Source organism: Camelus bactrianus, chromosome 3, assembly GCF_048773025.1.
Source record: "Camelus bactrianus isolate YW-2024 breed Bactrian camel chromosome 3, ASM4877302v1, whole genome shotgun sequence".
Classification (NCBI taxonomy): Eukaryota; Metazoa; Chordata; class Mammalia; order Artiodactyla; family Camelidae; genus Camelus; species Camelus bactrianus.
The window spans coordinates 108,700,332-108,751,710 of NC_133541.1; the positions used below are offsets into that span (position 1 = coordinate 108,700,332).

A 51,379-nucleotide genomic window follows, 5' to 3' on the forward strand; every position below is an offset into this window, starting at 1 on the left:
CCTCGGGACTCAGGTTGATCGGGGAGGCTCCTCCCAAGGCACCTTCCCCAGCCTTGCCGGGCCCGTCTGACCAGTCCAACCCCTGCTCCCCAAGGCACTGTTGGGTGTCCAGCTGCTCTCTGGTTTCAGAGAGGTGAAAAAGGGTAGCAGCTCCTATTACTCCACAATGCTGCTTAGGGCTGTGGCTCTGAGTTGGGAGGACAGACACCTGGATTCTTATCCCTCTTCTGCTGGGTGGCCTTGGGCAATGTCTGTCCCGCTCTGGGCTTCAGTTTCTTGCTCTCTACAATGGGCTAGTTGAAATAACTTCCAGTGTCCCTTTTAGTTTTCTGCACATACAGACAGAAAGTTGAAAGACTTGGAATCTTGGAGATCATCTATTTTGATTCTACATTCTTACAGACAGGGGCCCCTGAGGCACAGTGAGATTACAGGCATTGTTCAAAGTCATAAATACCATTCCGATTTAGAGAACAATTTTTGCATCAGTGGAAAACTCTTTGGCATCCACAGCATACCCTTCTACGTATCTGCTTATGCTTCTCTGGGCACTCTGTTCCTGTCATTGCCTCTGAAGTGTTAGATAACTCAGAACTATGGAAAATAATCTTTGCCTATAGAAGTGTAATTCCTGTGGAGGTTAAAGGATTGATTTCCTTCCCTGACAATGGGAGAGGCCCATTTGCCTCCAATTATACACTCACCTCCACATTCCTGATCCATTCTTTGGACTCTCCTTTGTGCTGGTTGTAACATCTCACCGTTTCCCTAATTGAAGGAGTTAACAAGGAAATTGCTATTGCGTGCTCATTTCATCTCACCACGGGTTATGATTTGGCCTTCTTTTTGAAAATTACCCTTTAATAACAAGAATAGTCAAGATTTAAAAGCAGAAGTCCAGGCTAAACTTGGGATTGAAACCCACAGAAACCAGGCGGTAACAGAAGTGACAGGCGCATGGCCCACAGGGGCTGTGGGGAGTGCAGAGCCCAGATCCCCGGCAGCAAACCCTCAGCAGCTTCAACAGACTGCTGTCCGGTGGCAATTCAGGCCAGTGTCTCCAGATTCTCTGATTTTTTTTTCAGGAAAGCTGGAAATCCATAATTTGATGAGAAGCCACCTGTCAGTATACACTGGCAACCAAGTAAAAACCAAGTATATACATGACTATATATAAAATAAACAAGGTCCTAATATATAGCACAGAGAACTATATTCAATATCTTATAATAACCTACAGGGAAAAAGAATATGAAAAAGAATATATGTATGTATAACTGAAACACTTTGCTGTACACTAGAAACTAATGCAACATTGTAAACCAACTATACTTCAATAAAAAACAAACAAACAAAAAACCCAAGCAAACATTCTAAGAAACACCATGTAGACCAACAAATGATGTTGGAGGCTTCTGTCGCTGCCTGTGACCTCTTCACACTCAGGTGCTAAACATTCCTCACTATACTGAGGGCAAAACTGAGCAGGGCCCTGTGGGAATTTCTTGGATACGAAAACTTTTCCATGTCCCCCAGTTTCTTGTTCGTTGGAAAAGAGTTTTAGTCTTCTAGACTTTCCCTGAATTCCAAAGAACAGATTCAATCAGTTAGTAATTAGGGAACTGAGGAAATGCAGAAACAAAGGAAAAGCAGCCAAAAAGCAGTAGTTCAGCGGTGAAACAAGAGTCCTAGCTCCTCGGGGATGTATATAACAATCTGATACATACCTTTGAGTTGTTCTCCCAGAACTGAAAGCCCCTACCCAGGTGGAGGGTGGTAACTACTTGCTGAGACCCCAGGCCGGCCAGAATCAGAAAGTTGATGACTGAGATTCCTGAAACACCACCCGGATTCCTCACCACCAACCAATCGGAAGAAGGTCATGCACCCTGCGGCCAGCACCCCCAAATGTTGCCTCTAAAAACTATTCACCCAAAACCGTTGGGGAGTTCTGGTCTTTTGAGCAGGAGCAGCCCGCTTTTCTTGCTCGGCCCCTGCAATAAACCTTTCTCTGCTCCCAACTCCAATGGCTGGGCTTGTTTGGCCTCACTGTGAGTCAGGTACATGGCCTTGGGTACAAGGGCACTTCTCACACCAGCCTTTAATCCCATATACACTGGGTTTCCAACCACCAAGTACAAGCACGGCTGAGAGGTCATCCTGGGCTCTGTTGTTCCGGGGCTCAGACCCAGTGACTCCTCCAGGAAGTCCATGGTGATATATGTTAGAGTGACAACAATTTCCAAAGTTGCAAACCGTCACTCCTAGCATGTGGGATCTTCAAGGACAAGGGCCTTGTTTTAGTAACTGTCCCCTTTATGTCTGTGCGCACCTGTTGTGTGCCAGGCGCTTTACGTGGCTGGATATCAACCTTGGTTGCATATTTGAAGTACATGGGATTAAAAAAACCTACCAGCCTTGGGTCCTACCTCCAGAGATTTAGATGAGTTGGCCTGGAGCGTGACCTGAGGGTTGGGAATTTTAAAAGCTCCCCAGAGAACCGCACTGTGCAGCCCTGATGGTCTTGACCGCTTAACACTTCACACGGGCTCTTCTCCCAACTATTTCCGTTTCTGCCAAAGATGGTCAAAGTCCACCTCTTCTGAGAGTTCTCAGAGTCAAAAATGTAGCCCACTTGCACTTTGTATGAGTTTAACCTGACTTCTTGTCTTTTGGTAATAATACTCTTGGATAATATCATGTTTATGTCTTGTTAACAACAACAACAACAACAACAACAAAAAGCACAATGTGAGAGCTGTGAGTTACACTTTTACTTGAGGACGTAGCAAAGAACTCTAACCCAGGAGACAATTCCTCAGGTAGCTCTGAGGAGCTGCTCCGAAGTGGTCGGTGGGGGAGGTAATTCTGGCCAAGGGGTCCACGCAATCAAACACGGTTCTTGGTAGAAGGTTGCTGCTAGTCATGAGGAACAGATAACTTAATGATTTCTGTGCTTTTTTAAGTATGGGAAGATGTAAGAATCCACTTTCATAAAAATTTTTCCTGAAAATATCTAACTATCTGAAGGCTTATTCTGTCAGTTTTCCCAAAGCACAGAGTGCCTCATCCTGATCTCTGCCCTGAACTCCTATCAGGCTGTACTGTAGGTATGACTGGAAAGTAGGCAACATCCTTTGTTTTAGTCTTTACTTGCTGATGGCTTTTCTTGAATAGACCCTAGTCTTTGTGGGGCTGGGGGTGGGATTACAGGGATGGGATCAGGGCCTTTATTTTGTCTAACTGTTGAGTCCGTAAGTATTTGTCGAATGAGTGAACAGCTTAGCCTGGGAGGTAGTTTATTATTATTATTATTATTATTATTATTATTATTATTATTATTATTATTATTATTATTATATCCTTGTTTTGCAAATGAGGAAACTGAGCCCAGATAGGTTAAGCAGCCCCCACCTCTGCCTCTGCCTCCCCAGGCTGTCATAGGACACAAGCCTGGGCCTGCGTGAGTGGAAGCAAGTGGTCTGAACACGCCACTCTCCTCTTCTACCTGGCAATTTCACGCTTTTGGTTTCCAGGTCATGGTATCTATGACCTTCCAGAATCACCTCCAAAGCCCTTCAGGGAGAGTGTTACACACTATAATCTCCAAGGAATGTGCCCACACAGTAAGAGTTTCTCCAAGGTCCCGAGGAGCTTTAATCTTTTACTGCCTAAAATCAAATCCTTCTCGTGTAAAGAAGTGTGCCTGAGGCTGAGAGAATGGAGTATTTAGAAACTGGGAGGAAATGGTGTTGGGCTGCGCCCCTCAGTCCTGCAGTTCTTGTGATTGCCCAGCTGTAAGACTGAAGAGAACCCAGAAGGAGTCAGTGACAGAGACCTCAACAACTGAACAGGAAATCTGAAAAGTCAGAGGCAAAAGTCCTGAAGGGACTCCTGACTCCCTGCCATGTAGACTGATGGAGGCAGACCGGACTGTGCTGCCATCTCTGCCACACAGGGGAGGAGGAGGTTATTAGTTACAGGGCCGTGATGCCACAAGGGCTCCTTGGTTGCCAGGGACACAGCTGGAATGCATCCCCCACCCCTAGATCTTTGGGTTAGTAACCCTCACGAGGGGGCAGTTTCCTGTTGATGAACAAACATAATGGAGCCATTCTCGTCTGAGGGCTATAAAAATCCATAGCTGGGGGCCAGGCATGCAGGTAGTTTCTCATTAAACTTTCAGCTTGTAGGGGAGGCAATCATGAGTGTAAGGTAGGGGTGAGGCAGGGCCGGGTGAGGCAGGGCCAGTTTCGGCAGGGGATGTATGGAGAGCAAGAGAGCTGCCATCTTATGGGCCTGAGCATACATGTGGGTAATAGGGTAGAGAGGCCTTGGCAGGTGCAAAGATGAAGCAGGAACGATGCTAGAAGGGAGCTGTGCAGCCCCCTTCCTATTTTCCAGTGAGGCTCCGGAGCACACGGGTGTCAGCATCCAGTTTCCCCACTGACACGCTGACCAAAGAACACAGCCAAAAGGATACCTCTCATACCTCTGCGGGGTCAGCCTTGGGAGAAGTGAGTTCTAGTTTTGCTTCTGTTGTGTGACACTGGACGAGTCCTTTGCCTTGCAAGGCCTGAAACTGCACTTGTGTATAATGAAGAGGCTGCACTAGATGAGAGAGGGGGTGATCAGTATGGGAGGAAGGTGTGCAAATAAAAGATCAGGTAAAGTCTGGAGCTTGGTTAATAGTAATATATCAATGCCAGTTTCTCCTTGTTTATAAAAAATATCCATATATCTTTTTTTTAAAAGAAAAATACCCTTATATATTAATGTTAACATGGGGGAGACTGAGAAGGAATTCTGTGCTATTTTTGCAACTTTTCTGTAATCTAAAATTAACTTCAAAATAAAACATTTCTTTCAAAAAAGATGATTAAGTTTTAAATTCTACACATGCTTTCATTTATTCAACAAACATTGATCACCTATTAGGTGTGAGACACTGGGTACACATTACTAGTGACCTAAAGTCATGGTCCTACCGCTTGTGGGGTTTACAGTCTAGAGGTAATTTAGCAGAAATAATATCTCTATTGCTTTTATAAAAAGCAAACCTCAGCTCAAAGTGTAGTAGCTTAACGAAATCTTGTCCGATGGGGTATATGTGAGCAGAATCCTCGCTCTATCACTTCCTAGCTGTGTGACCTTGGCAAGGCCTTATCGTGTATGTTTCCTCAGTGGTAAAAGAGGGCAAAAAAACGGATTCCCTCGTAAGTGCTTAACAGTACTAGGCACGCATTAAAGCACTTACTAAATGTTACTTTTCATGATTATAATAATTATTAAAAAAACACAGTGATTCATAACTCGGCTATGGAGGAGCGTAATATTGACATGGAGCGTGACACTTTTTGTCAAGAAGGACTTGGGTGCGAAAACATAATGGTCCTTCCCGCAGCGACTTACAGCCGGAGTTCAAAAACCACAGCCCCTCCCCTTCCTCGCGCTCTAGCCCCGCCCTGAGCTAGGCCCCGCCCCGCCCTCGCGCTTTGACCCCCCCCCCTCGCACGAGCTCCGCTCCGCCACGTCTCATCCCGTACTCGGACCCGCCCCTTTTCTCCTTAGACTCCGCCTTCGTCCCAAAGACTGGGCCTGACGCCCACGCTCGGAGAGAGGGGCTAAAGGAGCAACCTCTGTGGGGCGGAGTCGGGAGAGATCTGTCCAATTCCAGGCCTTGAAAGCTCAGATCCGGAGGGGGCGGGGCGAACAGGGAAGTGGCGACGGTCGGCTTTGCATAAAGATGCACAGCTTTGCATAACCAGTGCAGGCAGGTATTTAAAGGAGTCGTCGCTGCCGCAAATCTAGTGGTTAACCCAGCGCGGACCCACCCGTTGCAATGATCCCTCTGCTGCAGGCTGCGTTCCTGATCTCCCTGGGCTTGCTCCTTGCCGGCCCAGCGGCTACTGCAAACCGCCCGCCACTGGTGAGCGCCCTGTCCTTTAGGAAGCTGCTTCCAGGATCCCAACCCAGGTTGGGGTGTGCGGGTGGGGTTGGGATATGGGGGTGGCTACTCCGGTCTCTAGAATTCTCTGCAGCAGAGCCTTGCAAAGCCACTCACTGTTAGACTCTGAGTGGGTCCTTTTCTCTCTACGAGTTTCGGTTGGGTTTCTATCTGTACAGAGGGTGGGCTATAAGGCCTTGCTCTGCTCCAGATTATTTTGGAAGGGTTAATCTCACTCCCGTCTGTACTCTCCTGTCCTCTTTCCAAACGTCTGAGTGAAATTTTGCAGAACTGCAAGACTAAAGATCTGCTCCCAAGCCAGAGACTCAGCCCCGTTTACTTGCCCCAATTTTTCCCCCATGCAAAAGCCTGACAGCCATCACCTCCCCTTCTGTACTGCTCTGAGGCGGTGCTTGTCCAGGTGGAAGGGTGGATTTGAGAGGCTCTTCAGGCCAGAAGGTCCAGACTTGTTCTTCAGGTGACAAAGATCCAGCCCTGCTCCTGGATGTGAGCCATAGAGAGGCTCTAACCTCCCAGCTTCACCATCTCTTCTCAGTCACCCTTTGCCCCAGACCCTCAAGAAAGCAGAGTTCTGTCATTCTAAGACACAGAAAAGCCTAGTTCCATTCTCTTTGCTGCATAGCTGGAGACAAGTCACTTAATATCTCTGGCCACAAAGAGAGAGAGGCCCAGCCTAGATCCACTACCTCCAACCTCCTTAGAAATATTACAGAGCAAAGAGCAGGGGGGTGTAGGGGAAAGTGGAATAGGACTGGGAGGCTCATCTTCTGATCCCTTTGTCTTTAATCCATGGACATGGCTTTTGGGCTTCTTGAGCCTTGGTCTACTCATCTGTAAAATGGGCTGGATGCCACCAACCTGACTTTGTCTGATGGCTGTGGGTGAAGGGAAATGCTTCCATGGATGGAAAACCTCTTAAATCTTAAATTTATAAAGCAATGTAAAAGTGGGCTCAGCCTCACCCTGCCCCAGGGGCAAGGCATCTATTTTGCCTATTGAATGGAGGAGTAAGGACCTCTTGGCCTTATTTGCCCAGAGGATTCAGTTTGTCCCTGAGCGTAGGTTGAGAATGTTTCTCTTGGCTCCAGTGCTTACCGTTATGAGGTGGTCTGGCTAAACCTCGAGCTTGCCCTACATCCCTGTTCTCCTATATTGTCTTGGGATGCCATCCCAGACCAGAGGGTCTTAAGTTGGCAGTTTTGGAGGGGCCATGAAACATCGGGGGATTCACTCACCTTACCCAGGCCCCTAGTGGATAGGGGACTCCTCCAAGATTACACAGCAAGTGGCATTTTCCATCCTTGTCTGCTCTCATCTGGGTCTTTGGGCTCATGTGGTTCAGAGCCCTAACCCTGAGACTCTGGGCCAGATGAAGGCTGTAGGGTGACAGTCTTTGTGCTTCGGGAACCCGAGTTCCATTTCTTCTTCTAGCATTAACCAGTCTTGTGACCTGGGCTGTGGTGAGCTTTAGATATCATGATAACAGCAGAGAAGAACCCCAGGCCAGGCTACAGTAGGTGCTTAATAGACTGTGATACTGTTTAATGACTGTCATTTCTTGTGCACATACTTTGTGCTATGTCTTGAGCTCTGTGCTTTTTCTTCCCTAATAAATTTTTTAGGTGAATAATTTCAGATTTACAGCCAAGTTGCAGAGATAGTACAGAGTTCCCACATACTCCTCACTTGGTTTCCCCTAATGTTAACATCTTGTGTTTTCATGGCCTTGACAGTCTTGAGGAGTTATGACCTATACTTTCTGTGTACAAGCTTCTCACTCTTATAGTAGCCCTGTGAGAAAATTTAATTATGACCATTGAATAGATGAGGAAATTGAGCCTCAAGAGAGGTTAACTGATCCATGGTCTCAGTTAGTGAGAGTGACTGAGGTATGACTTTAATCCAGGTCTCTGGTCTGGACCCATATTTCTGCCTCCACAGCTGTGCCTTCCCCCTCTGCCATACGCTGCCTCTTCCCACATGTTGGCCTAGGCTGGGATGACAAACAATCTGGTGGCAGGCCTGCCCTTAGGGGGCATTGCTAATCCTTCATACTTCCTTTTTCTGGATGAGGCTGGACTCAGCTGCAGAATCCATTGCCACAGAAGCCTGTAGTCAGGCATTGGGAAGCCTCAGGGAAAACCAGGGCCTGGGGGAAGGTGGGAGCAGGGCACAATGGACACTGCCTCCAGCCTGGAATCAGTCCTCAGTGTGAATCAGGCTGCCTTGGAATCTGTGAAAGCAGCTCCAGAAAATGGCTAGTCCTCCTTCCCACCCTCCAGCCCAGCTCTTAATCCCAGGCACTCTTTCATTTGATAGTAGAATCCTGACTGGTCTCTGTACTTCCAGATTTGACCCTCTGCCATCCGTTTTCAACCATAAACCAGAGCATGGCACTCTCCTGCAATGGAGTCCCATTGCACTTACAGGAAATCCAGCCTCCTACTATGATTTGTGAGGTCCTGCCACCCCTCTAAGCTCATCTGGGTGCCTCATTCATTACATGTAGTCCACTGGCCTTCTTTGTAGAGTCCAGAGCATCTGAGCGTCTTTCCACCATAGGGCCTTTGCCCATGTTCCTTCTGCTTGAACCTTCTTTCTCTTTGTACTGCATCGCTGACTCCTCGTCTTGCATGAGTCCAGCTTAAGTATCATTTCCTCATCTCTCTATTTTAGTGAGTCCTTTGTTACTCTCAACATGCCCCTCTATTAGTTTCTTTTATGGCACCCTGAGATCATCATAAATATTTATTTACATTAGACTGTAAGCACTTCACGGCAAGGCAGGCACATTTCTAATTGTTTACCTCTATTAACAGCACTTAGCCCTGGGCCTTGATCATTGCTCCATAAATATCTGTGGAATGCATGTTGAAGGAGACACTTGTTGGTACCTATCCTGCCTAAGGGGCCTTGGGGATCGCAGGGATGAATCAGACCCTGTCCTGCTTTTTAGTCACGGCATGATGTTTCATTCCAAGGGACAGAACTCATTCCAAGAAGCTCAAGTAAAGGGAAGTTTATTCCAGGTATACAAGGAATCTCATGGAGCTAATGGCAGGAAGTGGAGACTAGGATGTCTAATGGCTGTCATTTAGGGAGCCAGCTCATGCTTTGTGCCTGGCATTGTGTTATAAGCTTTATGTACGTGTTCTTACCCTTGTAAGGCCTGAGAGGAAAGTATAAATGACTCCACTTAAAAGGTGTGGAAATTGCAATTCCAAAGGGGAAACTGGTTTTAGAATCACAGGATATGCACTTGCATGGCTGAGCAATGATTTCAACCCACGTCTGCCAACTTAAGCCTTGATTTACGCCATATCTCACCCCAAAAAACATGCCCTTGGCTGCTATCCTGAACTGCCTATTTAGATGAGGGGTCCAGTAGAGGGGGGAAGGGTGACTCCATCCATTCTGTTTTCCATAGACCAGCAGAATCCTTTGTTTTTGTCCTTTTGGCTTGGTCATGGGTCTAGATGTTCTGGCCCAATCTTAAAGCTGTGACCCCATGACAAAGCCCAAAGTCCTCTGAGTGATTTTGCCTCCATCTCAATTCCCAAATTGGAGGCAGAGAGAATCTGTCAGCCTAGCTGGGGTTAGGTATTCTGTTTTGACCCACCTAACTGTGAGTGTGTTGGTGAGGTGAGTCAGCGTGGGGATGTAGGACCATCAGGTTTTCCTTCTAAGATGGAATGTGCATGGTGGGAATGCTGAAAGTCTCTTGAAGATGGCCTTCAGGGGCTTGGGAAAGGTGTGAGTAGATGGGCAGAGTCTGCACGGTGTAGGAAGTGTTAAAGATCAGGGTTCTGGGGGAGAGGGGAGTCAGTGGTCATGTGTAGTTAGACACGATGGTGGAATCAGGGGACTTCTTGGGGGTTCAGAGGAAGAGGAGGAGATATGGCTCAGCAGAGGAGAGGGGGTGACTCAGGGTGAGGGGTTGGTGGTGGAAGGTGTGAGCAATGGGATGGGAGTAAGATAGCCCTGGTTAGGACTGGGGAAGTTTGTTCACCGGGGATTGTTCATCAACAAGCGGCCCCCTGGGAACTTTCGTGTGTGTTCTAGTCCCTCCCTGGGCTAATGCACTCCTCTGAGGGTAGGGTGTTGGATGCTGCTAGGTTTCCCGGTGTGCTCTGTGTTTCCTATTGTTCCTGGCCCTGTATTGGGTCTGGGGTGTGACACCAATAGGGTCCTGGGCATGGGCTGCAAAGGTGAATCCTCTAGGAATTTTCTTCTAAGGAGATGCCAAGACTGGCTTGAGAGGAGTGGGGAGCAGAGAGGTGGGGGATCAGAGAAGATATCTACCAAAGGCAGATGTGGTTACTCTCCTGTTTTGAGGTTGAAGGTCAGTTATATTGTGCTCTGTAGTTCACAGCACACTTTTGGGAGATTGTGTCTTTTGCGTCTTTTAGTTTAGTCCTGCTAATGACATGGGTAGGACCAGTGTCATCACAGGTTTATAGATGTGAAGTTGCAGATGCAGCTCAGAGAGGGCAGGTACCTCACCCAAGCGCACATTGGCAGTAACTTGTTCTGTTGATTCTTCTGACCTGTGAGAGTTCCTTTTGTCAATTTTTATTTTCTCTTTTCTTACTGCCTTATTGTCTTTGGCTCTCCCAGCTTGGTGGCTTTTCCTGGGAAAACTGTGGTGAGAAGGACCCCGTAGTGTTAAATAACCTGATTCTGGAACCTGACCCTATTAAAATTCCTGGGACCGTGACTGTCAGTGTTGATGTCAAGACCATTATCCGCCTCAGTAGTCCTCAGAAGGTAAGCCTGGGGGCTGGGAGAGGGGTCGGGGATGGGGAGGTGCTGGAGGGAAGGTGCCATTGGTCAGAAGGCAGGGTCCTGAGGAATGTATACTCAGGAACTATGAGTAATTTTGGAATCCTGGAATCCCAGAGCAGCAAAGGAAGTGTAGATTTGTAGACTGTCTGATAGCCAGCTCGGGCTGGGCAGTTTGGTTTTAGTGGTGTTGTTAATTATGAAACAGACTCATCAATTAGCAAGTAATATGTAGTCACTTTACAAAACACAAACAGTCAAAAAGGGGGGAAAATAAAAGAAATCACCTGAAATCTCACTACCTTGTGGATAAGGGATAAACACTTTTAACACTTTGTAGGTTAGTCCTTGGAACTTTCTTCCATACCATGGCGTATAGCATACATATTAATTTTGAATGGACTTATATATATATATTTATATAAATACGCAGTGCTCCCCGTAAATGCCCTCTTGCAGTCTAACTCCTCACAAGATAATCATTATTAGCTATATATATCCTGTCAGAATTCTTTCTACATTGATAGTAATGGGATTAATGTGACATGATTAAACTCGCTTTTTTGGGGTATCATACTATGTTTCACCTCTTTTTATGGCATTTGAGTAGATCTATCTAATCATTTTTAATGGCAGAAATATTCTGTTGTAGATGGCATAATCTACTTAAGAAATCTGTTGTCAGACATTTAGTTTGTTCCAGGGTAGTTATTTATTTGTTTTTTTGGCTATATATAAACACCTCTGCAGAAAGTAACCTTGTCATGCATCTTTTTATACTTTTCTGATTATCTAGACTTAGACTTTTTAGGTCTTTTGATACATATTGCCAATGTGCCTCCCAATGTCTGAACCTGTTTATCCTCTAACCAGCAACAAGAGATTTTTGCCTATTTCCACGCATTTGTTGATAGTGACCATTTTCTAAAAATCTTTTCCAGTCTTTTATGTCATCCCTAATGAGGTTAAATGTCCTTGCCTAAGTTTATTTGCCTTTGTATTTTCTTTGAGGATAACCAGTTCATTCATGTCTGCTGGGGGTGGATACTTGCATGTTTCCGTACAGAACAATAGAGGCTTTCTACGTATCCATTGCAACTCCATACATTGTAGTCCTTTCCTCACTGGTTTGAATTGCCACCTTTATACCATATTCTTATGCCTTCAGCCTGTCCTGAAGATCTTTTCTGCCACCAGTTTCTTTTAACTCTTTGAAAGTTTTCTGATTTGGAATCAGTGTCCCTGAAACTACATTTTGACTTGGTTAAACATAGCCCCTGCCTCATAGGTTTCTTTGAGCGATTACTGAGTTGATTACATGGAGAGTGCTTTGCACATGGCCTGGCCCACAAGACCTGCTCAGTATGTGTTAGATTTGTTAGAATTTCATTTAGTATCAGTCTCTTCCTGTGGCCCCTTTGACCCAGAGTCCTGTATATGCAGATGGTTCTCAGGCTCTATGTTCCCTCGCACTTCTTTCCAGGTCTTCTCCAGGCGAGGCCACTGCATTTTCTTTAGCTATTCTTCAAGTGATCTTCTACCAGGTCACACATTTCCATGTTCCCTCTGCTGAGTCTGGATTATAGGGCTCCTTGGTGGGCTGGCCACCATGCATATCTCCCCCTGTTGCCATGCAAACTGCGAGCATTTCCAAGAAGCTGATGCAGTGCAGCTGACTTGGAAGGAGAAAGCTGGGAAACTCTTTCTCCCCCAGCCTGCTTTTCCTGGTTTCTTTGCAGTTTGTTAAGATGGTTCTCCCCCACCTCCTACTCCCTTTTCTATTACAGATCTTCTTCAACTTACAAAGGTGTTACATCCCAATAAACCTGTCATAAGTTGAAAATATTGCAAGTATAAAATGTATTTAATACACCTAACATACTGAACAGCATAATTAGCCATGCTCAGAACACTTAAGTTTCCCTATGGTTGGGCAAGATCGTCCAACACAAAGCCTATTTTATGATAAAGAGTTGAATATCTTATGTAATTTATGGAATACTATACTAAAAGTGAAAAACAGAACGGTTTTAAGTGCATCAGCTGTTTACCATCGTGATCATGTGGCAGGCTTGGGAGAGTATAATCCCACTAGAGGGGATAGTAGTGTGTATCGCCAGCCCTAGACCAAAATTCAAAATTGGAAGTACAGTTTCTACTGAGTGTATATTGCTTTTCACCATCGTACAATCAAAAAATTGCAAGTTGAGCCATCATAAGTCTGTACTTTATTACTTGTCATAAACTTGGGCCATTGAGCTTTGTAAAACTTGAATTCAGATTCCCACTGCCCCTTCCTCCTACATTTCTCTTTTGTGTATGTTTTTGATGTAGTTTCTTTATCTTTTCAAGGAATATGCATACTAGCTATTAAAGGAAGGCCTCTCACCACTCACAGGAGAAAAAGATGATTAGCCTCATTTTACAGATAAGGGACCCTGAGGTTCAGAGAAAGGTGTAACTTACCCCAGGTCAGCATCCTAGGCTGGTGTCTTTATCCCGTATTTCCTGTCCCCGAGCTCTTTCTGGCAAGGTGGTGGAATTAGTGGTTGGAGTTTTTGCAGGGGAGTACCCCAGGACTTTCTCCTTGCCAGCAAAGACCCCCCAGGAGAGCCGCCTAGACTCAAGCACTGCATAAGCCTGGAGGGCTCTTGACGTCAATGGCTACTACCCTTGTTACTGGGGCCCAGAGAGGAGTGACTGGTCCCAGCCACGCAGCTTGTTAGTGGCAGGAGAGCCACTTGATCTTGCTGAAGTGACATTTCTTTAATCAAAAACCCCATCTGGGACCTGGGTGGCCTTAACCCCAGTTGAAATTTTTTGAAGTTAGATGCCCTAGATTCTGTGAGCCATGGGCAAGGATGGAGTCTGTCCAGGAACTCCCTTTTCTTCTTTTGATGTGTTCCACAGGCTTTGGCATAATTTAGAACTCCTTTCTTTGAGCTCTCAAGTTCCACCCTCTGAGACCTTGGTTTCGCCACCCTCAGGAATTGTAAATCACTGCTGCATTTGGCATGCACACTTATTTCAGGCTTTTAGACTTGTGGCTTTCAGACCTGATGGTTTAACTTTTTTTCCACTGTACCTGCAACGCCTCTGCCTGAGCCCTCCCCAGTCTCATCAAATGGCTCCCCTTCAAGTCAGTGGCTATCAGTGGGTCTTTATCTAGAGCCTTGTGTGCCTAGCCTGGAGCTAGAGGCCAAGAGAAGGAGACATTGTTTTTAATCTGTAAGAAATTTTGACCGTTAGGATGTCAGAACTGGTAGGTCTGTGTATCTCTTCAAGATCATGAGATACAAATACTCCATGGCCAAGATGGAGGAACAGAGGCTTGAGAAGGGAAGGGGACTTGCCCAAGGGCTCTGGCAGGTGTGGGCATCCTGATTCCATTATACATCGGTGCCTCTGTCTTGTCAAAGCTGGTCCCATGACACTAGTTTATTTAGGTAGAGCTGTGGAGGTGCCAAGGAAGTCTTGGATGAGAGGGGTTGGTGGTCCCTCATTACTCAGTGTTGCTTGCTCTTCTGAGCCATATGAGCAAGCAGACTGAGAATGAGGACTGGAAAATGAGCCATGGTTGGTAGTTCCCAAATGGTAAGCATGGCTGTTGCCTTAAGTTTGTTGAGCCCCACTGAGTACGTCTGTGCCGTGCTTATCCTGGTTGGGGGAGGCATGGCTCCTTCTGGTGGATGCAGCCTCAGAGGCTTCCAGTCTGGTGGGAGGAGCCCAGGCAGGACTGGTGTTCTTGTTCAAGACATAACTGGCCTAACTTTCATTGGAATATTGGCAAAACAAGGATGGGTATTGGCTAAGGGAGAGGTAGTCCAGTAGGAGGTAATTTTTGGATTTCAGGCACTATGCAGAGTGTTTTACCAGCATTGTCTCACTCAATGGGACCTTGTAAAGAGGCAGACACTTTAAAATATCCCATTTTATTTGGGAATGGAGATAAGAAGAAATTCCCCAAGGGCACCGTACTAGGAAGTAGCTGAAGTAGCATTCCACCCAGGCCCTCTGCTCTTCCTTGGTAAAGGGGTTGGAGCAGGCTCGGCAGGAGAGGAGAGAGGAGGGCTGGGAGGGGGAATACGGGTGGCAGAAACATTATGTCAGCAGAGTGGGATGAGACAAATTTGAGTCTGTCCACTCAGGATATAGGGTGTGGCTGACCCTTCCTCCTGGGCCTGGGTCCTGACACCTGGGGCAGGTGGAAGACTGAGTTGTCAGCCTGGGGAGCCAGCCTGAGCCCAGCAGGGTCTGGGGGAGTAAGTGCCCATCCAGGATTTACCTCTTAGAAACAGAAGCCCTGAATCAAGTGAGCCTGGAGGCTGGGATTCAAAGAATGCTGGAATGTCACAGCCGAGAGTGGTTTCTAGCCAGAACACCCACAGGGAATGAGATTAAACTCCTCCTGCCCTTTCCTTACAATTTTCCCCAATATCTTTGGGGTGGGGGCATACAAACATGGTCCTAAGGGACAAGTCATTTGGCTCTTAGGCAGCTAATACTTAGTGAATGCTTTGCACATGCCAGGCACAGCTGGCTCAGCCCTAACCTCCAGAACAGAGCAGGACTGTGGCAGCATGGAGGTGCGAAGCACTCATAGATCTTCTCATTCAGCTTCTCTCTGGCTGCAGGGGTCCTTTTGTAGCTTTTCCAGCTGGGTGGGTCCAGGGAGCCCACCTCTTCTTGGGTAGTTCTGTCTGCTGTAACCTCAGTGTGATTATGAAGATCTTCCTAATACCAGTCCCCAAAATAATCTCCCTATAAATTCCTACTGTTTTAAGTTCTGTCTTCCATGGCGGTACAGAGAAAACAGGATCCAAGAATAGCACATAGGTTTCATCTTGGTAACCAACTCCAATCAGCTGATGGTAGCTTCCTGAAGTTCTGTTAGGAGAAGGTTCTGAAGCCAAGATTGGGCTCAGAAGGAAAGTTTAGAAGCAGTGCCACAGTTAGCCAATGAGCAGTGCATTAGATGCCAGTTAAACAATTAGATGACAAGTGCATTTCAACTTCCATCAATGGGCAGTGACCACTGAAAGAATTCTAAGACCGTGGTTCTTAGAAAAAGTAACATTTGATTATTAATGTCTGCCATGGGCACAAGAAAGGGAGAGAAAAAGTCACATTTGATTATTAATGTCTGCCATGGGCACAAGAAAGGATAGTATTGGGGCAGGTGCCACTATATTGTTATTTTTGGATCAGAAATGGGATATCTCCAAGATCCCATCCAGTTAAAAATTCTGTGATTAAAATAAGATGCTGGCCTTTAAAGAAGGCAGAGGAGCTGCTATGTTTGCCTTGGAATTTTACACTTTTTCTCCAACTCTCTCACCAGGTGGAATTAACTGTGGAGAAGGAAGTGGCTGGCATCTGGATTAAAATACCATGTGTGGAACAAACTGGTAGCTGCATCTATGAGAACATCTGTGATACACTTGATGACTTAATTCCCCCTGGGAGTCACTGCCCAGAACCTCTGCACACCTATGGGCTTCCCTGCCACTGTCCCTTAAAAGCAGTAAGTATAGGGAGAGGAGAGCATTACTGTGGCTGGGGTAGAGGCATGTGGTGTGGAGACACTTTCTCCTGCAAATCTGCATATCTATGGATGTTAACTGATAGGACTATCCTGAATCACTTTATCTTTTGGAGGCCTTGGTTCATGCATCTGTGGAATGGGAGACATGAAGCTGGATTTGACCTCCAGTGCCCTTTTACTGTCGTCACATTCCATGCTCTTAGGAGAGTGGGAAGAGGGGTAGTTCCTGGCTGCCACCCTAGAGGTCACTCCAGGAGAGTGTACTGTCCATAGGCTCCCAATGACCTGTGGTGCACTGCCTTTCCTGCAGGGCGTCTACATAATGCCCAGGAGTAACATCGAGCTCCCCAGCCTGCAGCTGCCTGCCTGGCTCAGCACCGGGAACTACCGAATCAAGAGCAAACTGAGCAGCGGCGGGAACCATCTGGCCTGCGTCAAGATCTCTTTCTCCCTAAAGGCCAGATAAGGTGGAACCTGCCACGGTGGAATGAAGAGGGGGTGAATGTCTCTGTCTTATGCTGGCACTGGCCAAATTCTACTCTCTGTCCTTTTTCAAGCCCCTTTCCTCAATGATGATGCTCCCCTCTCTGAAAGTCACAGTCACATTTTATGCCGTTTACACAATTATTAGGTGTGGACAAGCAGCCCTAACCTAAGGGAGGATAAGCCAGTGCTTTTTGACAGCCCAGGCCATCTACTGGGCTGGCCACTGCATTTTCTTCCTCACCCCCTATTGCTTTCTAAGAGCTTAACTCGTTTGCTAAACCATCAAGGAATTGGACTAACATGTTTTGTGACCCCAAGTTCAGACTGACCCAGTCTCATCTTCCTGAAGTACCTTTATGGTTTTCTCATTGCCTTTTTTAATGTCACTGACCAGCCTAAAAGCAGAATGACAGTATTAACAGTTTTCATGTTACTTCAACCCCTCTTACAACGAAGGGCCTAAAGTAGTTGATCTCAGTCTATTCTTCCATTAAGTTCTGTGATTAATTTAGTGTTCTTTTCTAGACTTGCCCAGTTAACAGTGAGGCACAGTGTATCCTGGAGAGGCAGGCCATGTGGTGGGAGAGATATTTGAGAGTGCTTTATGTGTTTAAGATGGTCTGCAAACTCAGGTGCCTGCAGGGCTAAGCACAAGACATTAATGAGTGATGACCAGGAGGAACATGTTGCTTCTGGGCACGTCTTCCATTCTACTTTTGTATAATAGCACTGATCTGAGGCAGCTGCTGCCCACTCCCACTGGGGTTATAATCAGGGATGTGGGACTAGGGTGAGTTGGAAAGTGCACATCCAGTCTGTAGGGCAGCTGCTGTCTAGCTATGTCCAGTAAGTACCACATGAGAATGTGGGTCCAACATTGCCAAATATTCTGAATTCTGTTTTCCTGAGAGAAGCCAGAAGTCCAGACTTTTATATGAAATCAATTTTTAAATACTGGCAATGAGTTGTTTTTTGAAACACTGAGCAGGCAGAAGGGACCAAACAGACCTGTCAGTGGGGAAGTCTGACTCATGGGTGGCCAATTTGTGACCCTGGATGTAAGAACAGGTATGCCTTGTCCTTTTTGCCTGGAGACAACTCCTCTGGCACTGTTTCTCCTTCCAATGGGCCAAATCCATCATGTCTGACCCTAGAAGCCTCCTCCAGTGTTGTGGGGGTAGATGCAGCCTCAGAGATGTGAGCTCAGGGAAAATGAGGCTGCCTCCCTGCCCTTGGAGCACTGCCAGGATGAGTGGGGTAGATGCTGAAGAGTTGGACCACTAGCAGCTGCTGTGTGGAGCGGGGATCCAGTGAAGAGAGGTGGACTTATGCCAGCTGCCTGGGTTTGTTCACCGTCCTGTCCTACCATGACATTGTTCTCACTCATGATCAACCCTGGGTTGTGGGTTCATTGAAGCCTGGAATGATAATAAATCTTTTTAACTTTCTGAGAATTCCTCCTCTGTCATGGCTGTACATTTTCTCATTGAGCACATCTCAGGATTTTCCGGAGCTCCTTTGAGGTGGGCTGTGTCTGTCTGGAAGGTTGTGGCAGCGCGACGGGGAGCTGAGAAGATTTCAGGAACTAACTTCTGTTTCTGTCTCATGAGCTGCTTGTTACCTCTGCTTCATCCTGTCCCATCACCATCCAGCTTCCCTGGTTGGCCTTTGAGCCTTCCCTTTGCAGTGTGACCTCTCCAGCCTTTTTTCCCCTCCTGGATCTTTCGGTATCATTCTCACAGTCTTATTTTAGCTCTTGTCCCAGCATGGACTCTCAGTAGCTCAGTTGTTCTTGACTCAGATGCTCCTCCAAGTCTTGGGATGGGGTGGGTGAGAAATCTCAAATCACAGGGCAAAGTGGATTTTTAAATAAATGGTGCTGAGCCAACTGGAGAGCCACTTGGAAAACGCTGAAAGTAGATCCATACTTTTTACACCGTATTCAAGAATAAACTCCAAATGAATCCAGGGTCTAAGAGTAAAAAAAATGAAATCGATCACCACAACACTGGCTACACCCCCAATCAAAGGGATAACAGCCAACACACAGACGCTGGCAACCACTCATAGTAAAAACAGACCTCATGACAAAGATCGTACACCATGATCAAGTTGGATTGATCCCAGGGATACAGGATGGTTCAACCTACACAAATCAATCAATGTGATACACCACATCAACAAAAGAAAGGACAGAAATCACATGATTATCTCAATAGATGCAGAAAAAGCATTTGATAAAATTCAACATCCATTCATGATAAAAACTCTTACCAAAATGGGTATAGAGGGAACATATCTCAGCAGAATAAAAGCCCCTTATGACAAACCCACAGCCAGCTTAACACTCAGTGGTGAAACTGAAAACTTTCCCACTAAAATCTAGAACAAGACAACAATGCCCACTCTCACCACTTCTATTCAACATAGTTTTGGAAGTCCTAGCCACAGCAATCAGGCAAGAAAAAGGGATCCAATTTGGAAGAGAAGAGGTAAAATTGCCACTATATGCAGATAACATGATACTATATACAGAAAACCCTAAAATTTCCACACAAAAACTACTAGAGTTGATAAAAGAATTCTGCAAGGTAGCATTATACAAGATTAACATAGAAGTCAGTTTCATTTCTTCACACTAATAATGAAATATCAGAAAAAGAAAGTAAAGAAACAATCCCTTTTAAAATCACATCCAAAACAATAAAATACTTAGGAATAAATCTGACCAAGGAGATGAAAGACTTATACATGGAAAACTATAAAATACTGATTAAGGAAATGAAAGATGACTTAAAGAAATGGAAAGATATCCCATGATCTTCAATTGGAAGAATCACTACTGTTAAAATGGCCATACCGCCCAAGGCAGTCTACAGATTTAATGCTATCCCTATCAAATTACCCATGACATTTTTCACAGAACTAGAACAAATAATCTTAAAATTTATATGTAATCACAAAAGACTCCAAACTGCCAAAGCAATACTGAAGAAAAAGAATGAAGCTGGAGGAATAACCCTCCCAGACTCAGACAATACTACAGAGCTACGGTCATCAAAACAGCATGGTATTGGTATGAAAACAGATATATGGATCAATGGAACAGAATAGAGAGCCCAGAAATAAATCCACAGACCTATGGTCAATTAATCTTTGACAAAGGAGGCAAGAATATACAATGGAGAAAAGACAGTCTCTTCAGCAAGTGGTTTTGGGAAACTGGATAGCAGCATGTAAATCAATGAAGTTAGAATACTCCCTCACTCCATACACAAAAATAAATTCAAAATGGCTTATAGACTTAAACATAAGACAAGATACTGTAAACCTACTAGAAGAAAACATAGGCAAAACATTCTCTGACATATATCTTGGGAATGTTCTCCCAGGGCAGTCTACCCAGGCAATAGAAATAAAAGCAAAAACTAACAAATGGGGCCTAATTAAACTTACAAGCTTTTGCACAGCAAAGGAAACCATGAACAAAACAAAATGACAACCTACAGAATGGGAGAAAATATTAGTAAATGATGAGACTGACAAGGGCTTAATTTCCAGAATATATAAATAGCCCATACAACTTAATAACAAAAAAACAAACAACCCAATCCAAAAATGGGCAGAAGACCTAAACAAGCAATGAAGAGATACAAATGGCCAATAGGTACATGAAAAAATACTCAATATCACTAATCAGATAAATGCAAATCAAAACTACAATAAGGTATCACCTCATACCAATTAGAATAGCCATCTTTAAAAGTACACAAATGATAAATGCTGGAGAGGGTATGGAGAAAAGGGAACCCTCCTACAATGCTGGTGGGAATGTCATTCGGTGCAGCCATTTTGGAAAACAATATGGAGATTCCTCAAAAGACTAAAAATAGACTTACCATATGATCTAGCAATCCTACTCCTGGACATATATCTGGATGGAACTCTTAATTCGAAAAGATACCTGCACCCCAATGTTCATTGCAGCAGTATATACAATAGCCAGAAATGTAAACAACCTAAATGTCCATTGATAGATGACTGGATAAAGAAGTTGTGGTAAATTTATACAATGGAATACTACTTGGCGATAAAAAAGAATAAAATAATGCCATTTGCAGCAACGTAGATGGACCTGGACATTGTCATTTTAAGTGAAGTAAGCCAGAAAGAGAAAGAAAAATACCATATGATATGATTTATATGTGTAATATAAAAAAAAAGAAAAAAAGGGGACACTAATGAACTCATCTACAAAACAGAAACAGACTTACAGACACAGTAAACAATGTTATGGTTACCAGGGTAAGGAGGTGGGAAGGGTAAAATTTGGGAATTTGAAATTTGCAAATGACAACCACTGTATATAAAAATAGATTAAAAAACTTCTGTATAGCACAGGAAAATATATTCAATATATTATAATAACCTTTAATGAAAAAATATGGAAATGAATATATGCATATATATGTATGACTGGGAAATTATGTTGTACATCAGAAATTGACACATTGTAACTGACTGTAGTTCAATTTTTAAAAATGCAACAACACGAGTAAGCCAAAAAAAGCAACACAAAACAAAACAAAAAAACACTCCATAACATTTCACTCACTCATAATTCAACCCACTTGGAGAAAATTCCAACATTTTATGTTGTGCATATCTTTCAAAATTCTTTGACTATATTCATATGGCTGCTTTTTAAAAAATATATTTTATTTATTTTGTTTGTGGGTTTTTTTTGAGGGGGGAGGTTATTAGGTTTATTTATTTAGTTAGTTAATTAATGGAGGTACTGGGGATTGAATCCAGGACCTCGTGCATGCTAAGCATGTGCTCTAACCACTGAGATATACCCTTCCCCCACTGCTATTTTTTTGAAGCACCAAGGTGGCATCATGCTTCACATTCTATTTTTAAGAGCTCTATTGAATTATAATTGATATATAATAAACTGCACATATTTAAAGTGCACAATTTAATAAATTTCGACACACCTGGGAAATAATCCTCACAATCAAACTAGTGAATATATTATTCACTGTTTCCAAAAGTTTCCTCTTGCCCCTCTGTAATACCTCCTTCTCACCTTCAAGCAACCATATTTGCTTACTGTCCCTACAGGTTAGGATGCATTTTCTAAACTTTTATATGAATAAAATGATACAATTTGTACTCGCTTTTTTTAAAATCTGGATTTTGTCGCTCAATGTAATTAAGATTCATCCATGTTATTGTGTGCATCAACAGTTTGTTCCTATTTATTGCTGAGTAGTATTCCACTGCTTGGATATACCACAGTCTGTTTATCCATTCACTTTTTGGGAGACATTTGGGTTGTTTCCTACTTTTTGCTATTACAAATAAAGTTACCAGAAATGTGTGTAGAAGTCTTTTTATAGACATAAAATTTCTTTTATTTTAGGTAAATATCCTGAGATGGAATTGTTGGATCATATGGTAGGTGCATATTGAATTTTTTAAGAAACTACCAAACTATCAAAGTGGTTGCACCATTTCCACCCACAACAGCAGCACATGGGATTTCCAGTTTCTCCACATCCTTGCCAACACCAGTATCATCAGTGTTTAAAATTTAAGTCATTCTAATAGGTGTACAGTAGAATCTCATCCTGAGTTTATAATTTCGATTTCTCTCATTACTAATGATGTTGGATATCTTTTCATATGCTTATTTACCATTCATATACCTTCTTTGGTGAAGAGTCTGTTCAAATCTTTTGCCCATTAAAAAAATTGTTTTCTAATTGTTGGGCTTTGAGAGTTCTTTATGTATTCTGGATATGAGTCTTTCATTAGACATAAACTTAGCAAAGATTCTCTCTCAGACTGTGGCTTTTCCTCTCATCTTCTTAACAGTGCCCTTTGAAGAATAAAGGCTTTAATTTTGATGGAGTCCACTTTAGCAATTTGTTCTTTTATGGGTTGTGCTTTTGCTGTTGTATCTAAGAAATCTTTGCCTAGCCCAAAGGGCACAGCTTTCTTCTCTCCCAGGTTTTCTTCTAAAAGTTTTATAGTTTTAGATTTTACATTTAGGTCTAAGATACATTTTAAGGTTTTTTTTTGTATATGATGTGAAGTATGGCTGCAAGTTCTCTATTTTTGGGGGGGGAGAGGGGCATATGTATATCCAATTTTTGCAACACAACTTCCTTGAAAAGGTGATCCCTTCTCCACTACCTTGCCTTTGCCTATGAACCTTTATCAAAAATCAGTTGTCCATGTATGTGTAGAATTGTTTCTGGACTCTCTATTCTGGTCCATTGAAGTATTTGTCTGTTTTGGCAACACCATGCAGTTTTGATTATGGTGGCTTTGTTATAATTCTTGAAATCAGATAGTGTTGGCCCTTCAACTTTTTTCTTTTTTTCCAAAGATATTTCGACAATTCTAGGTCCTCTGCATTTTCATGTGAATATTAGAATCAGATGGTCAATTTATACTGAAGAAAAAAAAACTTCTGAATTTGATGAGAATTGACATCTTAATCATGTGTCTTTTGAACCATGAACAAGGTGTATCTCTCCATTCATTTAGTTCTTTATTTCTTTCAGCAATGTATTATAGTCTTCAGTTTACATATGTTTCATATCTTTCATTAGATTTATCCCCAGTTATTGCATATATCTGATGTTATTGTAAGCTCAGTTTCTGAATGTTCTCAGCTAGTACAGAGAAACACAGTTGGATTTTGTATATGACCTTGTATTCTGAAACTTTGTCAACTTAATTAGTAGTAGCTTTTTTGTAGATTCCACTGGATCTTCTACACTGATGATCATATCATCTTCATATAAAGACAATTTTACTTCTTCCTTTCCATTCTGGATGCCTTTTCTTTCTTTTTCTTGCCTAATTTTACTGCCTGAACATCTGGTACAATACTGAATAGAAGTGGTGAGAGTGGACATCTGTATTTTGTTCCTGATCTCATAGGGAAAGCATTCAGTCTTTCCTCATCAACTATGATGTTAACTATAGATTTTTCACAGATGTACTTTACCAGTTGTGAAAGTTCCCTACTATTCCTAATTGCTGAGAGTTTTATATTAGACATTAGATTTTGCCAAATGTTTTTATATGTATATTGAGATGATCATATATTTTTCTATTTTTCAGTTTGTTAATGTGGTGAATTACACTGATTTTCAAATATTAAACCTGTATTCCTGGGATAAAGCCCACTTGGTCATGTGTATTATCCTTTTAATATATTGTTGAATTTGGTGTGCTAAAATTTTGTTCAGAATTTTTACACCTATGATCATGAAGGATTTTGGTCTGTAGCTTTACTTTCTTGTAATGTCTTTGTCTAGTTGTGCTTCATATATTTTAAACCAGCTTTTTCTCACTGATAAATCACAAATACATTTGCATGTCAATAGGTGAATTTTTGCAGTGTTTGAGGGCGTCATAGCATTCTATTCTGAATGAATCATAATTTAACCTAATGTTGGATATCTGTTTCCAACTTTACTATCATAAATAAGATTCTTAGGATAAGCTCCCAGAAGTGAAATTAGTGGGTCAGAGGGCTACACGTTTTAAGACTTACTGTAAAACTGTCCTTCAGAAAAGCCATAAAAAATGCATACTGCCATCTGCAGAGTAGAGGTGTGCCTGTTTTTCCAAACCCTTAATAAAACTAAGTATTATTTTCTAAAGTAGGTCAGTGGTCCTTGCACATGATGAAATCCTTTCCTCACACAAACTGCTTAACCCCTTTAGCCTAAATCAGCTTTAAATGGCCTTTAGATGTCTGAGAAGCTGAGGGAGGGTGGAGGGGAGAGAGAGGCAGCAGGAAAGCAGTGGAGGTGGGGGTGGGGAGTGGGGAGAGAGAGAGACGAGGACATTATGTAGGCAGGAAAATCACCATAATGAAAGAGTGCTAATAAAAATATTTTTACCCCTTAACCTAGTCCTGGTATGCCCATATCTCCAGGGCAACAGGGCAACCTGATGGAAAACCCTTCGATTTTCACACACGTGGTTAAAGGATAAATTTCTTTGTTTCTTGGTTTTTGTTTTTTGTTTTTTTGGCTTTCAGAATATCAGAGTTGGAAAAGACTTTGACAACCAATTAGTCCAATCTTTCATTTCACAGTATGGGAAAGTGAGATGGAGAAGCAGAGAAACTTGCCCAAGATCCCAAAGAAAATCAATGGCAGAGCAAATGGCTGGACAAAATCACTAAATTCTATTTTTGTTCTGTGACTCCTCCACTTAGAACAACATCTAAATAGAAACCCCTCTTCCCCCAACATACACGTTTCTAAATCTGATGCTTTAAGGGCAATTACTTCAGAAGAGAGAAAATGATTGCTCCTGTGTTGTATCTATGCTTGATTTCTGTTTCCAGGGATATCACAGCAAATGGATCCCTTCTCCCATTAAATAAGGCTATTAATGTCAATGGTTGAATTTGGTTTTGGGTCAAAGGTGCAAAAGACCTCCAAAGAAATCCAAAACCTAAAAAAGGCACAGCCTGAGAGGTATCAGTACTGACTTGTGGCATCTACAGTTGTCTTGGAAAGATAAAGAGGCCAATTAATATAGAGATGTTGGGGTTTGATGAATGTATATAATATCCACAATAGAAATCACATTGGGGGTGGGAGTAAGGGAGAACTACTAGCATAAAAATAGACCCCTGTGGAGTTGGCTATGGAATGGTTGATGGGTTGGATCAACTCATAGAGGGCTTGGTATGTTCCAAATACACACCCCAAAAGGCCCAGGATGCTGATCATGATGTCCTTTGCAATGGTGACACAGCTCATGTCTTCTGGGTAAAAGGTGATGAGCTCCAGGAGGGGTGGGATGATGAGGGCCAGGGCACTGCTGCTCACAGAGCCCACCAGGGAGATGACCAGGTCCAGGCGGGGGATGAGGATGGCTGAAACACCTTAGGAGAGAAGAAATTTAGAATCATTGAACGTTCGTGCAAGAAGAGAGCCCAGAAAGGAGCTAGAAGCCATTTCTTTGGAGCCTTATAGTTTCATGCCGGAGAGACCACTTGTAGAGGTGGGAAAGGAGCCTACTGTGAACTTGAGCAGCAGGTCAGACACTGTGGCTCTGGACTCCCACCTCTGTTTAACGGTGAATACAGATGCTCTCCTTTTATGTTTTATCTCTTGGGTTTTTCACATATAATATTTATTGGAAAAGATCCTCTGCCACCTACCTATTATAACCCTCTCATCATAGACATGGGGAAATCCAGAGCTCTAGAAGGAATGGGATGTGCCCAAGGTCAAACAGAGCTGAGATGAGAATCCACTGAAACGCCCAATCCAAGGACCTTTTCACCCTCCTAGGCTACCTGTCATGTATGTGAAAGAATTTGGTACACAGTAGGTGCTCAATAAGTGCTTGACCCTTACCTAGACACTGGGTCTACAATGAATTTGTCCTAATCTACCTAATATAGTCACTGTCTGGAAGCAAGAATGGGTAAACAGTGAGAGACGGTTCTGTTGCTGTCAGAATTTCAACCACTTGTTTTCCCACTCTTAGAAGGATTCTGGTAATTATGGAGTACTTAAAACATGAAGACAGCATTAGGCTGTCACTTACCATCTCTTCTATAAACACTCTTAAATTTCCATCTTTTATACATACAATGAAGATATATCATGGATTTTCCAGGGGATCCCAAATTTGATACTTAAATGAATAAATATACAATTTATGTGATTTAACTTTATACAGCATATGGTTTTCCTATGAACAAATCAGGAAAAACCTGTTCTGGAAAGCACTCAGACTGGCTTGCTGGGTCTTGAAGAAAACATCACCTTTTTCTGAAATTCCTCCCACACCTTCAATCAGAGAACGAGAGAGACTCACAGACTCTCATGGTTGAGAAGCCATCACGTCTCTGATGGATGATCCTCATCCACAGCTTTCTTTCATCAGATATTTAATTAATTGCTTCCAGGAGGAGGATCAGAGAGAAGTCAGTGTCTGTTTTTTAGGAGCTCACGCAGACAGGGCATAGAGGAGATACGTTCAAGGAAAGCTACAATGCAAGGTAGACTGGAGGAGAGCTCTAGAAGGGTCAGAGCTGGTCATGCCAACCCATTGCTCAAGGCCCTTCCGTGGCTCCCCATTGCCCAATCTCCTTAACACAAGGTCCCTTAGAACTCAGGCCCTGACAACCAAATCCTCTAGCTCCACGTTTCATCACTCCCCACTGTTTCCAGTTCTCCAAAGAGGCCATAGGTAAGTACTTGCCTCTGATTTGTGCAGAGCCTGCTCCTCGTATGTGGTACATTCTCCATTCTCCATCTGCCTCCTAGTTATCTTTTAGGTCTTTATTGAAATATCACTCCACTGGAGAGGACTCCCTGACCTGGCCCAGGCTAAGTTATAGGACCTTCTCATGTGCAGTTAGGATAGCCTCTTCTTACGATCTTAGCCATCATATGGTACATCATTATGTACTATCTTACCATTCATCACAATATTCTGTAATTATCTCCTAGCGTATATTTCCCACTCAACTGTGAGTCTCATGAGGGCAGGAGCCATGTCTTCTTTATGATTCATTATTGTATCCCTAGTAAAATGTAAGGCACATAGGAGGTGCTCAGCAAATGACTGATGAATGAATGAAGGATAATGGAAGTGACAGATGAATAAAGGAAGAGGAAGTGGTTATTCAGCACAGACAGAAGCAGGACATGTCATTGAAAATCAGCTGTCTCTAGTGATGCTCTTTCCCTGATACCAAGTGTCCTGAACTACACAGTGTTTCTCTTCAACTTACACACTTCCTATTAAGAACGATCTCAAAACACTATACTTGCAGATTTCTGACCTTGCTACAGACTGGGAACTCTCTGTAACACCTTAAGTCACCAGGTGTGCTGTTTCTGCTTAAAGAACTCCAGTTGTGTGGAGTGTAGTATCTGGTAATATAATATGCTGTTCTGCTGGACTGCTCCAAGAATTACACACTTTCTCCTGACCCTGAACTGAGACTGGATTCCCTCAACTTTAAACACTGACTCCTGGAGACTTTAAGGTGAAATTTGTTCTCTCTCTTGCACAATAATCCCACAGGTGTTTGACAACAGATATGGAAGTTCCCCAAGCCTTTCCTTCCCCTGAACTCCTTAGTTCTTCCCCTCATTCTTCATGGGGCAGGTTTTCTGATCTTTCTTTGGAAATGTTTCAGAGAAAGAATTTTGCAGCCCTGCTCACCATGTTTTCCAAACATCTACAACAGCACCTGATATAGAATGAATAAATGAATGAATGAATGAATGAGTGGAAGGAAGCAGGAAGGAAGGAAGGAGGTAAAGAAGGAAGAAAGGAAGGAAGGGGGAGATGGAGGAAGGGAGGAGAAAATGACCTCCAAGACTTTAACAAATCAGCCCCTTGGGGTTTTCCCCTATAGTTAAACACTACTTTATGAGAAGGGACTTGACCTTAATTTATGATAGAAAGAAATATGGCACAACAGAAGACATAGACTTTGGTGCTACACAACCTGCATTCAAATCACAGCTCTGTCACTTAGCAGCTATATGATTTGAGCATGTTGCTTAATTTCCACAGTTCCCTCAGTTGGGAATATTACATAACTAGGCTGTCATGAGTATTAGATAAAGTCAGTACCATGCCTGGCATACATGAGGCACATAGGATTGAATAAATAATACATCTTTCTCCCATAAACCAACCAATGTTTACTTTCTATGTGTAGACAGTAGAGATTACCATAACATTTACTATGGGACAGTTCTGTTATGCCCATTTTTCAGTTGGAAAGTGGAGGCTCAGGAGCTAAAATATCTTGCTTGGCTAGTGGCAGAGCCAATGATAGAGGGGTAGATGCCGACGTGGCTCCCAGCCACAGCTTTGGGCAAAGAGAATCCTTTAATCCTACTCACAGGTCAGACAGACCAAGGCTGTGCGGACAGACAGTTCTGCAAACAGTGCCCAGCTCTCTGACACCTGGGAGATGACGACAGGGATGATGATCTCAGCTGGGACATGGAACTGGAGGGCATAGGTGAAGAAGATGCCGATGGAGTACATCAGCTTGACCGACTGGTACAACCTGCAGAGAGAAGGGTAGGACATGCACTGTGATGTGGCTCCTGGGCAGGGCCATGCAAGACTCACCCACCGCTCAGAGGCTGGTACTTGTCAGGTTGCAGAACTGCCTCACTTCCACTGACAGCCTGACCTGCTGTGACAGCCACTTGGGAAGCCTACTAAAAGTGCACATTCCTGGAGATTCTGATTCAGTAGGCCTGTGGCTTAGGGATCTGTGCCTTTTTTTTTTTTTTTTTTTTGCTTTTTAAAAAAGTTATACCTGCATTGAGTAAAATCCACAGGACAAAAGTCATACCATGATTCCCTCCCACCTTTGACTCCCAGTCTCCAGTTCCTCTCTCCATAGGCAACTCCTCTTACAGTGTTCTTGAATCTCTTCCAGAAATAGTATAAATACAAGGTTTTCCAGAATGTAGGGACACACAAACACACACATACACACAAGCGTATACACTGTAGCTTCCTGTACACACTGTTGAGCTCTGTTTTTTATTCACTAAATATTTCCTGGTGATTGTTTCCCATCAGTACACATTGATCCGGCTCTTCTGTGTAATTACCTGTTTGGTATCTCAATTGCATGGATATACTGTAATTATTTAACCAGTCCCTACTTACTGGATATTTAGATTATTCCCAATCTTTTGCCAATAAACAATGCTGTGAAGAATATTCTTGTACATATATCGATGCACATATAGTACACAACCTCAGAAGTAAAAGTGCTGGGTAAAAGTATACGTGATTTAACATTTTAATAGCTCTTAGAAAAAGGAACACTCATACATTGCTGGTGGGAACATAAATTGGTGCAGCCACTGTGGAAAACAGTATGGAGGTTCCTCAAAAAACTAAAAACAGAACTACCATATGACCCAGCAATTCCACATAAGGGCCACAAATAACAAATGCGGACAAGGATGAGGAAAAAGGGGAACCCCTGTACACTGTTGGTGAGAATGTAAATTGGTGCAGCCACTGTGGAAAACAGTATGGAGGTTCTTCAAAAAATTAAAAACAGAACTACCATATGACCCAGCAATTCTGTTCCTGGGTATTATCTTAGAAAATAAAAACATTAATTCAAAAAGATACATACACCCCAATGTTCACAGCAGCATTAATAACAATTGACAAGATATGGAAGCTACCTAAGTGTCCATCAACAGATGAATGGATAAAGAAGATGTGAGATACACACACACACACACACACATACACAATGGAATACTATCCAGCTGCAAAAAAGAATGAAAATTTGCCATTTTCAGAAACATGGATGTACCTGAAGGGTGCTATGTTAAGTGACATAAGTCAGACAGAGAAAGACAAATACTGTATGATATTACTTCTATGTAGAATCAAAAAAACACAACAAACTAGTGAATATAACAGAAAAGAAATGGGCTCACAGATGTAGAGAACAAACTAGTGGTTACCAGTGGGGAGAGGGACAGGGGAGAGGCAAGATAGGTAGAGGATGAAGAGGTACAAACTACTATGCCTAAAATAAATAAGCCACAAGGGTGTCTTGTACAACACAGGGAATAGAGCCAATATTTTATAATGACTATTCATGGAATATAAACTTTAAAAATTGTGAATCACTATGATGTATACCTGAAGCCTATATAATACACTTTCATAAAAATAAAGTAGGAAATAAAACTATACCTCAATAAAAATAAAACAGAAAATGAAATACTATTTTGATGGCTCTTGGCCCTATATATGTGTATCTATATAGCCCATTTGTTGTCCCAGCATATTGGGAAGCTTGCTTCCCTGTCTCCTTGCCAGAACACAGTGTGTGAACACATGCTGGTCTTTGCCATTGTGGTTTGTTTTTTTTTTCAATTGGCATTTCTGTTATTATGAAGGAGACAAAGCATCTTTTCAAATACATAAAATGTCATTTTTTGGATTTGCCTGTGAACTGCTCGCTCAGGCCCATTTTAACTTGGGTTGTTTGGTTGGTCTTTTTCTCACTGGGAGGGCATTTGTGTTTATTCCTTTAAGGCTCCTCTGGAGACTCTGATGAGGAGCCAGGTCCAGAGGTGTGATGTCAAGGCACCTGACGCCCATGTTTTTCAGTTGACTCCCCCACAAGGAAAGCGCCCTGCCCAAGGTAGCTAGTGGCAGCCCGAATGGCCCAGAATAAGAACACTATATTAGGCCGACAGTATCTTTCTGGTGTAAAATAACTCACAACTTCAAAGAAATTCCACATTTATTATCTCATCCAGTCATTACCACAACGCAGTGAAGCAGATGGGACGGGTGATCTTTTTCTCATTTTACAGCTGTGGCTTTATGGGAAATGAATGCCCCATCACACTACTCACTTCCAAAAGACCAAGGCCATGTGGAGACGTAACAGTGAGAACAGCTCACACTCGATGAGTGCCTACTATGTGCCACTTTCCTAGGCATTTTATGTATATTAAGCCAATTTATCCTCACAGTCATTTCCTGAGACAGCCTGGCAGCCCTGTGTGCTGCTCTCCAAATACTTCCCAGTCTCCCAGCACACAGTAGGATTTTACTTCCCTACCCCTTGGAGTGAGGCCGTGGCTATGCCACTTGCTTTGCCATAGGGCTGCTGTGAGAATTAAATGAGGTAACACACAATGCCTGGATTATCAAACGTACCTGTTACTGTCATATTAATGTTATCAGGTAATATTTGTTGCTAAGGCTCAGATCCCATGACCCCCCTCCCCTCCCCACCCTACTCCAGATGATCAGGGACATACCAGCAATTGGGCAAGTTGAGGGTGATGCTGGCCTGGGTGTTCGACCCAAACTTCATGTAGCCCAGAGTCCCCAGGCAGATGTAGAGGATGATGATAAGGGACATCCCCAAGTACAGAACAAAAGAAAACTGCTGTGGATGCTTCATCTGGTTTTTGAGAGAAAGAACCTGGAAGAGAAAGGAGGTTGAGAAATAAAAGGTAGAAAGAGAAGTAGCAGGTTCTCCCAGAAGCACAGATATCCTTCTCGAGGCAGCCTGGGGCCAGGAAGCGGCCACAACCCCTTTCATTTCCTCCTACACTTTCTGCTGCCAGGAGTAGCCCCACTCCACATGGGCTGATGATAAGTTCTCAGTCAGTCTTCAAGGCTTGGTGTGGTGTATGGAGGAGTTGGCGTCCCGTGAATGGATACTGACTTTCTCTTCCGGTGGAAGAAGATGACAGTCTGCACTTCCCATAAATACTATCATTTAGACATCTGGAATCCCTAGAGAACACCAGGGACCATTCCCTCAAACCTCACATCCACCTTACCATACCAACGCCTTCAAATGTGAAGATGGCTGTACCGAAGAACACCAGGAAGGTCTTCCAGCTTGCCATCAAGGGTAGGTTCCTGGGATCTGGAATCCCCTGAAAGGAAGCAGAAGAAGGACATTGGTTTTACCATGGTGCAGAAGTCACTCCAGATCTGGTAGAGAGCTGGGCTCACCTGACATCAACAGAGACAGTGTTACAAGCACCCATAAGATACCTACAGCTGAGTCACCTTCTTATCTTTTAAAATTTAATTTATTTTTATTGTGGTAATATACATTGCATAAAATTGGCCATTTTAAACATTTTTAAGTGTACAATTCAGTGGCATTAAGTGCATTCACATTATCGTACAACCATCACCACATTCCATCTCCAGAGCTTCATCATCATCCCCAGCTGAAACTCTACACCTAATAAATAATATCTCCCTATTACTCAGCCCCCGGTGAACCCTGTTTGACCTTCTGTCTCTATGAATTTGACTATTCTAGGTACCTCATGTAAGTGAAATCAAATAATAGTTGTCTTTTTGTGACTGGTTTAGTTCACTAATCATAATGTCTCTAAGTTTCATCCATGTTGTAGCATGGATCAGAATTTCATTCATTTCTAAGGAATACTTTGTATATATTTACCACATTTTGATTTATCACATCTTTACATGTGAGGAAAGTGGGGCTCAGGGAACAGAAGGGAATTGCCCGAGGCTACACCCTGTAAGTTAGTGGCACAGCCCAGATAAGAACTCAGGTTTTCTCACACATCTTTCCCATCACTTCTCTCAGAGCCGTGAAGTCTCCTGGCTGGTATAGCAGCTATAAGAGATCTAGAGAGAATGATTATTTTAATAGACTCTAGTGGGCAGAATAATGTCCACATCCTAGTCCCTGGAAGCTTTAATATGTTATGTTATGTGGCAAGGCAGAATTAAGTTTTCAAACTGAATGAAGGTAGCTAATCAGCTAATTTTAAAATAAGGAGGTTATCTTGGATTATCTGGGGGTCCAGTGTAATCACAAAAGTCTTTAAAAGTGGAAGAGGAAATCAGAAGAGAGAACTGAAAGATTACAGTATGAAAAGATTTGGCCTGACACTGCTGGCTTTGAAGAGGGAAGTGGACCATGAGTTTATACAGGAGGGCAGGTTCTAGAAGCTGGAAAAGGCAAAGAAACAAATTTAACTCCAAAGACTCCAGAAAGAAATGCAGCCCTGATGCTTTTAGCCCAATGAGACCTCCAGAACTCTAAGATAATGTGTTGTTTTAAGCCATCAGATTTGTGGTGACTTGTTACAGCAGCAGCAGGAAACAAATACAACCCCAGAGACTTTCAGATTCAAAGAAATGAAACTATAATGGTGGAATTTCAGAGCCTGTAATAATAGCAAAGCAGGGGCTGGGAGGCAAAATGACTAGAATTAGTGGAAAAATTACTTTCTGTTGATCAGTTTTCTTATCTGTAAAGTGAGGATAAAGTAGTACTACCTACAAAATAGCATAATTGTGAAAATCTAATGAGTTAATATATAAAGAACTTGGCACAAAGTGAATCAAATTCCTTTGCATCCACATATCCCTTGTCAGCCTATTACTGTTACTGTTTTGGCTGGTTATATGATTGAGGTTTATCTCCCCAAGTGATTGTAACCTTCAAGAGAGCAGTCACCTGTCAGTTTTATGTACTACTGAAGCCCCTGCCCCTTGCACAATGCCTGGATCACAGAAGTTATCAAGAAATATTTGTTGAATATAAACTATGGTTACCAAAGGGAAAAGGTAGGGGGAGGGATAAATTAGGAGTTTAGGATTAACAGATACACACTACTATATGTAAAATAGATAAAGAACAAGGACCTACTATATAGCACAGGGGACTATACTCAATATCTTATAATAAGCTATAATGGAAAAGAATCTGAAAACATATGTATATATGTATGTATAACTGAATCACTTTGTTGTACACCTGAAACTAACATTGTAAATCAACTACATTTCAATAAAAAATAAAATAAAAAAAAACCCCGTTTGTTGAATGACCCATTGTTATCCAGTGTGACAATGATGACTAGCTTTTATAGCTTGTGGGACAGAAGTTCACAGATGTCACTTTAGCAGGGGATGCTCAGAGCAGAAGGTCACCTTCCTCACCTTCACTTGCCCATAGTGACAGTGACCCTCCCCAAGTGTCTCAGGAGCCCTGGACACCGACCCTCTTCTGCAGTGGTTTCAGGCACAGACCTGCACAATATATTCAAAGATCAGAGCCATGCTCCCCAAGGTGGCGATGTTGGCCAGTGTTGAGAAGATGGATAGCACCCTGAGGTTCTGGATAAACACCAGCAGGATCAGGAGGGGCAGGAGTAACAGCATGTAGAAGCGAATGTCCAGGATGGGGGTCGGTACCAGGATTTTCCTGGGTTGGCAGGTGTTGGATGTCAGGTGGGCTTCTTCCGCCATCTGATATGGAGCACAGGAAGGACAGTGTAGTTAGAGCTGCCACATGAACACAGGATGCCCAGTTAAGTTTCAATTTCAGATAATTAACAAATAACTTTTGAGTAAAACTTAAGTTCCAAATATTACATAAGGACATACTCATAGTAAAAAACAATTATTTGCTTCTTATCTGAAATTCCAGTTTAACTGGCTGTCATATAGTTTTATTTGCCAAATCTGGTACTCCTAAACTGTGGTACTCATGGTTGTGACAACCAAAAACTCTTAGACTCATCAAATCTTAAGGCTGAAGGGTCCTTTGTCATCTAGCCCAACCTCTTCTTCCATACCAAATGGTTTTCTTTCATACATCCAGAGAACAGGAATTGATTACACAGGAATATCTTCTTCAACCTTAGATAACCCTAAAAGTTAGAAAGCTCAAAATATTGACCGAAATCTATCTGCTTGAATATCCATTTACACTGCTTGTCATAGTTCTGTTTGAGTGCACAAAAACAAGTGTGCTCCCTCAATTCCATGAAGCCAGGAAAGAATGCCATGACTGACTTGTAATGCCTGTTAGGAATGCAATGAGAGCAAGGTTGCAATTCAATTTAGTTTGCCTCAATTTAGTCATCTTCTGCATGACAACCCTGATATACCTAAAGAAAATGTCACCAACACTTTTAGGGGTAAAAATTCTCAATTATTTCTGATTGGACATAGTTGCAAGCTCTCTCTGCATCCTTGTTACACTCCTCAGATGTTGCTTTGGCTTCCCTATGATCCTTTTAAAGAGTGATTCCCAAGATGGAGGGAACTCCCAAGTGTAGTCTGATCCAGGAGTAGAACTGAAGTCTGCTCCTCCCATGCTCTGAACACTACACTCTTGCAAATGCAGTCCTAGCAGCAGGAGGTCTGCTTTTCCCCCACTCTGCCTAAAAGAGGCCTCTTTACCTGTTGTAAATTGTCTGCCATAAATATAAAATAAATACTGCAGAAGCCCAGTTGGGTGATGATTAATAAGAAGCTGACAGTGTACCTGAGAAGGAGAAGAGGCAGACAGAGGGAGAAACAAATTATTTTTTAGTGCATTTATTTTTATTTTTTGAGACAATTATCTCATTTGTTATTATTTTTAATATTTCCCCATTTTTTTATTTTGAAAAATTTCAAATGCACAGAAAAAGCTGAAAGACTAAGATAATTAACATTCATATAACTTTTAACTAGATATACTGATTAACTTTTAGCCCTTCCTGCATTACATATGGATGGATGAATGTGTTCATCCTTACACACACGTGTAATGTATTTTTCTCTCAACTACTTGAAAATTAATTGCAGATATTATAACACGTCAACCCTAAATACTTTAATACACTTCTCTAAGGACTTTGATATCCAGAAAATCAACTTTAATATCTTCCAATATGTAGTCTGTATTTTCAATAACTCAATTCTCTCCAAAACATCTTTTACAGCTGTTTAAAAATTCTTTTTGATTCAGGATCTAATCAAGGTTTATATGTTGCATCTGGCTACATCTCTTTCATCTTTTGTTCAGGTAGAGCAGCCATGTATATACATCCACCTTTTTTGTTTCCCATGACAATGACTTTTTGGGAAGAGTCTAGGCCATCTGTTTTGTAGAATGTCCCACATTATGGACTAATGTGACTGTTTCTTTATGATTCAGATAAGCACTTTAGGCAAACATACCATGTAGGCGATACTTTGTACTTCTGATTCATCATATTGGGAGGCACAGGATGCCCTGTGGTTCCAATGTGAAGGTGACTGCTAGACCTCTCCTTTGTAAGTGCCCATTTCCTGCTTTGTAACCTGGGGGTAAAACTGAGATGGCATGAATATCCTATTCTCCTCAAACCAAGGGTTTTAACAAATTGACTGGTGATCTTTGCCTGAATCAATTATTTCATTGGTGGTTGCAAGATGGTGATTTTCTAGTTCTGTCATTTCATCTAAGTTTATTAGCTAGCATTTAAGAAAGATATATTCTTCCCTCCTATTTTTAATCATGATAAACTCACATTATTTTTTATTTAATATATTATACTCCATTACTATCATTATTCTTTTGGATTCTCAAATTGTCCTGAATTTGGAGATGCATTTATTTTTTAATAGTACAAAAATATGTTTCTCTCCTTAGGTTCTAATGTTTAGATCCGTGTTTTTCAGGACTGGGTTGTAGCAATCATTGCATCAGCATCATCTGAGGTTTATGGTAAAAAAACAGATTCCTGGCTCTCATATCAGCCTGAGTCAGAAGATTGGCAGTGTCAGGTGAGACTTCAGAATGGAGATGTTTTTCTTCCTTATAATGGAGATTCTCAAACATACACGAAAGCAATGACAATAATTCAATGACTCCTCTTGTGCCCATCCCAGCTTCAACAATTAACTTTTTGGCAAACCTCTTCCATCAGCTCCTTCACTCCACAGCACACATTCTTATTTTGTTGGGAGTATCTGAAGCAAACTAGGGACCTCAAGTCATTCCACCTGTAAATAATTCAGTATGCAGCTCTAGTGGACAAGAATTTAAATAAAATATAACCATCATGCCATTAATCACCCCTTACAAAACTAACAATTCTTTATATCATTTAATATTCAATCCATATTCAGATTTTTCCAATTAAAAAAAAATCTATTTCACAGTTGATTTCTAAACAAGTCTATTCATTGCATTTTGTTACTAGGTCTCAAGTTTTTTTTTAAACCACTGTATTTCCTTTGCCCTCTTTATTTTTTTCTCTTGGAACTTCAGTATTTTTGGTTGGTATTGAAGATACCAGAAAATTGTCTGTAGTATGTTCCACTTTCTAGATTCAGTTGATGAATTCATAATGCCATTTATCTTGTTCCTCTATCCCCTGTGCTTCCTGTAAACTGGTATTAGATCTAGTGGTTTGATAAGATTAAGGTTCTTCACTTATCTTTCTGGCAAGGGTATTTCAGAGCTGGTGCTCTGTACTCCTCACTGTATCCCATTATAAGATACATCATGTCTGGTTGTCCCATGTCTAAACATGAGATGCGGAGTACATGGGGTCAGGTGATGTCAGTATATTCTTTATAATTTTCCAATGACCTTTCACAATGAGCATCCACTGATGACTGTTGCTTACACAGAGTGGGTACTTTTGAATCAAACTCTCCATGTATCTCTTAGCAGACTAAAAATTACATATCATTGGTTTAAATAAAATAGTTTCCCAATTCTTTCTCAGTTACTGGGACTCCAGAGAAATGGCACAGTGCAGTGGGTGGGAGCTGGATGTTCTGGATGTCAATCCTTGCTCTGCCATTAAATTCCTGGGTAACCTTGAGCAGCCTTATGGCCTATCTGGTTTTCATCTTCCTCCACTTGAAAAGACATGGGTATAGTGATCGCCAAGGACCCTTCCCACTTGAAAGTTTTATTTAGGGTGTCATCAGAAGCTGTTATATCTTGGTAAGAAAGGATGGTCAGTTGTGAGTCCTCCATTATAACTGCCCCTTCCCCACCTGCCTGACAATCAGAGTGACTCCTACCCAGGAGATCAGGGATCTACTAAGAGTCCCAAGAGAGGAGATCTGCAGGAGAGATCTTGGCAGCCACAATATTGACTCACTACCTCCTGAGAGGCTTCTCTGGGAAAGGCTAACATGTTAGGTGCTCAGTTGAAACTCTGCTTCACCACTATCTATGTCTATGACTTTGGACATGTTATTCTGTCTCTGTGAGCCTTGGTCACCATATTTACAGGACAATAAAGACACACCCACCTACCTCACAAGGTCACTGAGATGATGAGAGGAGCTGAGACATAGTGTTTTGTACACTATAAACTTTTTATCCAGTGAGGGAACAACCTAAATATTCACCTTTGGGGAAGGATTAAATAAAACCACAGTATCCATCTACACTGGGGAAAATTTTGAGTTTCACGAAACAATGAAGTCTATCTCTATGTCCCAACATGGGAAGAAATTAGAGACATGTTGTTAAGAGCAAATTTCCCAAAACTATTCCAGTTAATACATAAGGAAATACAACCCAAATCACATATAGTTCCATTTGCACACATACATCATGTGCATGGGGAGAAAAAGTCTAGAGTAATATTTATTAACTAGGTATCAGGGATTACTTCTTGGGTGAAGAGTGGGATGGGGCATGGAGCTAATGGAGATTCTCTGCATTGTTTGAAAGTGCGCAAGAACATATTCATATAAAATTTGTGTAGCTAGAAATAAAGGCAGAATGGGTGAGGATTATTACTGTGTCTGTTTTATTATTACTACTACTTTTGTGACATCTATGACTACTACCTTCCCCATGCTGAGTGGGTCCTCAGCCAGGCATTTGGGCAGGTTTCCAGGCTGTACATCATGGCCTCTCCATAGTTCACAAAAGTTTTTTGCAGTCTAGGGAAAGGACAAGCAATGTATAACTTAAAACATTTCTTTGAAGTGTAATTTCCTCTTGAAATTAGTAATTATTGTATATTCATGTGTTAACATGGAGCATTCTAGTAATGTCCAGCAATGATATTATTTTGATATTTAATTAATTGAAGTATAGTTGTTTTACAACATTGTGTTAGTTTCTGGTATACAGCATAGTGATTCAGTTATACATATATATGTTCTTTTTCATTATAGGTCATTACAAGCTACTGAATGTAGTTCTCTGTGCTCTACCTTAGGACCTTGTTGTTTATCTATATTACATAGAGTAGTTTGTATCCGCTAATCCCAAACTCCTAATTTATCCCTCCCCACCCCTCTTTCTCCTTTAGTAATTGTTTGTTTTCTATGTCTGTGAGTCTATTGAGATATTTTATAATGGTATACTTCTAAAAGTTTCAATAGTTTGCCTTTTTTTGTAGTTGTCTTTTTAACACTAACATTTAAGTGGATATTATTATTATTATTTTTAAGTAGACAATAGTTGTGAATTGATTAGGTCTGTAAACAAAGGAAACAGAGGATGTGAAAGCTGTCAGGTGTGCACACCTGGCTGGGAGAGGGGGAAGTGGGGGGAGGGGTATAAGTACGGCCAAGCCAGTGGTTCTGTCTTTTCTGACTTACATTCCCTTCTTTCCACCGCTTTGGGTGTTGGAACATTTGAGATACTTGCCCTGAACCAAATCCCATGCAAAGGTGATATTTAGGCTCCTGCTTAGAATTCCTGTCGGATGGAACACCCAAGTTCCAACCTATCTAATCCTCTTCCTTTGTCCTTCTTTCCCAGGTGGCCCTTCCTAAGGGAGGGGAAGGCCCTGCTGAGGACTGTCAACAAAGGAAGTAGAAGTAAGTTGCCCATGTCCCAGATCCCTGGTGTTAATTGCACGACTGAGGGGAATAGCTGGAAGAGGGAAAAGGTCCCAGAGTTGTCAGGATACCAGGGTTTAAATCCCAACACTCCCCTTCAGATGTCTGGGAGACCTTGAGCAAGTCTGTTTATACTTCTGGGGCTCAGTTTTTTCCACACACATTCTGGGTTTTGGGGAGGAGACAGTGAGAGATGGATAAGGTGATGCATTAGGAACACAGCAGGATGCTTCTGTTTTTATTATTACTCACTGTCCTTGGCATTTGAAATATAAATGAGGTCACATTGCATAGGAACAGCAAACATATTAGTTTGAGGATTGCAAATTCAAAAGCAATGAATCAAATTACTCAGGACATTTTTCACAGAACTAGAACAAATAATCCTAAAATGTACATGGAACCACAAAAGACCCAGAAGTCCCCAAGCAATATTGAAGAAAAAGAGTCAAATTGGAAGCATAACCCTCCCAGACTTCAGACAATATTACAGAGTTACAGTAATCAAAACAGTGTGGAACTGGCACAAAAACAGACATATGGAACAGGATAGAGAGCCCAGAAATAAACCCAGACACCTATGGTCAATTAATCTTCAACAAAGGTGGCAAAGGTGTACAATGGAGAAAAGAGATTCTCTTTGGCAAGTGGTGTTGGGAAAGCTGGACAGCTGCAGTGTAAATCAATGAAGTTAGAACACACCCTCATACCACATACAAAAATAAACTCAAAATGGCTTAAAGACTTAAATATCAAGAAAACTATAAACCTCCTAGAAGAAAACATAGGCAAAACATTATCTGACATAAATCTTAGTAATGTTCTCCCAGGGCAGTCTACCCAGGCAATAGAAATAAAAACGAAAACTAACAAATGGGGCCTAATTAAACTTACAAGCTTTTGCACAGCAAAGGAAACCATAAGCAAAACAAAATGACAACCTATGGAATGGGAGAAAATATTTGCAAAGCATGAGACTGACAAAGGCTTGATTTCCAGAATATATAAACAGCTCATATGACTTAATAAGTAAAAAACAAATGACCCAATTCAAAAATGGGCAGAAAACCTAAACAAGCAATTCTCCAATGAAGACATATGAATGACCAATAGGCACATGAAAAAATGCTCAATATCGCTAGTTATTAGATAAATGCAAATCAAAACTACAATGAGGTATCACCTTGCACCAGTCAGAATGGCCATCCTTAAAAAGTCCAGAAATGATAAATGCTGGAGAGGGTGTGGAGAAAAGGGAACCCTCCTACACTGCTGGTGGGAATACAGTTTGGTGCAGCCATTATGGAAAACAGGCTAATTAAAATTAATTTAAAAAAAAACAGACTTACCATATGATCCAGCAATTCTACCCCTGGGCATATATCTGGAGGGAACGCGAATTTGAAAAGATACATGCCCTTCAATGTTCATAGCAGCACTATATACAATGGCCAAGACATGGAAGCAACCTAATGTCCATTGACAGATGACTGGATACAAAAGTTGTGATATATTTATATAATGGAATACTACTTAGCAATAAAAAGGAATAAAATAATGCCATTTGCTGCAATTGTCATACTAAGATTGTCATACTAAGTGAAGAAGCCAGAAAGAGAAAGAAAAATACCATATGATATCACTTATATATGGAATCAAAAAAAAAAAACACAAATAAACTTATTTACAAAATAGAGACAAACTCACAGACACAGAGAACAAACTTGTGGTTACCAGTGGGGAAAGGGAGTGGGAAGGGATAAATTGGGAGTTTGAGATTTGCAGATACTAACTACTATATATATAAAATAAACAATAAGTCTATATTGTATAGCACAGGGATTCATATTTAATATCTTGTAGTAACCTATAATGAAAAAGAATATGAAAAGGAATATATGTATGTATACGTATGACTGAAACATTATGCTGTACATCAGAAATTGACACACACACACACAAAAGGAAATGGTAACTATATGACATAAGAGGGGCATTAGCTAATGTTATGGGTAATCATATAGCAATATGTAAATGTATCAAATAACACATGCTGTACACCTTAAACTTATACAATGTTACATGTCAATTATGTCTCATAAAAATAATTTTTTTTTAAAAGGACAAAAAAAAAAAACCCAAAACAAAAGCAATGGTGACCAGACAGGTAGCAGTAATATGGTGAGAGAGGCTGGGTATGAGACAGAATAGGGAATAGTGGAGACAGTGACCAAGTCCCTGGTACATGTCCTATTCCCAAAGGGTTTAATCAGGACATGGTTACAGCTGAAAGATGAAGGAATGAAGCTGAAGATGTGCCAGAGTGTTTAACTGGAAAGAAGGTGCAGGATTTTTTTTTTAATGTGGAATCTCCAGGTTTTAAAATGTTGGCTAAAAACAAAAGAACAGAATTTGTAGAAGTCTCCCCAAATATATCTGAAGGCCATTGTCAGCTGTTAGGCCATTAGTCTATAACCTCTATATTAGAAAAAAGAAAAACAAGTCATCAATAAGAAAAATCAGGGAAAGGCTGTCATAAATGACATAGATGTTAGGAGCCTGCATGGTAAAATAATGGTCCCAGCAGGCTTAAGGGAAGAAAAAAATTTGCAGGTAGGTTAAGGGGGAGGTAGAGTCAGACAGGTCTTGGGATACTGGCTCTGCCACCTCCTAGCTGTGTGACCTTGAGCAAGGCATTTAACTCACCTAAGCCTCAGTTTACTCATTTGTAAAGTGGGAATAATGGTGCCTACCATAAAATTTTATAGTAAGGAGTGAATAAAAGAAGGCTTGCAAAGCTCTTGCCATGTATCTGGCACAGTGTAATTGTGCAGTAACTATTATTACTGAATGAGTCAATGCTCTTAGTGTTTCGTGAGCTGGAAAGTACCACACAAATTAGATGTGGCTGACATAGGCTCCAGATACACCTATTTGGGTTATTATAGTTTGACTCTATGAAAAGTTTCATTTAATATCCTTACTGCGACTCATGAGGTCTTTCTGCACATCTATGAGGGCATACTCAGATCTGCCTGCCTTGGGAGCACTGAGCCCTGCAGACAGAAAGTCACCAGGTTGTTGGCTGTAAGGAATTGTCAATCATCATGAATTGCTAGTTTATTAATATGAAACTCTCAGCATTCTTTTTCATTGCATTTGTCTTCTCTTTGGAATTTTGTTTTGCAAAATTCAAAAATATAAACATTGAGTGATGTATGTACGCTTTATTAGTGACTGAAGTCACTGTGAACTATTTGTCTTATTGCTAACTACGTTTTTTACTGTTACTAAAGTGTCCCAGGAAGGGTCTACCTGGAACAAATTTCTCCTCCAAGGTGTGTATATTGGAATTTGAGGAGGTTGGGGGTAGGGAGATTAACAGGAAAAGGAGGACATCCCTAAGTATCTCACACATACATGGCAGTGTAGAGGGTATGTGCTCGTCTTTTATTACTTTTCATCTTTCTAGGTGTGGACATTTGGGCTCAGAGGGTGCGGGAGCTTGGCAAAGTTGTCCAGCTGGTTAGCAGCAGAGTTGGGCCAGGACCTAGGAGTTCCCAGTTGGGATTTTCATCACTCCCTCCACCACCTCTGTAGCATCTGGAGCAGCAGGGGCAGTGACCTGGAGAAGTAGCCAGCTAATTGGGTCAGCAATCCAGGGAAACTCAGCACACCCTCAGAAAGGGCCTGGTGCCAAGTGAGAGAGAAGCAGGACTCTCACCTTTGACTTAAGTGATGAGCACAGTTCAGCAGGATGACCATACAGTGCACGGTGAGGATCCCGATGGCCAGCAGGCTGAAAGGACCGACCTGGAGGGGAAAGGAGAGGCGGGCACAGTGAGCCACAACCAGATGGCTCCCACACCCGGCCTTCTCCCCACCTGGGTGCTGATGCCTCTATCATAATAAAGATGAGATTTTGAAATGAGAGCCCCTGGTATGAGAGCCTCTGCCTGAATGTCCTTGTGCCCTCAGATGCTCTGGCCCATATGCCCTTCTTAGCACTGCTGCAAAGTGGCTGCCCAAACTCTGCTAGGATACTTCTAGCAACAGAGAACTCACTACCACCCCCAATAGCCCATGCCTTTCCTCATCTGCCTTGAGTTCTGCTTTCTAAATCCTTCATTCCTTTTCACATGCCAGCCCCCACTTCCTCCAAGATGATTAAAGACCAAGGTTCCTCTTAGGACATGGTTTTCTTCCTCTAGTACAAGGTTACCAAAGGGACACTATTGACATTTTGGGCCAGATGAATTTTTTGTAAGGAATGAATAAAAGAAGGCTAGCAAAGCTCTTGCCATGTATCTGGCACAGTGTAGTTGTGCAGTAACTTTTATTACTGAATGAGTCAATGCTCTTAGTGTTTCGTGAGCTGGAAAGTACTACATGATTAGAGGTTCTGATGGGAGTTAGAGGGTAAAGAAATCATCTAATAACTCTTAGGAAGCAAAAATCAAAGAATAAAAGAGCTATCTTAAAAAGCAAACACCTCATTGGCAAACAGACTTCCCCTGAGGGCCATGTGGTAATAATATTCTTCAGAAGTTCTAGAACCCTGAGGATTCCAAAGAGGAGCATCCCATCTCGGGGTTGGAACTGATACAGATTGCAAGTCATAGTAGAAGAAGTCAGGGTCTCAGTATGCCTTTTTTAGACATGGGCGCCACCTGCCAGGCCTGGAGAGGAGGCGAAATTCGATTCAACTAAATGGAAATCATCCATCTATTCAGTGCCATAGACACAAACCGGGACTTGAAGCATGCAAGTTTTTACAGAACTATTGTGGGGAGGTGTAAAGATGAATCAAAGAGTTCCTGCCCTCAGAGCTTTCAGGTTAAGTGAGGAAGATAGCTATATTTAAAAAAAAAAAGTATGCCTCATCATTTAAGTGTTGTAAGAATTCCCGATTTAATAGACATAAGTTCTAAAAAAACACAAGGTGAAGTTGGCATTAATTTTAATAGGAAACAGTCAAATTTTACAGAGGAGGCAGAGTTCAAAAACAGAAATAAAGAAGGGAACAGCGTAAGTAAGAAGACAGAGGTGTGATAGCACAGGGAACGTCAGGGAACTGGTGAAGCCTTTGTGATCCTCATCTTCCAAGCCACTTTCTCACAATCAATCAAATGGTTTGAAACAGGAGTTACACACTCAATGCTTGGAGGGGCCAGGCTGCTAATATAAACGAATGAAATGGCATGGATATAATCCTAGGGAGTCACAAGGACTGTGGCACAGTAGATTCTGTATCAGTATGTGTGCATGGTGGGCCTTTAAGAATAATGGTGGAGACAGGGAATTGGATGAAAGCGGTCAAAAGGTACAAACTTCCAGTTATGAGATAAATAGGTACTGGGGATGTAATGTACAACATGGTGACTATAGTTAACACTGCTATATGGTATATTTGAAAGTGGCAAAGAGAGTAAATCCTAAAAGTTCTCATCACAAGGAAAAAAATATATATATATATTTGTAACTATATGAGGAGATGGATGTCAACTAAACTTATTGTGGTAATCATTTCCCAGTATACATATGTCAAGTCATTATGTGGCATACCTTAAATTTATACAGAGCTGTATATCAATTATATCTCAATAAAACTGAGAACAAAAAGAATGGCCTCTAAGTATGTTCCATTTGGCTGCAGGTTGGCTCCAGTGGACTGATGCCAACAGGCACATTTCCTCTTGCATGGGAAAGATTGCCACCCCCCCCCCCAAATTGCCCACTGATAAATGGTGCCAAGGCCTTAACACCCCTTTCCCCCAAATAGGTAAACCTGGCTCGCATCGCACAAGTCTGTCTTACCAATAAGCCGGCATTTTTCATGGCCAGAGGAAGCCCCAGGAGCCCTGTGCCAATGTTGCATTTCAGTAAGTGGATCAAGGTTTGCACTATCCTGTAGGGGGAGCAGAGGGAGACAAGAGAGTATGTTAGCTGATAGAAAGCTGATGCAAGGCTCAGGCTTTCAGCCTCTCCAGCACCCTCTGTGGGGAAGATGGACAAAACCAGCTGAAGTGGACTCTGGTTTCACTCTCAGTTCCCAGGATCTGTTCTGGAACCTCTGATCCAGGGCTGCTGCTAGTTCAGGTGACTCAACAAATATTTAACACACAGTAGGCTCTAAAGAAATAGTTATTAACCATTGCTACCATTCTGGGTAACTTCCTAATATGAGTTTATTTATTAATTCATCCAGTGATTTTTTTCATGATTTATTCACTCGTAGTATTTATTGAGATCTACTAGATGCTTCGCATTTAGATAGACAATGAAAAAGTTAATAGGAATTTTCTCAATTTACAGAGTATCAGTGCCAGTTTGTTTATTAATTCACTCACTAGGACAAAAAACCTAATCTGACACCACTTGCAGAGTATTTATTGATCTGAGTTCACTCCTTCATCCATTTACTCAACCAATATTCACTGTGAACTTATTTCATGCTATGCACTGAATATAATTTAATAACAATGGCCACTGTGCATACAAAATTCTTACTATGTGCCCTGCAGGGTGCTAGCAACCAGGGTTCTAAATGTTCTCCACACCTGTGCTGGCCACTCCTGCTCAGGCACTGCCAATCCACTGGGAAGGGGGAAAGATGGGAACAGGATCATGAGAAGAGAATCAAAAAGAAACAGAAAGAAAAGTTGAGTGCAAAGCACTGAACTCAGAGGAAGGTGCACTGGATTCTGAGTTGTAGCTCTGCCATTAACCAATTGTGTTTGGTCACTGTTTTGGGGAGGCCCTTGGCTGCTTACATCTTCTGTTTCCTCATCTACCCTACCCCAGCGGTGGGGAGGTGGGGGAGAGAGAGAGGGAGGGAGGGAAAAATTCTTGCCCTGCCTACCTCTCAGGGGTGTGGTAGGAACCAGAAGAGGTAGACATGATGATTCTTGGAATCATGAAGTGCTTCGCAGATGTGAGGCATCATCACCATCATCATTATCATCATCAGTCATCATCATCACCACCTTCGGTTTGACCTTATGGCACTCACTCACCTGTTTAAAAGGGCTTCCTAATGAGGAAGCAGAGCTGGGTTGATAAGGAAAAAGGCAAGCAAGGGCTGGTTTAAGCAGGTAGCGGTGTCCCTTCCTCCTGGCGCAAAAGGTACCTGGAGGAGGCCATTGCAGGCACCTCTTTGAACTATCTGGAGGCAGCAGAGAGTGGAAATAAACTGGCTGAGCTCAAGCAGGACCTGTAGAGACAGTGCTCACATCTCTAGGTCCTGTTGGTTAGGGTATCAGGACTGTGTCTGTTTTTGCATTTCAATACTGACCAGGGAGAGGCTTTTGACTGAGAGAACGGGTGGCCCTTGGGACTTTTGTGACTTCCAGAAACTCCCTTAGTTCAGTCTATTCATCTAAACAATGGGTGGAGGGGGGGACAAGTTGTCCCTTCACTTCCAACAGTAACTTTTATTTCTTGATAACTACAATTACTGGAAAATTTGTCAAAGCGAAAAAAAACCCAAACAACCCTATTTTTAAAATCTCTTGTCAATTCTTGGATAGTAATTTCTCCAAAAGATGTGCTCTTTCTAGCTCTTCCTGACTTCCATCCCTCATATCCTCCCTATAGCAGCGTCTTGGCCCCCACCTGAATCAGATCTCTTGGGAACGGTGAGACAAGGTTTTGGAGAAAACATTATGCCTTAGCTACTAGGATCAGGGCTGTGGGGAGTAAACCACATGTTGGGAGCACTCAGGGACCTTTAAAGAGGTTTGTGTTTTTTTCTTGAAAAATTATACATTGCATTATAAAAGGAAATACCAAAATTTCCACCAATTGGAAATAACTACCTTTAACATTTTTGAGTAACATTCCCTTGGGCATTCCTATCTGACTTTAAATGCACACAAATTTACACAAGGAGAACAATATAATTCTGTATTTTCTTTATGAATAGTATGTCATACATATTTTTCCAAAAGCATACATTTCCTTCATCACTTGTAATGGCTGTACTGTATCCCACTGCATGTGTGTACCATACTTTAAATAATCTTTTACTGGGGGGAGGGTATAGCTCAAGTGGTAGGTCACATGCTTAATATGCATGAGGTCCTGGGTTCAATCCCCAGTACCTCCTCTAAAAATAAATATATACACCTAATTACCCAACCCCAAAAAGAAACTTAAAAAAAGAAATAATCTTTTATTGTTTCCAAATTGTCAGTATTATAATCAGTGTGTCAATAGAATTATGCACACCTGTGTTATTATCGCAACAGAAAAAATTCCTAGAAGTGGTATCAGTGATTAAAGGATTTACTTATTTATATTTAATTATACTTTAAAAAAAAACTCTAAGTGACACACTATGAAATTCAAAAGGTAAAACAAAAACAAGAACCAAAAAACTTTATGTAGTGAACATAAATCTCTTCTATCTCTGCCTCCCAGTCTACCAATTCTCTTACCCAAAGGCACCCATTATGGCCATTTGTGTCTGTGTGTATGTGTGTACTTTCAAAGAAAGCATATACCAGATAAATATTCGTATATTTTATGTAAATATGTGTTAGGATTTGACATACATTACAACATTGCCTTCTAGAAAGGAACCAGTTTAATTCTTCCCAAAAGGACATGAAAGAGGGCATTTCCTGACATCCTTACCAACACTGGGTATTGTCATTTACAGCCTCTTTATGCCATCTGATCTGATTATTAACTAATAGTCTGACTGGCAATAAAGCCCTAAGGAAAAGCTCCGTGTGTCTGACTTTATGGTAGCAAAAGTAGGGACCTGGGGCTAGCAGGTGAACTTTTGTTTCCTGGGTGGGTTTAGGGGAGACGGGGAGGACGGGAGGGAGAGAGAGAAGGACAAACAGAGAGAATATGAATAATAGCAGATGTCGTAGGAGAGGAAAGCAGCTTGAACCTGAAAGAGCAGCCAGCTGGAGATAGAAAATTATTCCTGGAATTAAGAAGCTCGTGCTGTGGATAGCTACTCTATCTGTTTGTTTGTTTGTTTTGTTTGTGTGTGCAAAAACTGGTAAAGAGGTGTAATACTCAGAGCCACATGGATCAACCTTCTTAGATTCTGAAGGTTTGATCTTTAATCCACATGTCTCCTGTTCAATGGGGATAAATGTGTTAAGAAGAGAGGAGCTGGGCTTAGGGCTGGAAGGGCCGTGCAGCTACTTACGATATTCCACTGGCTTCCTCCGCAGCATGGACACTCTCTGAAGTGATGCTACTGCTACTCTCCAAGAGCGACTTGGACCCATTGTCCAGGGACTTGGACTCATTGTTGTAGTCCCTTCCAAACAATGACATCTTCAACATGGTGAGTAGGTGGTAGCAGCTCAGGTTTAAGGCCTGTAACAGCCCTGAACCAGCCTCCCACGGGTTTTTCTCCAGAGAAACTGAGGCTGCAGGCCTGAGATGCTGGCTGCTAATTTACAACGGTGCCTGGCCCTGGTGCTGGTGAGAGGGGGAAGCTGATGTTGATTATATGCCTCACCTGGGTGTCGGGGGACTTATGAGAGACTCATGTCAGGAAGATCCTCAGTGCACCCTGTGATTGCCTGGCCACTGCCAGGACTCACCCGGGCTTTCAGCCCCTCCCAGTTCGGCCTGTATCGCTTTAGGGCAAAGTGAACCGTAGGACTAGGAGAAAGAAGGCATCACTGGACTGGAGATCCCGGTGCCCGGATGTGGGGCCAGGCTCAGCGCTTGTCTATCTTGGCAAGGAGGAACCAGAGCTACCTCACAATGGAGGCTGCCTGTCCAATAAGGTGCTGCTGAATCGCAGGCTGCAGGTGCGGCCCAACAAATGGTAATGGGAGTGGGGTGGCTTTTTAAAAAACTGCTGCACAGTTGATTTACAATATTGTATTAGTTTCTGGTGTACAACATAGTGATTCAAAATTTTTATATACTCATTTAAAGTTATTATAAAATATTGGCTATATTCCCTGTACTATTCATTCTATCCTTATTGCTTATTTATTTTATACATAGTAGTTTGTACCTCTTAATCTCCACCCCATCTTTCCTCTCCCCCTTCCCTCTCCCCACTGGTAACCACTGGTTTGTTCTCTATATCTATGAATCTGTTTCCTCAAAGAGTTTGCTATATTCATTTGTTTGTTTTATTTTTTAGATTCCATGTAAAAGTGATAGCATACAGTATTTTTCTTTCTCTGTCTTATTGCACTAAGTGTAATGCCCTCCAGGTTCAACCATGCTGTTGCAAATGACAAATTTTCATTCTTTTTTATGGCTGAGTAGTACTCCATTGTACATACTCCATATCTTCTTTATCTATTCATCTGTTGATGAACCATTAGGTTGCTTCCATATCTTGGCAATTGTTATTAATGCTGCTATGAACATTGGGGTACATGTATCTTCAAATTAGTGTTTCTGTTTTTAAAGTTATGTACCCAGGAGTGGAATTGCTGGGTCATATGGTAGTTGTTCTTAGTTTTTTGAGGAACCTCCATACTGTTTTCCATAGTGGCTGCACCAATTTACATTCCCACCAACAGTACATAAGGCTTACCTTTTCTCTACTTTCTCACCAACACTTTTATTTATCTTTTTGATGACAGTCATTCTAACAAGTGTGAGGTGATATCTCGTGGTTTTGATCTGAATTTTCTTAATTAGTGATGTTGAACACCTTTCCATGCTCTTGTTGGTCATCTTTATTTCTTCTTCAGAAAAATGTCTATTCAGCTCCTCTGCCCCCTTTTTAAATGGATTTTTTGTTGTTCTTGACTTGTATGAATTCTTGATATACTTCAGATATTAACCCCTTACTGGATATATCATTTGCAAATATCTTCTCCCATTCAGTAGATTTTCTTTTCATTTTACTGATATTTTCCTTTGTTGTGCAGAAACTTTAGTTTGCTGTAGTCCTGTTTATTTATTTTTGCTTTTGTTTCCCTTGCCTGAGGAGACGTACCTAGAAAGGTCTTGCTAAGACTGACGTCAAAGAGTGTACTGCCTATATTTTCTTCTGGGAGTTTTATGGTTTCAGGTCTTATATTCAAGTCTTTAATCCACTTTGGGTTGATTTTTGTGTATGGTGTAAGATAGTGGTTGTTTCATTTCTTTGTATGTGGCTGTCCAGTTTTTCAACACTATTGAAAAGACTGTCCTTTCTCCACTGTATGTTGTTTGCTCCTTTGTTGTAAATTAATTGCCCATGTATGTGTGAGTTTATTTCTGGGCTGTCAATTCTGTTCCATTGAGCTATGTATCTGTTTTTCTGTTAATACCACTTTTGATTACTGTGGCTTTGTCATATGGTTTGAAATCAGGCAGTGTGATACCTCCAGCTTTGTTCTTTTTTCTCGGGATTGTTTTGGCTATTTAGGGTCTTTCGTGGTTCCTCATAAATTTTAGAATTTTTTCCTATTTCTGTGAAAAATGTTGTTGAAATTTTG

The 51,379-nt window shown here is 41.9% G+C and overlaps 2 protein-coding genes and 1 non-coding gene across 4 annotated transcripts; 2 read left to right on the forward strand and 1 right to left on the reverse strand.

Annotated features, from left to right (window-relative positions):
- Positions 1–5,626: 5,626 nt before the first annotated feature.
- On the forward strand, positions 5,627–16,898 carry GM2A (ganglioside GM2 activator). Its single transcript, XM_074360954.1, has 4 exons — positions 5,627–5,929; positions 10,586–10,735; positions 16,092–16,274; positions 16,606–16,898. Exons 1-4 carry the CDS (start codon positions 5,843–5,845, stop codon positions 16,759–16,761), a joined length of 576 nt encoding a protein of 191 aa, XP_074217055.1. The 5' UTR covers positions 5,627–5,842; the 3' UTR covers positions 16,762–16,898.
- Positions 16,899–18,614: 1,716 nt separating this feature from the next.
- On the reverse strand, positions 18,615–49,265 carry LOC105080938 (proton-coupled amino acid transporter 3). 2 transcript variants are annotated; one of them, XM_074360952.1, is made up of 10 exons: positions 45,774–49,119; positions 43,681–43,769; positions 38,952–39,047; positions 35,565–35,649; positions 34,407–34,625; positions 32,162–32,260; positions 31,631–31,797; positions 28,706–28,875; positions 25,530–25,710; positions 18,615–18,753 (listed from the first exon to the last, which is right to left on the reverse strand). In XM_074360952.1, exons 1-10 carry the CDS (start codon positions 45,792–45,794, stop codon positions 18,627–18,629), a joined length of 1,254 nt encoding a protein of 417 aa, XP_074217053.1. In that variant the 5' UTR covers positions 45,795–49,119; the 3' UTR covers positions 18,615–18,626. The 2 variants fall into 2 exon arrangements, with proteins under 2 accessions (XP_074217053.1, XP_045362667.2); XM_045506711.2 differs by lacking the exon at positions 18,615–18,753 and adding an exon at positions 49,126–49,265 and having other exon boundaries at positions 24,984–25,710; positions 45,774–45,864.
- On the forward strand, positions 47,990–48,063 carry TRNAI-AAU (transfer RNA isoleucine (anticodon AAU)). Its single transcript has one exon. It is a non-coding gene; the product is annotated as a tRNA-Ile (tRNA).
- Positions 49,266–51,379: the final 2,114 nt, after the last annotated feature.

Coding starts and splice junctions, on each gene's coding strand:
- LOC105080938 (XM_045506711.2), bottom strand. CDS start 49,265: ATGTTGAAGATGTCATTGTTTGGAAGGGACTACAACAATGAGTCCAAG. Junction 45,865..49,125: donor GAGGAAGCCAGTGGAATATC/GTAAGTAGCTGC, acceptor CTCCCCCTACAG/GATAGTGCAAACCTTGATCC. Junction 31,798..32,161: donor CATTTGAAGGCGTTGGTATG/GTAAGGTGGATG, acceptor TTTCTCTTCCAG/GTTCTTTCTCTCAAAAACCA.
- GM2A (XM_074360954.1), top strand. CDS start 5,843: ATGATCCCTCTGCTGCAGGCTGCGTTCCTGATCTCCCTGGGCTTGCTC. Junction 10,736..16,091: donor GCCTCAGTAGTCCTCAGAAG/GTAAGCCTGGGG, acceptor CTCTCTCACCAG/GTGGAATTAACTGTGGAGAA. Junction 16,275..16,605: donor GCCACTGTCCCTTAAAAGCA/GTAAGTATAGGG, acceptor CCTTTCCTGCAG/GGCGTCTACATAATGCCCAG.